This window comes from Camelus bactrianus, chromosome 33 (assembly GCF_048773025.1).
Source record: "Camelus bactrianus isolate YW-2024 breed Bactrian camel chromosome 33, ASM4877302v1, whole genome shotgun sequence".
Classification (NCBI taxonomy): Eukaryota; Metazoa; Chordata; class Mammalia; order Artiodactyla; family Camelidae; genus Camelus; species Camelus bactrianus.
In genome coordinates, this window is record NC_133571.1 from 8,034,309 (window position 1) to 8,105,326 (window position 71,018).

The following is a 71,018-nucleotide window of genomic DNA, read 5'->3' on the forward strand; positions in this document are numbered from 1 at the left end:
CTGACCTCTTGTGCCCTTTCTTGTCCAGAGAGCTCCTGGAGAACAATTCCTTAAGGACCCGATCATTGCATAGGTGGGGAGGGGACTTTAAGCTTCATTTCCTTTACTAGGAGAAAAATGACAGATCTCCTGGGCGGAGCACACTCAACCAGACTGTAATAGAAAAGAATAAATCTGACTCCATATTAGATCTGTTCCTTTGGCTTTAACACACGCTCTGTTCCCTGGGCTGGTTCTGCATCTTTTGTAAAAGAATGTTGCCTATACCCTGAAATATACAGGATCCCCCAAGGCTCTGACCTTTAAGGGTATTAACACTTTTGCATTCACATAAAGATAAGAAGTTGCAGAACAGAAAATAACATTTGTTTGGTTGGAGGTTTACAGGGACACCATGACCTGACCCTCGTAGACAGCAGCCAGAACAAAGGGTTCGGACACCAAGAAGTTTGCAACAAGCATGCCCCCTCCCCTTTTTAGTATAAAAGGAGCCTGAATTCTAACTGGGGGGAGAATGATTCTCCAGGAGATTAGTCTGCCATCTTCTTGGTCTGCCGGCTTTCCAAATAAAGAGGCTATTCCTTTCCCCAACACCTAATCTCCTGATTTATTGGCCTGTTGTGCGGTGAGCAGAATGAGTTTGGACTCGGTAACAAGCTGTTTATCTCACTGCCTTTCAACCCCAGTTGGCAAGAGAGGTAGAGGGGAAGAGGACAACGTTTTTCCAAATTCTTATACCAAATGCAAGCTTTGAGTTCTCACTGCCTCTCGGGAAGGAGAGACCTGTTAGCTTAGTCCTTTTCTGGCTTTAAGCTGGCTCAGTCTTCTAAGGGATCTACTCTCATTGTTCCTACAACAGCGGTCTCCAGCAATAAACTCCCAAATTCATGGAGAGTTTCCACTTTCAAACTGCAGCATCTCCAGCCAGGGGCAGAGCCTGGCTAAACTGGGAGTGAGGCTGGTGGGACTGGGATGCAGGGAAGCGGCTTCAGGACAGGAAGTCCTCTTGCCCCCAGAGATGCAGATGTGAGCCGTGTGGGAGTGGGGCTGGAAGGTATTTGCAAAATGTGTTTCTCTTAATCCTGTGTTGTGCTAAGGGTGTCCTACACAGACATTTTTCCTGATCTGCAGAAAGAATGGAAGGCTCTGCTCTGTGGAAAGAGCTGGGATGGGTCAGGGGAAGAGGGTACAGAGTCCCTCAGTTGCTGGAGAGGTCAGACAGAGGATTTACAGGAAGAGTCCAGCAGGAGACCTGGGCTCCATCTGACAAGCTGAATGACCTCAGAAAAGCCATGCTTCTGTGTGTATACACCACATCTTCTTTATCCATTTATCTCTTGATGGGCGCTTCAGTTGCATCTGTATCTTGGTTATTGCAAGTGATACTGCTATGAACATTGGGGTGCATGTATCTTTTTGAATTAGTGTTTTCTTTTCTTCAGATATACACCCAGCCATGCAGTTGCTGGGTTATATGGTAAGTCTATTTTTAGCTTTTTGAGGAATCTCCATACTGTTTTCCATTGTGGCTGCACCAATTTACATTCCTACCAACAGTGTACTAGGGTTCCCTTTTCTCCATATCCTCACCAACATCTGTTGTTTGTGGTCTCTTTGATGAAAGGCATTTTGACAGGTGTGAGGGGATAGCTCACCGTGGTTTTAATCACTTACTCTTAAAAAAACTTAAATTCTGCCATTTGCAACAATGTGGATGTACTAGAAAGTATTATACTTAGTGAAATAAGTCAGACAGAGAAAGACAAATTCTCCATGTTATCACTTATATGTGGAATCTAAAAAATAAAACAAATAAATGTATATAGCAAAACATAAACAGACTCACAGACATAGAGGACAAGCTACTGGTTACCAGTGGGGAGAGGGAAGAGGGAGAGGTAAGATAGGGGTGGGGTGGGGGATTAAAATACACAAACTACTGTGTATAAAATAGGTAGGCAACAAGGATATATTATACAACACAGGAAAATATAGCCATCGTTTTTTAGTAACTTTAAATGGAGTATAATGGATACAAATATTGAATCACTATGTTTTACGCCTGAAATTAATAGTGTAAATCAACTGTACTTCGATTTTAAAAGAAAAGAAAAGAAAAAGAAAAGCCATGCCTAATTGCAGGGCCTCAATTTACCCGTCTGTAAATTGAGGAAGCTGGAAGAAATGATTCTTACATCACCCAGGCCCAATGTTCAGTGATTCCACAATTGAATTGTTATTGAGCCACTGGCCCTAAAGAACAATGAGCAATTGCTAAAACTGCATTAAACTGAAGACAAATTACTTCATGTGTAGTACTGGAGTTAATTCACAGATAACAAGAACTTCAGAACCCTCCAGCGAAGACCCTCCCTCTCTCTCTCCCTGATAAAAGTTTGTGTAAAATGATAAAGGATTTTCTCAACAAGGTCCTGTACAAATTCGATTGATGAACTTGAACATCACTTAAAGGGGAAATAATACTCTGATCCCTAAAGCCTTTAATCCCAAAGATTAAAGGACTTATAGGACATATAAGTGAGGAAAACTCAAGGGGAAAGGAAGCCTTCCATGGGGGGGGGGGCTGAGTCCCCCTCCCCTTGAGCACAGACTGAGTGACTAGTTTCTAACATGCAGAGAATACAAAAGGGAAAAGAACTACAGTGGAGAAATCTGTACAGTGAGTGGAAGCATCACCTTAACCAAGTGACCAAGGTCAAGAGGACCTGTGATAAGTCATGTTGATGTCATGCCCCCCTGATGCGATGAGAAGGGCACGTCACCTCTGTGACATTCTTGTCCCCAAATTCATAACCACAGTCTAATCCTGAGGAAACAGCAGCCCACATTCAGGGATATTCCACAAAATGCCTGAACAGCACTTTTCAAAACTGTCCAAGTCATAAAAACAAGGCAGGACTGAGAAATTGTCACAGATCACAGGAAATTAAGGAGACATGATGACTAAGTGCCACGAGGCATCCTGGATTGGATCCTGAAACAGAAAAAAACGACATTAATGGGAAAACTGTTGAAATGCAAATGAAGTCTGTAATCTAGTTAATAGTGTTATACCCATGCTCATTTCTTAGTTTTGATAAAGGTATAGTTACCTAAGATCTAAACATTAGGGGAAGCTGGGTGAAGGGTATCTAGGAATTCTCTGTACTTTATTTTTGAACTCTTCTGTAAAGCTAAAGTTATCTCAAAATAAAAAACCAAGAAAAAAAAAAAAGGCTGTACATGAGACAAAGTTATGTATGTTGAAAACGTGTCGACTAGCAGCGAATATGGCATTACTCTTGAGCTGTAAGATTTATCTTTTCAGATGTAAGATTTTAAACGTGTACATCAGTAAACCTGAATGAAATGTCAAAAAGCTGCGGCATTGCGGGGAGGGTATAGCTCAGTGGTAGAGTGTGTGCCTAGCAGATGCGAGGTCCTAGGTTCAATCCCCAGAACCTCCAACAAGAATTAAAAAATTAAAGAAATAAATTAAGAGACAAACCTAATGACCTCCCTCACCACCCCTCCCCCCAAAAAACAATTATGACATCACTGTCTTTGTCCCCATGTTCACTGAATTACATTATAACCCATATGAGAGATTTTCTGTCCTGTTCATCATCGTAGCACCATCTCCTAAATCAGAGTGGGCATTCAGAAAGAATGTGTGGAGTGAATGAATGCTTGAATGACTGATTTTATTCTGGGCTTTGTACACAGATAATGAGATAAAGTCAACTGACGTAGTCTTGGAACATACAGCCTATGAAGATATATTAAAAAATTTTTACTTATAAATATATTTATATTTATGTGTTATTTATATGTAAATCTGAGAAATCTAAGATTTATATATAAAATCTAAGCATGTATACATATTTTATACATATACGTGTATACATATATACATACACACGTATATGTACACATACACACACGTATAATCAGAGAAAACACAATAACAATATTAAGCCAATCCTAGGAAAAGTGAATTTATATCAGGTGGGATATTTGCCTATTTCTGCTCACTGCTGTATTCTCAGCGCCTAGAAGAGCTTTGGCATTAGCTGACACTCAGTAAATATTTGTTCACTGATGAATGGATCAGACCCCATGTGCATGCCAGAGGGATGCCTTCCAGATCCTTTCAGTTGAGTGTGTAGGCAGAGCAGCGTTGCTGCAGAGAAGCGCTCGGTCTCCCAGCCTTGAGGCAAGTTGGCATGTGCTGTATTTGTGCTCAGCGTTCCCCTGAGATGCCTTAGAGGTCCTCCCACTCTGCCACCCATGGCCTTTCAGAATCCACATTGTGCACAAAGGTCTGACTGTGTTTTTATCCAAAGGCAAGAAAAGAAATACCACATCGGAAATGTCTCTGCACTCATTTCCACACTGCAATCCATGTCGACTTGGTGAAGAAATTCAGCGGAACTGAACAGCCCTTTGCAGAGTGGAACTTTGACAGCCCCCAAGGAAAAATTGCAGAATGAGTCCCTTTACCCTTCTGAATTACCAAATAAACATCTCTCCAGGGAAGGACTTCTCTGGTGGGGTCCTCCATTGATATTTATGTCCGTATTCCTGTGAGTTCTGAACTAGGGCCTGACTCCAGACCCAGCACAGGTAATTTCTCTACTTCAGGAACTCTCAAAGTATAGCCTCAGGTGATAAAGACGCAACACAATTGTGTACACAGAAATCTGTCCGGGAAGCCGAAGGTAATTAACTCCATGCTTTTTTGGTTTCAGAATCTCAACCGCAAACATTTCTGCTGTTCTCCTCCAGGCACTCCCACTATTAAGGACAAAAATTGAAATGAAGCGTCTTTTCTTCACCATGACACTGTAATTAAGGGAGAAAAGAGAAATACCTTTAGTGGGTTATGGTCTCCTTTACCTACATTATCTTTATTGTTACTCATGGGGAAGCGGAGAGAAGTTGGTGAAAGACTTTATCTCAGGGACAGACCTAACAGCTGCAGGGGAGGTGATTTGAAGAGCATCCAAAAGTCCATGCAACCAAAACCAGCTTCCTTTCCTTCCCGCCACAGGGACTAAAATCATCAGTGTTAATTTTCAGCGAGTTGCTCCATCATCTCTAGAAACTTGAGTAATGATATTATCTGAGTGGGGTGACAAATTAAGCCATTGTCATACAAGGAGAAGTTGATATTTATCAGATTAGCCAGCCAGGCATTTAAAAAGGTCTTAAGAGAAGGGAGATGAGATGCTCTGGTTAGATGATGACAGTGATGAGGAGGTGATGATGGTGATACTGCTGCTAATGGGATGATGCTGGTGGTGAGTGACGTGAGCACATCAGTAGGGGAGCTAATAACAGAAAAGTGCCATTCTCAAAAAATGTACTCTGTACCTCTCACCGTAATAAGTACTCTGTATTAATTTCACTTCATCCTCACACTCACTTTTACATACCCATTGTACAGATGAGAAAAACTAAAGCTGAAAGAGATTAAGCAACTTGCCCCAAGTCACCCAGCTAGGAGAGAAGGGGTTGAAGCCCACCAAAGATTTCAGATGGTCCCCAAGCTAAAGCACCCTAAGTTTCCAGGATTGGGAAGCTCTTCAAGCCCTGGGGAGGTAAGAGCACACCATGAAAGGAGGAAAGGGAAGGGCATCTTCTGACTTAACCCCTTGACCTCAAGTCCCCTCTGCTGATGACAGTTATTACAGGGGTAACAGACCTCACATTGACTTCTCTACCAATTCTGATGAAAAAATACACAGGAAAGGACAGAGTCGCTTCCTGGTGAACATGGCATGAGCTGCTGGGAGAAGTATATTCTTCCTCATGGATTTTCTTTTCATCCCTGGGAAGGAGGCCATGTCACCCATGCTGCATACAGTGTCCCTACAAAAACTTAGACCTTTGAGAAAAAGACCAGGAGATGAACGGGTCACAACATCACATTTCACCTCCCAAAGTCTCGTCATCAACACTGAACAATTTTACGTTATCACGTTGTTACTAAATGATACTTTTCACCTCGGTTATTAATCAGTCTATTGGTTCATCTGTTTGATCTTTCCAACTAGACTACTAACTCTTCGTGAAAGGAGACCATGTCCTGCTCTTTTTAATACAGCAAGTCCCCGTGTCCCTGTTCTGTCCTGGGTGTGGTGTAGGTGTTGAATGAATAGCTACGGTCCGATTTATTGAGGAACCTCCACCCAGCCAGGGGCCGCTACTCTGATGGACCCTGAGAGATCAGAACAACGAGAACCCAGAGAGTGTTTGGAGAGATTATCTGTCCTACCTATAAGAACAGAGATGACACCCTTGATATTTTTCTGCAGATATCAGGCAAGCTTTCCCAAGGTTTGGGATCTGCAGCAGACTCAAAACATTTCTCCAAGAGGCAGATTTAGCTCAGTGTGAAGAATTGCCCAAGCTCCCCTGTGCCAAGGAGTTGCCCTGTATGGGGAACAGGGAGGACTACCTGAGATGATAGCTGTAGATGTACCTTATAAATGCTTATATTCATCTTAACTACATGGCAGTAAAGGGCATAGACTTGGAGCCAGATTGCCTGCATTTCAATGTCAGCTGTGCTATTACCAGCTGTGTGATTTTGAACAATTTATTTAACCTCTCCATCCCTGTTTCTTTTCTGTAAAATGGATATAATAACGCCACTTACAATACTGTTGTCAGGACTAAATCTATATTAAGCACTTAGAAGAATTTCTGGCCCATAGCAAGTACTGTCTATAGGTTAGGTGTTATTATTGTTATTATTTATATTTATTATTATTATTTATATTTATTATTATTATTATTAAAACATTCTGCAGATAGAAGGTATCTTTACCACTCTTCACAATGAAGACGTTTCACTTTCTCCCAAATACTCAGGAGACACATTTTGTTATCATCCTCATCTTAGGGAAGAGGAAAATTAAGATCAGAAGACTTAAATGACCTGCTAACATTGCTGTACTCATCTGGCCACACCATTCTGACTTTCGATGATGGTGCAGAGAGTGGTCTTCAGACAACGGTCAGGTCTGCTGTGCCTGGAGTGGGGCGGGCACAGCTGGCTCGGCAGGGCCCTGCTGGCCCACATGGGCTTTTCTCTTGGATGGAATCCTGAGAATCATCTCTCTTTGTAGGCTGACCAGCACGTAATTAAGTCCATGTTTGTGCCCAATCTCTCACCTCTGCTCACTCCTCAAATACAGTCCCTAGCTGCAGAATGAACTTCTGTTTTGTCTTGTTCCAACTAGCTTGGTGGCCATTTTGGCCTGTTATTGAAAGCCTGGTTTACTCTAAGTGCTTTTCCCTGAAGGAAAATTCTGCCATCTGCTGCCAGGCTCAGATAGAGCCTGCTTAGTTGGGTGAGACACAAGCAGGAGGGCTCTGGGAACGGGGCCCCGGGATATGCCTCCTGGTCACCAGGAAGCCAGCATCCTCTCTCCTGGGGAAGTTAGCTACTAAAGACCTGCTATTTTTGCCCATGGCATCTCCTTCGTACAGGCATCCAAGACCAACACAAACCTGGAGCAAGGTGCTGGGGAGGTTACAAGGACGAATCAGATACAGGCAACCCACCCATGAGACAGACAGCCCAGGGCTGGGTGCAAAGCCCATGGGCAGCAGACTCTAATACTGGAGCCAGCCTGCCTCTTTGCAAATTCTGCATTTCTCTTACTAACTTCCTATCCGCAGGCAAGTTGATTGACTTGTTTATGCCTCAGTTTCCCATCTATAAAATCTGGGTAATGGTTATGCCTATCTTGGGAAGATTCAGTGAATTAATACATATAAAGCTCATAGATCAATGTCTGCACATAGTAAGCATTTAATAAAAATTGGTAGTTGTTATTACTATTATTGTTATATTATAGTGTTAAATATATTGTTAAGAATATAATATACATAGTACATACTACAAAGCACATGCTATATACTTATAGTATATACACTATACATAGTTATACCATATATATAACTGATACATGGGTATAATATGTGGCGTGGTATAGCATAGTATACATATATAACATACATATACTATACAATACACTATATATATGCTACACAGCTTGTAGCCTATAAGAAGCATATTATTATATACACTATTATTAAAATAATTGTGTATTATTATTACAATGTTCTATAGCAACACCAAGGAAGGAGTGATTATTTCTGACAAGGTATATCCAAGATAGATACAGTTATAAAACAACATAATATTCACTGTTTGTTAAGAGCTCAAAATATGCTAAGCCCTCTGTAAGCATTATCCAATTCGATCCTCACGAAACCCCCGTGGATTTGGACGAGAAAACTAATCCTGAGAGAGGGTAAGTCACTTGCCCGGCAGTCCATGGTGGGGCTGGGGTTCACACCTGGGTCAGGGTGCCTACAGACGACGGTCCTTAACCACCCCGCCTTACTCCGCAGGACACACGACTTCTGCTGCAGGTCAGAAGGCAGGAAAAGGGTAGTGTGGGGGAGAATTAGGGTGGAAAGGGACACTGAGGCCTCTACAGCCAGAGAACAGAGCTGGGCAGAGGGGATCTGTCAGGGAAAGTGAGAGAACACCAAAGGCCCCCATACACTGAGGCCAGGCTCATGGAACACTCAGCCACTCACCCCACCATCTGAAGCCTCCAAGCTCATGTCCTACACCAGGTGGGCGTTCCCGGGGACAAATGGAAATGACTGTGCCGAGTCACTGGAGCTTGGACCACACTTGGTTGATGGAGTGTAGGAGGCAAGAGGCCACTCCCAACCCCTTCTCATCTCTCTCTCCTGCGTCCCCCACGGCCTTTGGTCTCTTGGTCGCTGTGATACCAATCACCGATACCAAACCCTGATAGACACCAACCGCTGATACCAGTCACCACGACCTGCTCAGAGGCCCATGAGCCTGACTCACTGGCCCTGGGGAAAGACTCTCTGAGGGCAGAGGCTGCTGCACCATCTCAGGGAAGGCTCACAGCAGAAGAAAGAGGAGGAGCAGACTCACTGCTGGGAGAATCAGGAGCTTCTAATTATTGGCCAGGCCAGGCCTGCGTCCTCCAGAAGCCATCCTTGACCTCATCACCCCCACCATCCATGGGAGGATTTCAGTTACACAGGGACGGATGCACAGTGGGGCGCAGTCAAGGAGAGCAACTCTGCTTCCATCCATCCCTGCCCGGGGCTGGGAGGTGCACAGAGAGCCTGGACAGTGGGAGACTCTTCTTTACCAGGACATTCACACCCATGAGAGGTGATAAAACAGAAGCTGGTGGAGCCGTCTGCAGGGCAAACCAAGTAAGCATCACGCACACATTCATTTATCCGAAAAACATTGATTGAGAACGTATATTGCCAAGCACTAGGTGCATATAGAGACAGAAAGAGTCCCTGCATTCTTGTAAGGGAGGTTTTCAAGTAAAACAGATATGTAAGACGATGGGGTTTGTGCTTGATAGAGGAGACACGGGGTGCTCTGGGAGAACAGAAGAGGGGTATCCAGTCAGCCAAGGGACGGTGGATAAGGGCGGGTGCAGTGACCTCTGAGTGGGGCTGTGACGAGTAAGTGGGAATTGGAGTTAACCAAGGGAAGAGGCGGGCTAAGACCATTTCAGAAATGGGAGAAGGTAGAACTGAGGGTTTATGCAGACGTTTGTCAGCTGTGGTCATGGGAGATTGAAGGATTTCACATTTGAAAACCAATGTTTTCTCTGAGAGGGATGGAGGAGGTGGTGGAAAAGAGAAGGAAATCACGCCGCAGGGAGATGAAGGGAGCGGATAAAGGAGTTGACTAGACACGTCATTGCAGTGCATGCCGCATTCCACGCCACCGTCCTCTTCCCAGTGGGGACTCGGTTTGGATTATGATTATTTCCTCCTCTCTTCTGGATGGTTTTGGCATAAGAAATGCTGCATTTTATGGTTGGAAAAAAGCAGTTTCATAAAAACAGTTTTATGTGAATCATTTCATTTGATCAACCCCATTTTACAAATGAAGAAGCTGAGGTCTACAGGGGTCGGTGGGGGCGGTAGGTAAGTGGCTTGGCTAATGGAAATGATGAGAGACGAACACTCTTTCAACTCCAGGTCTTAAATCTTGTGCTGTGAGTCAGGAGACTTAGCTCTGGGCTCAGGCTTGCTGCTAACCTGCCGTGGGACCTTGAATTAGTCACTGAAATTCTCTACGCCTCAATTTCCTTATTTGCAAATGAATCTGTGAGCTTCTCTTTGAAACCCTTTCTTAATCTCAGTTTGCACAGACCCCTCTTTCAGTGTCTTAGAAAAGAACTTGCACCATCACTGTCCCTTACCGCTAAGTGTTTCTTGTTTAGGGCAGATGTGATTAGAGATTCAAGAATTGTCTCGTGGGAGCCAACCCATGAGCCTCTAATTCAAAGGTGAAGCTTTGACAGAAACTATTTCCTACAATTTCCACAGCCCCCGAGGGTTTGGGAATTCCCCTAAATAAACCAACTTGCCTTAATAATTCACTGACCTAGACACCATGTCAGAAAAGATGGTGTATCAAAAGTAGAAAAGACCAAAATGAAGCTCTACAACCAATTAATTGTGTGACCTTGGTCTAGGCCTGTTCACTTCACACAAACTCAAGTTTGTTCATTTGTGAAATGAGGTGGTTGAAATAGATGATCATCGGAGTCCAGTAAATGTCTCCCACAAACCTAAACCACAAAAGCAACTGCCTCCTCAATATGTCTGCTGGATTTTCTGGTGAGAATTTCCAGCTTAATGTACCGCTGACCCACGGATGACACTTTGAGCAGCAAGGGTCTACAGTGCATAGTATGCACGAATTTGCTTATGTTGTGTCTCCCCCCACAACCAAAACTCCAGGAAGGCCAGAACTTTGTCTGTTTACTTCTACATTCCCTAGTACTTATATCAGTGACTGGCGCAGAAGAGACATCAAATAATGTTCATTGAGTGAATGAATGAGGGTCTGGGGCAACCATGGCGAGAACACCAGAAAGCCATCTAATAAAGCCCTGGGAGCTGAAGTGGAATCTAACAAGCTGATTTCCAGAAGCAGACAGAAATGCCCTGAGCCAGAGAAGGCAACAGGACCAAAGCATTTCAGCTGAATCCAGTCATGAGATTGGAGAAATGGGTTGGGCGAGTTACGAGAGGTGAGGCCCAAGAGTTAGGAGCTGGAATGGACTAGAAACCTAGAGAAAGGGCAAAGGGGAAGTGAGCCGGTTCAAGAAACTTGCTGCAGTCATAGCTGCAATGCTCAAAGTCCAGTTTGTGGTGTGGAGGGTACTTCAGTGGACTGTGCTGGTTTAAAGGCACAGAGTTGGGATGGACAAATTCCATTCCATTTCAACCCATCTTGGAATGACCTGATTTTAGAATATAAGAAACATGTACTATCCACTGCATTTTATTTAATTTGTTCTAAATTTATTCCTTTCCAGCTGAAAAGTTGTCCTATAACTCAAATTCCCCCAGTATAACATGGTAATTTCATAGTACCTCATGTAGCACTTAAATGTCAACGTGATTTTTCTGAAGATGCTGATGATGAGGATAACAAGGTTGATGGTGATGACAAGTATACCCATCTTGCTTTTCAAAGGATTGGGGTCATTTTATAAAATAACAACAGTTGATAACATTTACATGGTCCTTATCCTGTGCCAAGCACTCTTTTAAGGACTTCACAGATATTAACACTTGTAATCCTCCCAACAATTTTCTGAGGTAGATACCATTATCACCCCCATTACAAAAGGGAGAAAACTGAATCCCCAGGAGGTTAAGTGACTTACCCAAGATCACTCTGCTAGCAAATGGCAACATATACAATAAAGCAAAAAGTAAATATTTAAGAACCAAGTCATAAAAGAAGAGAATCATGGTACTTGGGAAGAAGCTAACTTTATCAGAAAACTTGGGGAGAGAACTATGCTAAAATTCGCCATCAACTTAACTATAAGCTTCCTAGCAGCCCAGGGGAAAAAAGAAATGAGATGAATTTTAGCCAAAGGTGACCTCTGGCAAATGGTGAAAGAACCTTGGAGATGGAGCCAGAAACATTAAAAAAGGGTAGTCAGTGTGAGCAGTGCCACCCTAGACAGCAGAGTCGAACAGAGAGAAGTGTAGAGTGTAGAGGCCAAAAAAGTCAGTAACAGGGTGGGGCAAAATAGAAACCAGAAGGATGAGGCAGGAAGTTCCAAATACAGAGAAGGCAAGAGTCAGTGTAAGCCGCAGACACCCAAGGAAATACTGGAAATGCGGGGTTCTGAGCATGAAGTCTTCAAAGTGTGATCCTTGGAGCAACAGCCTCTGCATCAGTGGGGAACTTGCCAGAAATGTCAAATTTCAGGCTCCATCAAGTTCTACTGAATCAGAATCTGCATTTTTAACAAGATCTTCCGGGGATGAACGCATATGCAGGTTTGAGAAGCATAACTTTTGTGAATATAGTGACTTTGGTGAATTTCCGCACAGCAAGATACTCCGGGCATACGCCAGGCATTTCATGTTCATGATTCCTTTTGACCCTCAAAACAATAATTCAATAAAGACATCAATTTTGTACCCACTTTACAGATGAGGAAATTGAGGCCCACAGGCACAGCCACACATCTAATGAGTGGCAGAGCTGGGATTTGTTCCCAAACCAATTTCCTTCAAATTCAATGCATTTCTATCAATCATTTGGTGGAAATTCATCCTACGGGTCTGAGGAAAGAGTGGCCTGGATGAGACAGTAACAGAGAAGCTGCTGTAGCAGGTATTAAGGTGCAGGACAGTGGACTGTGGAGGAAGGCTCCTGCAGTAGGAACGGAAAGAATGAGGGCAGATGTGAGCAGGCGTGACTGATGTCGGAGGACACAACCAGGGCCTCTGAGACCGTGGCAAACCAGGCCCCGAGTGCACTTCAGAAGACAAAGCCTTCCGACAGCAGAACAGGGGACCCAAGGAGGCAGCACCGGGCGGGACCCCCTGTCCCACCCAGAGCGCCCCTCCCCTTTCCTCCCCCAGCTCAGCCCGCTGCCACAATGTCTCCTCCTTCTGTTCCATTCGTTCAGCGAAATGTCAGTGTGGGAGCAAACTGAGAGTCAACGTGTCTTTAATTTGCCAATTAGTCATGTACCGCTTGCAGCCGCTCTTGTGTGCAATGTCTCTGTGTGCATGTGTTGTACGTTATTTAACTTTTCCTTTATTTGTGGCCAGTCTCCCTGCTAGCTTTTTACTAAGTTCCCCGTGGGCCAGGACTGTCTTGTATGGAACCGGATTCCCCAGAGCACAGGGGTGATACCCAGTGTGCATTTCATAAGTGTTGGATGCTGGAGTGCATTTTCTGGAGCGCATTTTCTCCCAGATCCCTCGAGCCGTGGGATGGAGGCGATGGGTCCTGACTGCTAAGTAAATCCATTCCCCTGGGCCGGCCTGACGGTCCCCTCCTCGCCCGGCTCAGTCTCCTCATCTGGGGCTCAGGGAATCCCTGCCTGGCCTCACCGTTCTCTTTCATCTTCATGGGAACCGGCAACTTCACCGCACGTGGGTGTGTGGTGTGAAGACACGAGGTTGTGTTCTTGTCCGCCAGCTGTTTTGCTGTGTTATTTTCCTGCCCCTTCCTGAGGAGATAAGATCTGGACCAGCTTGTGGTTCATCCCCCATCGACCCTTTCAAAGGCAACGAGCAAGCCAAGTTCCCATTTCTCAGGCACCTCCTCAGAATCACGCCCCATGTCAGTATCTGTAAATACCTGTAATGGGATCCGGGGCTGCTTGAAAGCAGCAGTGAAGAAAAATGCAGCTTCCCACAGCACAGGGCAAGACCAGTATCTCTGAGCTTCCCTTTCTTCTCAGAAGATCTCCAGGCAAAACTGATTTGCATAGGCTGCCAACTGGTACCTCACAGAGGGAGCCTGGAGCCCGAGGCTGCTGGAGATGCCACCACCTTCCCAGCTCTACGGGGAGAAGGGAGATGAGTACTTAAAAGAGAACTAACTGTGGGGGTCTTTGGGGGAGCCTGGAAAGAGGCCTGCAGACTGCTCTGCAAAGCCAGAAGGAGAATACAAACTTCCATGTCCTTAGAGAGAGAGAAACATCTAATAAGAATAAACAGCTATGCACAGAAACCCTGCTTGCTACCTGGCTCCGAAATGGGATTTCAGTGGCAAGATGCCCCAACATAGAAACTAATTCATCTGGAGCCCAACTTGAAGCAGAGGTGGTAACTGCCTGCCTCACCGGTGCAGAGTGTGGAACCAGCCCTACTCACTGAAACCCAGCGACGGGTTTGCTGATGGCCAGCAGGCTCTGCCAGCCCCAGAGGAGGGGAGCCTCATTGTGATCACCTTTCGTCCTCCAAGGCTTCTCCTTCTCCATCATTCCTCTTTAGACCCCCTTGTTTGATAAGCTGGCAGCTGGTAAGACCAGTCCCTTTGGGGCTAATGTTTCCTGAGAAGTCAGAGGGAGAGTATAAAAGAGAGCACTGTGCAGAGGGCTTGAAAGGACGGAGGGTGAAAAAGAGTTAGGGATTTCCCCCTTCATTTAAAAAGAATCGTGCCCTCCTGGTCTTGGGTCCCAGAGGTCAAGCTGAGGAGAGAGGGAGAGTGGGCTCTCTTCTGCATCTCAGGATGTGAAGAGCCGGATGAGGAGGGGGGATGACTCATGGCCGCATATGACCTGCGGGTGTCCCCTCCCAATCAGCAGCCCAGCAGCCTCCCAGGACATGTTCACATTAAACAAGAAAGATCTTGTAGTAACCTATGATGAAGAAGGATATGAAAGTGAATACGCGTATGTATATGATTGACTGAAACATTAGGAAATTGACACAACATTGTAAACTGACTATACGTTAATAAATAATTTAAAAAAAAGAAGTTAAAATTGTCTATTGAGTGATCAAAATACAAGGGTAAGACAGCAAATAAATAATATTTCAGAAAAAGAAAAAAAAAGAAAGAGAATCTGGCTTCCCAAAAGGAAGTCATCCAGTGGCAGAGCTGGAAGGGGTGGATGTGACGGTCCTGGGACCTGGGAAGGGGAGGCGGGGACAGCAAAAGCCAAAAGCCCAGAGTGAGAAACACAGTGGAATATGGCAGCTCCTTTGTTGTTAAGTTTCAGGATTTTTTATATTTAGGCAACCTAGGACATCTAGCTATTAAGGGAGAAGGGCTCAGAAGGTGTGGAGAAGGGAAAACTGGGGTGGTATTGGCCCGGCTGGGGGGCCGGGCTGTAAAGACTGAGTTTACAGGGCCTTCATCTGGTCCTTTCTTGGCTCCTGGATGTAAACAACAGGGTCTCCCTTTCTCTTGGACCTCTTCTTGGTTATATTACTACATTTATTCCTAGGTCAGGTGTACCCCTCACTTGGGGTCCCCATACAGACCTACCCCAAACTCTGGGGATTCTGGCTTCCTGAGATCAGGTGAAAAGAACAGATCTGAGAAGTTGTCAGTCACACCAATGGGATGGACCAACTGGGGACGGCAGGGAGATCCGGAGCACACCTCGGTTTCAGTTTAGTATTCCCGCCTCCTCCCAGCACAAACCTGGGACCCCTAGAAGTTACCGAAGGCATCTGCCCACTAGGAGGGCACACTGACCCACGGGCTTTCTGGTTAGAGCCCCTGGATTTGCATTCTGGCTCCACCTTGTATTTTGTGACCTTGAGAAAGTCATGTGACTTCCCTGAACCACATTTTCTGAGATGTAGAAACAGTAATGACCTTGACAAGAGTAAATGAGATGCCGCGAGGGCCCAGCACAGCACCTGAGCAGATGGACAGCTCAATAAATAACAGTCATCCTTATTGTTTTAATTGCTGTTATCATTGTGCGCAGTGAACCTTCCTAAAGCAGATTTTCAAGGAAGCCGGTCCCCCAGCACCTCCCAGTTCCCAGTGAACTCAAGGATGTGGGTGTGCACACAGTTTGCCGTGTTAGTTTAACCCTGAGGGGCTCGGGCCCCAGCGCAGCCTGGGGGCGGACCTCTGTTTTGGACAATCTGGTGACTCTAATGCCTCTGTCTTATGCCCCGGGTCCAAACCAGCTTTTTTTTATTACAGACTGAGAGATTAACTACCAGGACATACCCTGGTCAAAGTTTTCTCGACACTTTGAGTGAGAGATTAAAAATGATGTTACCAGCACTTCTGACTAGGTTCTGCCAGTCACTGCTCCGCATGGCTGAATCTGTCCTCTTCCTCTTCCTCTTCCTGCCCTCTCTTTGCTGATCTGGACTCAGCTCGGTGTTCTTGTCACAAGGTCATCGCCCAGGTGAGCTCAGCTCAGCGTGAAACAAAACAGCTCGTCTGAAGGCACCACACCCCCGTTCAGAGAGGGAGACAGCCCTTCTCAGTCTCCTGTCCTCTGACCAGTGGGCTCTTTTGGTCCCCTCTTGCAAGAGCCAGGCAGAAAGGCTTTGCTTTGTTTCATTCTATTTTGGTTTTTTTCTTTTATTTCTTTATTTTTTTTAATAGACTTTATTCTTTTAGAGCAGTTTCAGGTTCACAGCAGAACTGAGCAGAGAATACAGAGAGTTTGCACACAGCCCTCCACACCCACGCATATATACTCCCCTACCCTCAACATCCCCCATCAGTGCAGCACATTTGGTACGATCGATGAACCAACATGAGCACATTATTATCAACCAAAGTCCATAGCTTACAGTAGGGCTCACTCTTGATGCTGTACATTCTATGGGCTTTGACAAATCATAATGACATGTAGCCACCACTACAGTATCCTACAGAGTAATTTCATTGCCCTAAAAATCCCTTGTGCTCCATCTATTCATTCCTCCCTCCCTCTCCCCAAACCCCTGGAAACCACGATCTTTTTTTGTCAGAAAGACTTTTTTTTTTCATTTTTTAAATTTTTATTTTTTTTTTTAATTTAAGAATAGTCAGTTTACAATGCTATGTTAATTTCTGGTGTACAGCATAGTGATTCAATTATACATATACACATATATATTCCTTTTCCTATTCTTTTTCATTATAGGCCAATACAAGATATTGAATATAGTTCCCTGTGCTATAGTACAGTAGGACCTTGGTTTTTAAGTTCATTTTATATAATAGTGTCTGCAAATCCTGAACTCCCAATTTGTTGTTGTTGTTGTTGTTTTGGTTGCCAAGGGGGCGAGGGGTGGGAAGGGACAGACTGGGATTTCAAAATGCAGAATAGATAAACAAGATTATACTGTATAGCACAGGGAAATATATACGAGATCCTATGGTAGCTCACAGAGAAAAAAATGTGACAATGAATATATATATGTTCATGTATAACTGAAAAATTGTGCTCTACACTGGAATTTGACACAACATTGTAACATGATTATAAATCAATAAAAAATGTTAAAAAAAATAGCTTGCAAAACCCTATAATAAAAAAGAATCTGAAAAAGAATGTATATATATGTATAACTGAATCACTATGCTGTACATCAGAAACTAAGACAACATCGTAATCAAGTATATTTCAATAAAAGAAAGACTTTTTAATCAAAGCTCTTGGGGAGCTGCGCCTAATTCTTTGGGTGCCGGGGGGCCTGCACCCACTCCCTCAGAGCACTGTCTGGGGGTGGACCACTCGGCTTTAAAAGACGTCTGGGCACCATTTGTTTTTAAAAGGCTGGGATGTTTGTTATTTTCTGGGCTTCAGTTTTAGATCCATTTGGGTGTTCTCCAGAGGAGAGCCACGCCGGTTTGGCATTCAACCATCCTCTGCCCCGCGCCCTCCTCCCTGCTCCCAAGCATCTTGAATCCCTGCTGCACCAGCTGTGAGTTTGTGCGTCTGAGGCGTTGTCGTGTTCCTGGGCCATGGGGCGTATTTGATAAACACACGGTCAGTTTACACAGCCTGGGAACTTAGGGGCTTTCCTCTCCGTGGGAAACAGCTGTGAGGGACTCGACCAACCTCTGCTTTGTGGAGAGTGAGACGTCGCCTCTGATCGTGCATGTGGGGCAGGTGCGCTGGCTGGGTTCCTGTTGACATGCCCGAGGATTCTCCCAGAAACACTGAGAGGGGAAGGACGCTCATTATGCTTGCCTCCCTGGCTTCCAGTTCCGTTGCTCAGCAGTGATTTTGCATACGAAACCTCATGCCGTCTGCCAGTGGCATTTTCCATCATCTCACTGCTGTGGGCCTCTGAGGTCACAGCATCACAGACTCACAAAGCTGGAAGGGACTTCAAGAAAGTCATTCACCCCACAAACTAGATGAGCACTTCCTGGGTACAAAGCACTGTACCAGATTCTGTGGGTAAAGGAAGGGGAACAAGACCAAGTTCCTGCCTTCCTAGGAGCAACAGACGTCTGCCTCTGCCGTCACCTCCACGAAGCCTTCCGGGACCTCCTCCGGTAGGCTCAGATTGCCTTCCTTTGTGGTCCCTCTGCTGACCACTGACATGTACCTGCCACGCTGCAGTGAAACACTTTCTGACTTTTCCTCCCCATAAAACGTGTCCTTCCAAAGGGCAGGACCAGCCATGCAGGGTGACACGGAGAGACCTGCAGCTCATGTCATACACAGGTTGTTATAAAAAGGAAATAAGTTAAGAGGAGAAAGGTTTTATTCATTAGCCACCAGTCATGCTGGCAATTTGGCCAACCACCAAAACAAGATGAGGTTGGTGGCTGCCTGGAGAAGAAACAGCGGAGAAGCCAGTGAGACCAGCCACCTGGAGAGCCCGAGAAGCAGCTGGCCAGGCTGGGGACATCTGATCCACTGCTGTCTTGGCCTTTCTGCAAACCTCTGCTAAGTCTGGAGGAAGTCATATTCGCTTGATAGGGCTCCCATAACAAAGTACCCCAGACGGAGTGGTTTAAACAACAGAAGTTTATTTTCTCACACTTCTGGAGTCTGGAAGTTGAAGATCAAGGTGTCTGTAGAGTCAGTTTCTCCTGAGGGCCTCTGTCCTCGGCTTGCAGATGGACTGCCTTCTCCTCGCCTCTTCTTATAAGAACACCAAAGTGAAGTAAGCTGAAAGAGAAAAGAAAATACCATATGATATTGCTTATATGTGGAATCTAAAAAAAAAAAAAAAGACGCAAATGAACTTACTTACAAAACAGAAACAGACTCACAGACATAGGAAACAAACTTGTGGTTCCCAGTGGGGAGAGGAAGTGGGAAGGGGTAAATAGGGAGTTCCAGATTTGCAGATAGCACTGTATATTAAATAGACAAACAAGTTTCTTCTGTGTAGCACACGGAATTGTTTTCAATATCTTGCAGCAACCCATAATGAAAAAGAATATGAAAATGAATCTATGTCTGTATATGTATGACTGAAAAATTATGCTGTACACCAGAAACTAACACAACATTGTAAACTGACTATACTTAAAAAAAAAAAAAAAAAGCCACCAGTCATACTGGATTAGGGTCCACCTATATGACCTCATTTTATCTTAATTACCATTTTTTAAGAGTCTCTTTCCAAATACAGTCATTTTCTGAGGCACTGGGGTTAGGAATTCAGCATACAAATTTGGGTGGGTAAGGGGGACCCAATTCGGCCCATAACAGAGGTCAACTCTGATGTTCACAGAAGTGTCAGAAAGTTCCTGATAAAAGTCACAGCCAGTCAATCCGAGAGCCAAGAAACAGGCCTGTGACCACCTCCTTTCTTGGCTTCTTTACAAACCTGGAGATTCAAAGTCTCAACCAGTACTGGTGACCAGACATAACCCGATTTTGCCACCCCCATCTCCTATACGCGCCCCCTCAGCCCTTCCCTCCCCACAGAACTGATCCTACCTGAGGTTTCTGGGTTTGAGCCAAGGGCAAGAGAGCGGGGTCAACGTGGAAAAAAGAAAGAAACATTGCTCCCTTAGGACTCAGATGAGAATTGACATCAATGGAGGCCATTTCTTAGGAGGCCCACTGGCTCGCTTCTGAAACTCATAAGCAGAAGGTAGGAAAAGGTCCAAACGCCCTGGCTGGATGGAGGAGCGCCAAGCCACCAACAGGCACCAGCACCGGATTGCTGACTGCCAGCCAGAGCCATGCGCTGCTAGACAGGAGCCAAGACGGAGCAAAGAGAGCCCTGGCAGCAGGGTGGCCGCCCCGCTCCCCCGACATGGCCCTTGCTGTTGGCTTGAGCAGGGTCATGAGTCTTAAGCAGCCTCAGTTCCCAGGGTTCTTCACTGTTGGGAGCCAGTTGGCTAAATGTCATATTGGAAAAGATTACAGGATGTGAGCTTCCCAATGAACTGACTCATTGTGACCAGACTTGGCTTAGCTTGGCTGCACAAGGCCAAGACAGCAGTGGGGGGGGGGGGGGGGGACTGCTGACTCAGTGCAGGGGAGCCCAAGGACAGGCAGGTGAGGGAGTGGCTGGGGGTGGCACGTGCTCCCTGTGGACAACTGCAGTGGCCTAGAGACACTCCGAGCTCAGCCAGGGGGCTGCAGTCCAGTCCTCTGGGGGAAAGGAGGCTCACAGGCTAGCTTCTCAGCTGCCCCTGAGCCAGGTCTCAAGGCTCAGAGTCCTGGAGGACTTGCAGACTTCTCCGGGAGACAGTCAAGCTTCTTTCGAAGTCATCGCAAGCAGTTCCGATGACCTGCATCTCAGTCTCATGCTGAAGTTGCATCTGTGGCAGGGTGGACCACACTCAGAAGCCCAGCTCTGGAGATATAACTCAGGAGATAACAGACGACAGCCTTTCCTGGACCAGGTAGCATTGTGCGCTTTGCCCGGAGAAAGCCACATTTTTCACACAAAGATTCTAAAGCAAAGATCAGGGAGAAAGGAGGCAGTGGGCATGGTAAGAAATGGACCCTTCCTTGGCAGACAGATCTCTCTGGGAGAGAGAAAACAGGAGAGAGACTCACAAGAGCTAAGCCTCAAAAATCACAGGCACTACATGTAAACTATTCCGCTTAGCCATGGTCCTCCCCTTCGATGGGTAAGAACACGCAAAAGCATCCACACGCTCTAGGACAGGAGTCTGTCTGCTGGAAGGTAAGAGGGATTCCCCTGGCAACCTGGTGACCCCCTTCAGTCACACATCCGGCACATCTTTTTTGAGGATTTAATTTGTGCCAGGCATTGTGCTAGGTGGCAGACAAGATCAACTCATAGGTCCTACCCTCATGAAGCTTAAATTCTAGCAGGGGAAAGAAAATAATCAACCACACAATTGAAAGTCTTTCTGATGGTGGCAAAGGCTCCCAAGGGCTTTAGGAATGTCAGACAGGACCTAGTCTGGGAGGGCTGGGAGGGCGTCCTTGGAAGTGGCACCTAGGCTTCGCTCCGCAGGATGAGTGGGCATTACCGAGAAGGGGATAGCGGAGAGCACGTCAGGAAATAGGAGCAACACACGCAAAAGCCTTGAGGTTGGACAGAGCATGATGGAATCAAGAGACCAAGAGCTCTTGAGTGGTTGGGGTCCAGAGAATGAGGCAAGATGGGCCTGAAGAACATCTTTCTCCAGAAGGTATATCCCATGGGGCCTTGTAGACTTTCTGGAAGGTTTTGATCTTTATCTACGAGCAGTGGAGAGCCATAGAAGGGCTCAGGGCAGAAAGAGGTGATACAGTTAGCTGTGCCGACCTGAGCGCTCAGCCCGCACCTCTTCCCTAACGCTGCCTAGATGCAGACGGGAACACCTGACCTTGTGTTTGGGTCCATCATGATCTGAAAACTCTAATCTGGAGAATTCAAGAGGGATACTCTGCTTCTAGTGAGCAGAGCTAGCCAACCGACTTGCAAACAAAGTTCAGATTTGCACTTGTGTGTGCAAAAGGGCAGAATGTCCCCGGGGGCTCCCACCTGGGCCACACATTAAATGCTACTTGGTCTAGACCATGCAGGGGGTCTAGACCACCCAGTTCGCAGGAAAGAGAAAGTGAAGCTGGCTTGGCCAGCAATGCCACACACTGAGGTCAATAAACAGTGGAGAGGTTGGTACGTTACAGTGATTTTCATGGTCCCATTGAGACCAGGCACCGAGGACTTGCAGGGCACAGAAGCTGTCAAAGTGGGGAGTCAGCCTCCTCTCTGAAACTCTATGGTTCACTGCAAATTCCATCAGAAACAGGAAGGTGGTTCCCGCTCCGTTCACCTGAAGAGAACCACTAATCCCTCGGTCTGGTAGGATTCTCTGACCCCAAGGAAGAAGGAGGCAGGGAAGGTCCTTCTGGACCCAGAGACCTTCAGTAAGGAGTCCAGCAAGTCCCTCCCCCACCTCTGAGCCAGCTGCCCTGCCTGGCACCTCCATCTCAATCTCAACATGAAGGCACAAAGAATTTGTCTCAGAAGTCACCAGTAAGGGTGGAGAGCTTCTGGACAAGACCACTCTTTCCACCTGCCCAGGAGAAATGGCTCTGGGCTCAGAGCCTCTCACACCTCCCAGGCCCCTCCTCCTCCAAAGCCTGTACTCACACCTCACAGTCTCGTCTCACATGTACGCAGGACTGATGCATGCAAACCTCATGTCCTGTCCTCAGCTTCCCAGAGCCTCACTCCGCATGAAACAGATGGAGAAGTGACTGGCAGTGCTCCTGAGAAAAGGAAAACACAAGTCCCATTTGAGCCTAAGACCTTCTGCAGGAGACGGATGTGCAGGCTGCTCACTCACCCCACCACCACGAGAGCCCTGGGACACACATGCGCACATGTGTCCATCCCCCTAAATGCTCACATGGCCACCACAAGGCCTGGAACGGAAGGGTGTCTCCCTCCACCTTCATCACTTCCCGGTCTGAGTGCACGAGAAGACAGTCCGCCTGAATCAAGAAGGACCGCTTGGAAACCTTCTCTCTTACAGCCTTTCTGCCTTTGGTTACAGCAGACCTGCCAGGGCGAGGGTAGGTTACCTCCCCGAGGGCTGCTCAGGGGACATGGACGCAAGGCCCCCCCGCAGACACACTCAGTAACTCCAGGTTCCACACTGGGACCCCCACCCCCACCCCCGCAGCCAGTCCCCGCGGGCAGCTCTGCACGAGGCGGGGAGGGCAATCCTAATAGGTGGGGGCCGTCGCAGCTTCTGTCTTAGTGAGGCCACCCCCTCTGTCCCTTCCCCCCAACTAAGACTCCCCAAGTCAAGACGTTTGTTCATTTTCTTTGTGCGCATCCTTCCATACCCTGGGTACCAGGCACAGTAGATTTCCGCTTCTTTTCCGGCTAAGACTCCTGTAGCCCTGACTCCTGACATCGCTACTCTTCAGCACCCAAAGAGAGCCCCCATTCGCCACTCCGGGAGCACCTTCTCAGGCCGCTAGACAGACCCTCAGCCCCGCGCAGCGAGCAGGCACCACGGTGACAGAGCTCCCCCTGCTGGCCGCTCGCCGTGGTGGCAGGCCCAGGAAGCTTGTGGGCTGAGTCCGTCCGCGCCCCCCCCCCGCCCCCGCCCCCCCCCCCCCCCGGTCAACATTCTGTGAAATTAAGTTCCGCCCCCTCAATCCACCGCTCACAAATCGGGGCAGCTTTATCCAGGAGATCTTGAGAAGCAAAGGCCTTTATATCAGCACCGGGACTCCCCAGACAGCACATCACTTCAAGCAGAACTTGAAATGACACCCAGGACAGGGCCTTAGCCCTGCACTGAGCCAGACTGACAGGATGTGTTCCAGGGTCCTCTCCGCACCAAGCTCAAAGAACCATGGATGCCAGGCGATTCAGTTAAGTGCCCACGCTGACTGCCACCCAGAGAGCTGGCCGACCCCTCCCCAAAGGAATTCTTAGACACTTTGCCCACCTCTCATGCCACAGGCAGCTAAACACAAGCCTACAAATTCCAAGGGACTTGCTGATGTCCTTGAAATGAGTAATAACCTGTTAGATTATCTGGCTTGGAGCCTCTTAGGAGATGCTCTGACCCCAAGGAAGAAGGATGCAGGGAAGTTTCTTCTGGACCCAGAGACCTTCAGTAAGGAGTCCGGCAAGTCCCTCCCCCACCTCTGAGCCAGCTGCCCTCCCTGGCACCCCAATCTCAATGTGACGGTACAAAGAATTTGTCTCAGAAGTCACCGGTAAGGGTAGAGAGGTTCTGGACAAGCACCATGACATTCATTATCTCATTTAATCCATTTAAACAACTCCACTGCAATGCCCCATAAAGCAGACGTCACCATCAGCTGGGGACGGGAGAGATGAGGTAATGTGCTTGGGTGAAAGCTCAGCTCATCCTACAAGCTGAGGACCCTAAGGAGGAGGGGTCCCGGGAACCAGGAAGCTTCTGAGGCCAGATCTTCTCTCAGGATCCCCCCAGAAGAAAAGAGAGCCAGACCTCTCCCTCCCCAGCCACTGAGTTCACCATAGGGACCCTCCCCAGGTCTTCAGTCTTGCAACCACCCACACTAGTAGGTCAAAGGTTTAATGGAAAAGCAAAATAAGCAAAGGGAATTAGCAAAGGCTCATAGACTTGAACACCTCTCCTGTCCTGACCATCACCATGAAATGCAGCTTCGGGAAGGTCTAGGCGAGCAGGCAGCTGGGGGAAGGTTGGAGGCCCTTGTGGATTAAACTTCAGAGCATCTCCCAACCACAGCCCAAGTTTATACAGTCCAGCACCTTCAAAACTTGGCATGGGATTCACCTTGACGTCACAAGGTGTAATTTGCTAGAAGACAACAACTGCTAATTTGTTCACATTTATTAGAGTTAATCAACTCAGCAGCAGCCACATAAATGAATGCTAATTGGCCTCAGAGTCATTCATCATCATTAAAGCCGTAAAACTGTGTGGTTACTAATCCACCAGGCTTGCAGATAAAAGACTTACCAGTCACTTAGGTATTCATTTATTGACTTAATAACATTTACCTAGTATCTTTCAGAGGAGTACACTGTATCAGGGACTTCAAAAGATGAATTTAAAAGATCCCTGCCCTCAAGTGACTCAAACCTGAGTAGAGCTAGATGTAAGAAGTCCTCGAATAAAGGTAAACTATGCCAAGTGCCATGGGAGGGTACAGACTGCCATGGCAGTTCAGAGATGGGTAGTCATATCTCTCTGGAGAATCACAGAGGGCTTCATGGAGGAGGCAAGATTTGGGCTGGACCTTGAAAAATGAGTAGGAGTAGAACAGACCCGGTGGGACATGAATTCCAGGGAGAATGTGTGCAACGGCAGAGGCGGGGGAAATGAAGGGTGGTTTGGGGAAGCAGGGAGACTCCAGGTAGGCAGCAGCAGCATTTGTGTGCAGGAAGTAGTTCACAAGCATTGCTCAGGCCCTGCGGCATGCCAGGCCCTATGTGCTAAATGCAAGCCCCACACTAATCACAGGGACACACCAGTAAACAAAACACTCAAAGTCCCTGACCTCACGGAGCTGACAGCCCTCCAACAATAAGGCCAGAAAGGAAGATTGAAGAACCCCCAACTCTGCCCTTCTAAGTAGTTTGGGGATCTGGGGGTTGGTACTGGAGAGTTGGTGACAGTTTTTAATGCCAAAAGAGTATGATTGGAGACTTTGAGAGATTGATCTGGCCCCAGAGGATAAGGCAAATTTATGAAGAAAGTGGAAAAAAATTGGAAGTCCACTTGGGCAGCTATTCCAGTAACCTAGATGAGAGATGAAGACCAAAACCAGGGCGATGAGTAGGGAGGAAGACAAAGGGTTGAGGAGAAGAGAGACTGCCCAAGTAGACAGCAGCAATTTGGGAATCAGATGGATGTAGAAGGCAGAGCAAGGAAGGCCTCAAACTCGTCTAGGGTCTCGAGCCTGGGTGACTTAGGGAATTATCCAAAACCAGGGAGTCGAGAGGAATACACTGGATGGGAAAGAAGGTGCTAAGTTAAAGCAGAGTTTTCCCAGTGTCTTACCCACCAAGGAGGCAAGAGGTGTTCCATCTGAAGAGAGAGCAGAAGAGCCAAGAAGCCATGAAGAGAGGTCCAGTGGGAAGGGAAAGTAAATTGCTAACTAGTGAAGGAGGGCTGGCTGGGGCGCATCTCCTCCAGACCCCAGCACCTTCTCTTCTCTCTTGATGTTTCCAAAGCTCTTTAGAAAGACACCTTCTCTTCCAAAAACCACAGCTTCTTCCCCCGGAGACCACGCAATAGAAAATCCAAAAGAAACATGTGTGGCAAATGAAGTGGGGACCTCAAAGGGGATTTGGATGCTCGTGGTGGTGGATGGACCAAGGGTCTCCACCTCCAAGGTCCCTTGTGGTTTTTCTTGGTTTCTCCCCTGACAGTGATTCTCCCTCCAGACTCCAGAGACCCTAAGTCCTGGTCCAGAGATCCTGACCCATCATCCCCAGAGCCCAGGCTGGCCCAGATTCCAGATGATGGTCACCACTGGCATCAGAAAGCCCAGATCAGAAGTGACCCTCCTGGCCAGCATCCGGGGCCTCTTACCGGCCCCCAGCATCACACCACATCAGAAGCAGGCAGGCCCAGACGGGTCTGGCATGGCAGCTCCCAGGCTGGGGTGGGAAAGTTGACATCTCAGAGTTTACTCAAAATGCATGTGCCCCGACAGAGAATGTGACAGGGAGTCACAAGGACTCGGGAGGGGGTGGGAGGGGCACAATCAGGACATTTCTCAGGCTTGCAGTGGCCAAATGCAAACACCTCCACCTTGCAACCGCACCACCAAAGTCTCAAAAACAGAATGAAAATCAATTTCCCGCAAAGTAGTTGGTTTCCAGCCGGTGGGTATAGCTCAGTGGTACATGAACAAGGTCCTGGCTTCAATCCCCAGTACACCCATTTTAAAAATTAAAAAAAAAAAAAAAGGAGTTGGTTTCCTTGGAGACCTGGAATTCCCTCAGTGGCAGAGTTTCTTCATAAATGGGTAAGAAAAGTCACAGCTGCCTCCATTTTTTAAATTGGAACATCTGTGTTCCCTCAGAATGCCATTAAACAAACCCCAGCAAAGTGGAGCTATTCAATTGAAAAATAATTATTAAATGATCAGTTACTCTATTCATCTCCAGCCCTGGAGATTAGAGGGGAAGTAAGATCCATTCACAAAAGGATTCTCCTCTTTCTGGAGACAGACAGCCACATCACAGATGTCTCTGGGCTGTGAAATTGAGCAGGACCTTCCCGGAGTGACTGAGAGAGGTGGTCCACGCCGGCAAGGAGAACCATCACCCCTCGCCAGCGTTGCCAATAACCCGGACACCAGCTCGCAGCTCTCAGAGAGCCACTCTTATCTCACCAGGCAATACACGGCGAACTCCACATAAAAGAGCAGAAGAATAAAAAAGGATTTTTTTCTAATAAATATTCTTTTGCTGCTAATCCTCCCTTTGTAACTGTCAGGCTTTGTGGGGCTGGCAGCGAGCCCATCAGATAACAATGCAGCTGTGACCTGGGAAACGTGAGAAATGGAACAGATTAATAAAGATGAAAAACATGTTTGGTAACTGTGTCTGAGGGGAGGTCCAAGGGGAGTCCTCACAAGGGTATCTTGGCAGCCCCAGAACCCCAAAACCAATGCCACCCAGAAGTTGAGGCTACCCCACAGACATAGAGGTCAGGTGTGTGGGTCTGAAAGCAGGCAGCTGATTTTTTTTTTTTTTAACTTTCTGTGCGGGTATTTGCTCCCTGAGTCAGCTTAATGGAAAATGCAAACAGCATAACTGAGGCGACCCACCACAAGGCACATGCGTTTGGTGCCCCCCACCCCGACACCAGCATCAGGCTGAGGACGCACGCAGCTCTTCACGGAGGCAGCCCAGGGCAGTAGCGTGCTCCCCTCCCGATCTCCGACAAGCCCCCATCTGAAGATGAAGCTGTAGGAAGGGGGAATTTGACCAATGGCTATGTTGTCCTAACCATGAGTTAGGACAAGTGTCCGGACAAGTGCATGGGTAAGATGGAGCCATCGGGACAGAACACTTCCGAGTTAGGACTGCCCTGAAAACTCTGGGTTTTGTATGAATGACAGAGTACAGACTAGAAATACTGGTCTTCTAAGCTAAGTGACATGCCAAGGACTGTTACGTAGATGGAAGGGGAAGACGATGAAGGGACAGAGTCCACGTTACACCTCTGCCCCTTTCTCCAGTTTCCCTTCCCCCCGACCAGCCCCCAGCATTTCTCCGAACCCCACTACATGGTTCCGCTGCTTTTCCGTGCATCCCCGTCCTGTGAGCCCCACTGACCACAGAGCTTTGCGGAGCCTCCAGCCAGACATCCCCCTTCTCTTTTCAGGAGAAACTGAGACTGCAGTTTCATAATCACCACGTGGGGACAGCAGACCAGTGGGGAGACCTGGGACGACAGTCAGGCACCATCAGCGCTGTTTATTATCCAGTTAAACTTTGGCCCAGAGGCCCAGAGGCTGGAGACACACATTCCAACACAAGACCCTTTCTTTTTGACTTTCCTCTGCTACCCAGCCATTCTCACCTCCTAGAGTGACTCCCAGCCCCGGCATCAGCTATCTGGAGCAATTCTGGAGAAATGGGAATGCAGGCACTCATTCTGCTCCCCAAGGAGCCAGAGCCAGAGACACACCCCAGGAGACACGGCAGCCAGGCTGTAATAACTGGGGAGACCATGTGAGGGTCTCAGGAGCTTAATGAAGAGCGAGTCCGGGGACAGCCCACTAAATAATTAATCGAAATGACAGTCAGTGTACCAGACTCTGTTCCCAACGCTGTTCTAAACTTTTCCCATTCACTAATTCGTCCCAGCTTCACAACTTGCTTTTTCTTACTGACATAAATGTCACATAACAAAAAGTTCACCATTTTAACCAAAGTGTACAATTATGTGACTTTCTCAGGACTTTGTGCTACCATCACACTATGGAATTCTGGGACATTTTTATCACCCCGGGAAAGAAACCCAGTACCTTTTAACGCATGACTCCCCAGAACTTACCTCTGAGGTTGCGCCCCCTACTGACAAAGCTTCACATCACGCTAACGGGAGGGAGAAACAGTCCAACCAGAGTTGCAGGGCCGGTACAGGAGGTGAACTTGTTGCTGAGAGACAATAAATGGATGACTGGCACATTACTCAAATTTTACACATGAGGAAATAGAGCAGGGAGGTTAAGTAACTTGCTCCGGGTCACGCTGTGTAAGTGGTGAAGCCAGGCTGTCTGACTCCAAAAGGAGGCCAAGACTTCTGTCTGGAAGATAAAGGCTGAGAAGGAAGATGCTTCCTTATCTTCTCCTAAATGGGACAGATAAGGTTCCCATGAATTTGCTGACCATATCAGAAACTATTCAGAAAAAGGGACATTTGTGGAACATTGAAACAGGCAATTGAATGGCAACGCTCAAGGAGGTCGCCACCCAGTGAAATTCATTAGCTGTGAGAGACACGGGCCCATCTAATTAGGCGAAGAATTTCAGTAGCATTTATTCAGTAGCATAAAAGCACTGGCGGCGGGAAGGACCACGCGAGGCACGATAGGGAAGACAAGGGAGCAGCTCCACGACTGGACTTCTCCCCCAGCTGGTCCCACTGCGTTTCTCAGACCTTCCCAGCCCGTGTCCTTTACTTCAGTCCTGATACATCCCACTGTCCTTAAACTTTCCTTAGTCTTTTCTGGCTCCATGCCGTTGTTGTTTGTTTTGTTTTGTTTGTTTTCCATTCACAAAGCCTTCTCCTCTCCTCTTAATTTATCTAAACCCCGTTCCTCCTGATTAGCACAGGTCTCAGTGAGCTTTTTTTCTGACTGCAGAAGGCACATGATAACAGTAGGAGTTAACACATAGAAGCGTGTGCTAGGCGGTGTGCACCAGGCTGAATGCTTTTCAGTGCATGAGCTCCTTTAATCCTCACCAGAGAGTCCGGATGAGGCAACAAAGACCTAGAGAGGTTGAGTGACTTCCTCAAAGTCCCACAGGCACTGAGTGGCAGAACCAAGACGACAGTCCTGGTCTCTGCGATTCCAGAACGAACGTCTTAACTGCCTCCCAGCTGCGTTTGGCCGTCACAGCGGAGCCCTCCGTCGTGTAGAGCTGATACTGGGTCCTGATTAGTCCCCGCATCCTGGCCTTTCCTCCCTACCAGACCACAGGCTCTCCGAGGGCAGCCACCGTGACATAAAGCTGCTCAGCACAGGGTCTCACACAGTCACATTCGTTTCCTCCTTCTCCTCTGTGCCCCGTAGAGTCCACATCAGTGACAAAGTCGTTCCATATCCAGAAGCAGAAATTACTGGACTTATCTGAAGGGAGAACAAACTGACCCTTGTACCCTGACCCAGAGATTAAAGGCAGACTATGGTTTCAGTATTGTATTGAGAGGTGAACCAGGGACAGGGAAGTGCGGAGCAAGGGCTGCATATTGCTTTGTGGCTGGCCTAGAACCCCAGGTTCAATATTAACGTCAGCCTCAAAATGTTAACAGCACCCATCTTTAGAGCCCCTGATATGTGTCAGGTCCTGTCATAAGTACTGAATTTACAGCATCTCATGAATCCGCGTGCCAAGCCTACGAGACAGCCACTGCTATCATCAGAGCCTTGTAGATGAGAAAAATCAAGACTTAGAAAGGTAGCTTTCCTAAAGTCGCCTAGCGGCAAAATGGTAGAGCTGGAATTCCATCCCAGGGCTTTCTGATGTCAAAACTGGAGGGAAGGGGTGGACCCCCCAACACCTACTGAGGGAACAGCACCTCTCCCCTAAGTGCAAATATTCAAACTTTTCATGTTTTCAAATATTTACCGTTTCTAAAGAGAGGTTAATTGATTCACATAAGATATGGCCGCTGTGGTCAAGAAGCTTACAGTTTAGACAAGAGGACAGATGAAGGGAGAGAAGAAAGATACAGGACAACCACTGGGGCTGGAGAACAAGGAAGCGGCTGCCCGGTGAGGGAACCCATGAGAGCAGAGAAAAGCAGGGGGAGTGAAGGTGAGGGATCTACTTAGATGACTTCTAAGTTTCCTTCCAGCACTAATACTCTGATTCTATCAATTGGCCAACAGGCAACAGGAGGTCTAAGAACTTAACACCAGCAAAGTTCAGAGCCGAGGACACACTTTAGAGCCATCAGCATGGGAGTGGTAGATGACATCACAAAGACTGGCTGGGGTTCCCCATGGGGGACACAAAAGGGATGGGAGCAGAAGCCAGAGACCTGAGCGTCAAGGAAGACTGAGAGCTAGAGCCAAGGAGACTGTGGGAGAAAGAAGATTTTTAACACCAAGTTAGTCCAAGGGTGACAGCAAGAAAGAGATTTGCTCAGTGCAAAACAGGAAGCACTTGCAAGTACCTATTCTTCATGCTTTTGACATTCTATTCATTCAGCAAACACCCTCTGAGTATTACCGTGTGCCAGGCACTGCTCCCGGAGCTAGTGAGTACGGTGAACACACAGGTAAAGCCTGGCTCTCAGGCACCAACACTCTCGGTCAATGCCTATGAGCAAGACATTTCACTGTGGGTGACATGAAAGAATGGAGACCCTGCGCCCAAATCGCTCACAGCTGGGGTATGGACACCAAACAGACACAAGGTGAGCTAAATTACAATTCAATATTTAACTAAGACATGAAGAGAGTAACAGGCAAGAAAGAAACTAGCAAGTCAAAGTTTTGTCCTGCCGCATGGAAGAGACATGGACACGTTTAGAGGAAGGGAAGTGTGTCAGCCCAATTTAATTATATACTGCTTTATACTGTTTAAAAAATTAAACTCTCACATTCCTCATAAACTGAATCTTATTACCACTACTTCTCAAGGAATATAGCTGTTTCTCCTAGGAGTACTTTGAGAAGTTCTTTCATCTCAGCAGGGGCCAAGCCAGGCAGACTTCCTGGAAGGGGAGGCAGGAAAGAGATTGTGCCATCACTTCTAAACTAGCCTTTATTGTTTTCCATGGGCCAGGGATATAAAATGGTCATGAAATGTACAGCAAAGACAGAAGGGACCTTAAGGTTCATCCAGCCTGGTTTCCTTATTTTACAAATGAAGAAACTGAGGCCTGGTGACATGAAATGATTTGTCCCTGGTGAATTAGTAGCATTGGTAGACTCAAATCCCAGTTTCCTAGAGACCCCTCTTCCTCCAAATAGAAAAAGCATCACGTATCCAGGAAGGGGCAGGGAGGCAGGGCATCTCCAAGGTCCTCCGCAGCCCAGTCCCAGGACGAGATCTTTATCCAGCCCCTCCCCTGTTACTCTCCCTGAACCACTCGCTCCATCAGCCGTTCCATCTCTGGGCTCTCACTTGGCCTCCAAAGCTCAGACCTCCTCTGGTCCTGGGACTCTCCAGCAAGACACAGCTCAGAGAGGCTGGTGCAGCCTTCCCCAGGGCTGCCTGGTTCTCACCAGAGCTGTGAAGTGTAACAGTGCAAGCCCTGGAGGAGCCAAACCCTGTCTGAGGTTCTCAAAGCAAACAGAGATGAGGGCACCAGGCCACAGACAACAGAAAAGGCATCTCTGGTGGCTCTCTTTGCTGGAAGGCACCAGCAGAGCCCAGGGCTGAGATGGAAACCCAGCAACTCAGCCCCAGTCTCCACTGGGCCAAGGGAAGCTCCAAGCCTGACTCTGCCCTCAAGGACTGAGACCTGGGATGAGGAAAACATTCAGGAGTAGGGTTGGAACATCCAGGGCCTCTCGGGGGTAGGTGGGGCCTGGAGAAGGCCCACCACCGCCCCAGGGAGATGGGGGAAAGGGCTCTTGTTTCCCTGGAGGCTGTGCCCCACCCTGGGAGAGCAGCTCCCCAGAAATGACACTTGAGGACCTGGCTTGGGGCCAGAGAGCATATAGCTCCGGGTTTTATTTCTCCTTTATAAATGGAGGTAGGCGAGGGGAGGAATTCTTTGGCTGCATGTAACACAATACTTCTGGGTCCGGCCCACAAGGCTTGGCCCTGGGAACAGCAAACAAGTCACCTGCCCTGTCCCAACAGGTTTGTGGACACCGGCCTCCAGCTGCCACTCACCGCGCTGGGGCGTGGACACGGGGGGAGGGGAGCAGAGCCCATCCCTGGGAGAGCCGGGCTGTTGGAGATCTGTAGTCCAGCCCTCAGCCCCCAAAGTAGGGCCAGGCCCAGTGTTTAATGCCAGCAAGCCCTCAGATGTAACTCTGAATCCCTCCCCGACCCCGTGCCATCCCAGTGCCCACTCTCCTCACTGACCCAGGGCCCCCAACCCCAGCTGGAAGCTCAGAGTTTCTTCTCCATAAGTCCCTGCCTGGGCCCTGGGCTTCCCCTACGGATGGATATGTGTTCTGCCTGTCCCAAGCCAGGAGCAAGCGTCTGTGATCCAAATAGTCAGCCACAGACGTCAAGTGTTAATAACAGCCAGCATTTGTGCAGAATTCAGCAGTTCACAAAGTACTTTTTGTAGATATTATTTCGATCTTCCTGACAACCCTCCAAGGTAGACATTACTATCGCCCCATTTTACAGATGTGAAAGCAACGGGGGAGAGCGGTAGTCACTGAAGTGGCAAAGTCAGGACTTGAACCCCAGCTACCTAACTCCCCATCTCACATTCAGCCCATCTCGACAAACCCAGCAGACTGATCAGCGGTGCTGGTGATCAGGAGGACGGGTTATAACTAACGCTAGCTTTGCAGCCCTGGCTTTTCAAACCTGGCAGCTGCATGAATGAGAGGCTCTCACCTGGCAGCTGAGGGCTCCAGACCTCACCTGACCCCTGCACGCCCAGGTCCCTGACCTGCCCCGGCAGGTGCCCCTTCACCTCTCCTGTCCCGCCCTCCCTGTTACACACTCCCGGCCGGCAGGCACCCTCCGCATGCTGTTTGTTTTGCTGAGAGTTTCCGTTGGCTCGCGTGTGGGTGTCTGTTTTATTTCTCCCGCAGATGGCAGACAGCGGGCCCTCCCCACCATCACCCCACCCCAAGGGCTGTGTGGAAAGCAGACACTGCAGAGCAGAACAAAAGCCCAGCAGGTGAATAGCCCGTCTGCCGGCATCTTTTATCCAATCCAAGTCCAGACAATATCCATACAAAATTCCTTTTAACTCCTCTATCATCTGGGACTCTTTCCGCCTGGCTCCCGTCGGACTGTAGCCCCCAACGCTTCCCCTACCCTCACAGAAACATCTGCTCCTCCATGGGGCAAGACACGTGAGCAATTTGGTTTGTTTGTGGGGGGGGAGGCTGTTTGTTTTTTTGGCTTCCATCCATTATGCCCCCTCAGAACCCAGAGATCCTATGCTCACAGAAACTTCTGGCAAAAGGAGACTCTCCAGCAAGGTGCAACTCAGAGAGGCTGGTGCAGGCTTCCCCAGGGTCGCCTGGTTCTCACCAGAGCTCTGAAGTGTCTGGATCTACAGAAGGTAGAAGGTAGTCCTCCTCCTCTGTGCTCAGACCTCGCATCAGCAGAAAGGCTCTCTCTTGTTACCACCCGAGAGGCCCCTTGACAAGGCCAGGAGCTCCTCTGGGGACTGGAGTGGAGGGGTGCTGGGAAAGGATGGAGTTTCTCTGGTTTTTTCTTTCATTGTTTTTTTTTTTTAATGGAGGAACTGGGGACTGAACCCAGGACCTCGTGCATGCTAAGCATGCGCTCTACCGCTGAGTCATACCCACCCCCAAATCTCAATGCTCCTGTCTGGCCCCAGAGCTGTGTTCAGCTTGACGACTGGCGCCTCGCCCTCTGGGAATACACTGAGCCAACACCTGCCTGTGAACTGGCTCCTGTGGGGTGTCAGGGTTGATAAGCTCCTGAGTGTCCTCACTGCTCATGCCTGAGGCTAGAGCTCCAATGGGGCGTGTCTGCCACCATCCCTGCACCCCACCACTGTCCAGTGGCTCGGGCTAGACTCTCTGGTTTCCATCCCACGGTCTCTTCCCTGCTTCTACCATGCTGCCCAGTTTTTCAGATGGTTGTCTCGGCTACCCAGCTCTCGGCTACCCAGCTCTCCTGGGTTTTCTTTTCGGCCCTGGTCGTGTCTTGAGTCATCTCCATCATCTACATCTCACTGTACCCTCATGCTTAGACCCGTGGGACCCCAGCCAGGCCAGGGAGGGGAGCTCATGGCTATCACCCCTGAGCCCTGCTGGACGACATTTTATGCCTACTTGAAAGCAGGGCCTTGAAGATGCCCGAGCTGACCCTGTCTTTTAGGCCTTAGAAGCAGCCAAGGGAAAAGGCACAGGAGCATGCCGGGGCACCCACAGAGCCATCAGCAGGTGGGACGCAGAAGTCTCCATGGCCACCCCCTGGCAGTTCTGCAGATGCTAACAGAGGGTCCTGGACACCCAGGATTCATTCATTCATGGGTTAGATGGCTAACTCCAATTTGTGCAAGCCAAATTCTAGAACGTAGAGTGAACGTGGGCCCCGGAATGCAGACGCTGTCCCTAGAGACACAGTGTAACCCAGTGCCCGTGACCAGCCTGCACCCGATGCTTTCCAGTGAGAACCTCGTGCCTCATGCAGGCACCAGCCCTCGCCCCCAGACCTTCAAGGCCTGGCTCTATAAAGCCTTCCCTGACCCCTCCTAACTGAAGCCAAGTACTCTCTCAGGACATTTCTTCCAGCCCTTACCAAATTCCACCAGGTGTTTTAGTTATCCGGGTGCACATCTTAATCTGGAAACTTCAGAACAACAGAGCTATCTTATTCACCTGTTCTCACTGAGCACCCACTGCCCCCCGCCCCCCAGCACCTGCACTGTACCTTGCACAGAGCAGACAGCAAATGTTTTCTGGATCAACAGATCCAAGGTAATGACCCCCAAGTCCTTCTGATTGGCCGCTAAGGGATCCTGGCAAATGGCTGAGGGAAAATGAAACGTGAAAGCAAAACATGTCCCTGTCTCCTTGGCAACCACATGTATTACTCTTAAGTTTCAAAATAGAAAGTTAGAAAATTCCGCCAATGATGCAGTCAGGGGGTCCCTGCATAGAAGACGACCCTCCCTCATCCTCACTGGACGTTGCCCTAAATTTCCAGTTATACTTTCCTGGTGGCACTTCCATCCCCACACTCCTACCCATCCAACAGAAGCACCTAGTTGACACATTAAACACTTTTTCAAAACCCCGATTTCCTGAACTCAAGGGAAAACAGCCTTCCTCTGCCTGGGGTGCCTGTGGCTGCCTCCCTCCTGCACATCCATCCCCGGTGGGCAGCTAAGCCTCTGTGGTCAGGACCCCAGTGAGGCCTCCCGGTGATTTGCATATAATCACACACAATGCCAGGCACAACAAAGCCACCCCCACAGGAGAGGCTTCTCAGCTGAGTGGAAGGTTTAATCTCTTTAATACAAAAGTATCTGCTTTGATTTGGACGGGCTCTGGGTCTCTTGCTAATGATGTTAAACAAATAATCGCCCTTTATCCTGCTCTGGAGGCTCTGCCCTGCGCATTGTGGCCGCACAGGCCCTGGTTGTTGTGGTTTACGGGCCAGGCCTGCACCTGCACTGTTTTCGTGAGGTCATCGGATGCCAGGCGGAGCTCTTTAAAGGGAGCCAGGCACAGAGGCAGAGGAGGGCGGGACCAGGGAGGAGGCACCAGGCAGACACCAGCGCCAGGCTTCCCCTACTCCCAGAGCCCCCTGTTCCTTCCCTTGGGAAACACTCAACCCCACGCCTCCTCCAAAATCCAGCCCCCTCTTTACTAGTCTCCCAGCTTCTCCTCTTCCTCTTTCAGTGTTCAGCCCCCTCGTGCTTCCCTCCCAGGCTTACTCAGCCCCTCCATTCATGCACTCTTTGCCCCACCATCTGCAAGTCAGTTCTGTTTACTCAGTACTGTGCCCCTTGGACTCAGAGCTTGACCCAACAGAGAGCCTCGAGAACACTATTTTCAAAGAGATGCTCAGTACCTTTAGTCTTGACTCCAGCCCTCTGCCAGGTCATTTTGAGAGTCATCCTGTCTCCTGTATTGATGCAGGATTTGGAAGTTGATAATCAGACATGTGACCTAGACGGGGGTGCCCAGGCAGTCTCAGTTATCTACTGCTGTGTAACAAACAACCCCAAAACCTAGAAGCATAAAACAACAATCATTTTCTTCTATCTCATGATGTCACAGTTCAGGGATTTGTTCAGGGATCAGCAGGGCAAGTCTTCTGTTCTATGAGGCATCAGCAGGGGTACCTCTGCGATACTCAGCTGGTTAATAGGCTGATCTGGGACATAAGATGATTTCACTTTCAGGTCTTATGCCCTCGTAGGTGTGGCTGGAAGGCTTGACTCAGCTGGGACTGGTGACTGAAGGGCCTACGTGTGGTCTCTTCTGCATGGCAGTCTCAGGATGATGAGTTTCCTTACATGGCACATCAAGGCTCCCAGAGAGAATGTTCCAAAAGAACTGGGCAGAAGCTGCAAGACTTCATTTGATCTAGGCTCAAAACTCCCAGAATCTCACTTCTGCCACATTCTGTTGGTCAAGCAGGTTCAAGAGGAGGGAATTTGCAGACATCTTTCATCCACCACACCAGCTCCAAAGGTCTTCTCAAGAGCCACCAGCCCCCTAACCAGCATGAGAGCAATGTCTTGGACCCAAAGGCTGACCAGCCTAGCCTTGCAAATGAAACATCACAGCTACCAGCCTGCACACACTAGGTGCTGGAATCACTCCCAGTCTTTCCCTTAAAGACTGAAGCCACCCTCCCAGCCCTGGCCTAGAGCAGCGTCCCCAGATGCTTGGCCTGCATCTCACCCGCCTTGGCTGTTGGCAGGACTTTGGTTTTTCTTGGCTGCTGCCAGACCTAGAGCTGCCCCTTTCAGGTTTTGGTTCACAGGTGGCTTTCGATGGGAGATAAGGAAGTTTGAGTCCATTTTTGCAGAGGCAACTGCTGCCACAAGATGGGGGGGTTAATGCGCAAGCCCCCGAGCCCCATCCCGGCCCTTGCAGGGTGGCCTCAGCCGCTGAGGGAAGGGATGTCCCTCTGTCACAGCTCTAAGGCTCTTTAGGGGTCAGAGGTGAGCCTTGAGGAGGAGGAGGGCAAGGTGAACAGGAGGTGGAGGGTGAAGGTAGGTTTCTGTCCGCCACCCACTGAGATGTTGAGTCACATTGACACCAAGCAACTCCCAGTCAGACAGGCTTCAGCAGACCCACCTGGTCCAAACCAGCTGCACTTTCCCCAGGTCCAGGCTGGGAGCGGCAGGCATCTGGCAGGGCCAGTGTTTGCTGCAGGAGCAAGGGTGACTGGTCATACAGGCTAGGGCCAAACACAGGTCTTTTTTATTTTCTTCACTAATATGTTTCAAATTTTATTATGAAATAGCCAAGCTGTACAAAAAGAAATGATAAATACAAAAACAAACACCATGCACCCATGGAAATAAAATGTACCAACCGTGTTGAAGATCCCTGGGCCACAGGTATTTTTCTGGGCTCTGGAGAGTGGGGATAGAAGGAGGGGCCTGCTCATTGCTGCACAGGAAGGGAAGAAGCATTGATGGAGGAAAGGGAAGCTAACTCAGCATCAGCAATGGCTGCTCCATCCAGAGAGGGGCCTCTTACTGTAACAAGACACTATAGTATCAAAGGGTTTATTGTAAGAGTCTGGGAGCAGACAATAGAACAGTCCCTCCCTCAACTCCCAGCTCAGGAACTTCCCACATCGCGCAGCCTGAATTAGTTACTAGTTCCTCAGGGAATCTTCGGAGATTGATGTTTATGTCTCTGTCCGTCTATATCCCACCCCGGGCTAAACTCCATGACTGTGCATCACCCATTTTCAATCTCTCACGAAGTTCCTGTGCAGAGTCAGGACTCTTTGTTATTGACTTGAATAAGTGTGATTAACTCTTGGGAAACCCCCATGGTCAATGGACAGAGAAGAGGAGACTTAACAAAAAGAGAAAAAAAAAATTACATTGAGAAATAAGAGCCCAAAGCACACTTAGCCCCCAGATCTTGGTGTCGAGTGCCATTCTCCCGGAAAAGGAACCAGGGCTCCTCGGAGAAATGGCTGATTCTACGGCAAAGAAAAGAAATACACAAGGTGAGCAGACAGCCTAAGGCAACCCGCAGTGCCACAAAGTAAAGAAATGCTTAACAAAAAAATCTAAAACCCTCAGTGAGGGACCCAGGAGCCAACTGAATTAGCTCCCACTGGTCACCACTGGATCATTTTGAGAAAAACAAAACCAAACAAAACTTTCAACCCAAAGTATGAAATCAATATCCATGAGTCCATACTGATACAAATAAATAATTGAATCAATAAATAGGAAAGAAAAGACAGGTCTCCCAGACAGAAGACCTCCACATGCTTTATGTAGCTAATAGCCCTCAGGGAGAGGGAACAAAACTCTCCCCTTCCTAAGTGTGGGCTGGACATCGTGCCTGCCTTCCAACAAGTGCAACACAGGAAGGAGAAAAATACAAGAGAGTAACTTTATAACAGAGAAACCCCGACCAGCACCACCTCCGCCTGGTGACCAAGGTCGGCATCCGTGGGGATGCGTCATGATGACAGCAGGCACCCCTGATAGGAATTGATGTAAACAGCACTTTATCTCTGTGGTCTCCCTCCCAGAAAACCATAACTCTAGTCCTGTTGTGAGGAAAACATCAGACAAATCCCAAGAGAGGGACATCCTACAATACATCTGATCGATGTTCCTCAAAACCGTCAGGTCATCGACAGCAGAGAAAGCCTGAGAAATTGTCAAACCAAGAGCAACCTAAAAAGAAACAAAAACAAAAGGGAAAAAAAAAAAAACAGAAACAGACTCGCAGACATAGTAAACAACTTTTTGGTTCCCCAGGGAAAGGGGGTGGGGAAGGGATAAATTTGGAAGTTTGAAATTTGCCAAGGTTAACCACGACATACAAAAATAGATAAAAGACAAGTTTCTTCTGTGGAGCACAGGGAACTATGTTCAGTATCTTGTGGTGACCTTTGATGAAAAGGAGTGTGAAAGAGAATGTCTATGTGTATGTGCAAGGCTGGGACATTGTGCTGTACACCAGAAATTGACACATTGTAACTAACTATACTTCAATAAAATTAAAAAAAAGAAAAAAATAGAAAAGCGGCTCAAGACAGGCAAGCTGACTAAGGGTCCTGTCCTGTCCTGGATGGGATCCTGGGACAGAAAAGGATATTAGGCAGAAACTAAGGAAATCTGAACAAACTATGGACTTTAGTTAATAATAATATGCTCATTTGTTAATCATAACAAATTATAACAAATTTGTTAATTATAACAAATGTACCACATTAGTGTTAAGATGTTTATAACAGGTAAACTGAGCATGAGGTATTTGAGAATGCTCTGTACTATCTTCGCAATTTTTCTACAAATCTAGAACAATTCTTTAAAAAAAAGAAAAATCCACATGTTCCAGGAAAAACTTCAACTGAACTGTAAAAACAGAGAAAACAAATAAGAGCCTGAGGGGACTTCAGAATCATTGCAGTTGAGAAGTCCCCAACCTGTCAGAACCGGTAAAGAGTCGGGTAAAATCAAACATGAAAGATGGAGACCAGCTGGGGGCACTGCCGTGGCCGCGGAGAGGGCAGTGTCAGGAAAGGGTGACTATGGAATCAGAGGACTGGGGGAGGCAGTACAAGGACCTAGGGGCAACACATGTGACCGACTATCAGAGCTTGTCCCTGAAGGAGAGACAAAAAGAAGGGAGAAAGCGCTTCTCCTCAGTCAGAAGCCCCAAACTAGATGTCCACAAGCATCCCAGGCGAGTCTTTAAAACAGTGCTCAGGGGGAAAGTGAAAAAACAGGATGAGATCACACAGCAAACTTCACAGACATGTTTAATGTGCGTGTGCAGAAACAATACTCGTGTTGCAAGAACGCTCACAAATACATCTTAAATTTATTAGGATGATTGTCCATGGGGATGTGGAAATGAGAATAAATGGGGAGGAATTAACAAATAAAATAGGAGTGTGTTCCTGCCCAAACCAGTAATGAAAACATGCCATAAACTGAGTATAATTAATTCAAACCTCTCCAGCTCAGGGACATGTGTGAGCGTGTGTGTGAGAGTGTGTGTGTGCGAGCGCATGTGCATGAGAGAGGGGGGAAATTATAAGAGTGAAGAAAGAGAAGGGAAGGGAAATAGAAGAGGGGATGGAATCAGGTTTTCTTCAAAACTGGAGAGAAGGCAGAAGAGAAGGCAGTCGAGAAGGCAGTCGTGGGAACGGGAGGGCAGGCTAACACAGCATTAATACCAAGGAGCAGGGGTTCTCTGCAGGAGGGGCGACACCAAAGTCAGCCGGCAGCCAAGGAAGTTTCTTTTTTGAAAGCCACAACCCTCCCTGTCAAGCAGGATGTTCAGATAAAGGACAGAAAAAAAAAAAAAAAAGAAGAAGAAATATTGCTGAGGAGAAGGGGTGGCAGAGAGGAGAGGCTGGGAGCTCAAAGGGAAACCGAGGGTTCCAGTCTTGGTCCTGTGAGAAGCACTGATGGGGGTTTGTACATTGACCAGTTAGGTGACCTGGTGAAAATCTCTTAACCTCTCTGAGCCTCGGTTTCCTCATCTTTAAAATGACACATTAGAACCCATGTCTAAGCTCCCTTCTCTGACTCACCAGCTAACGCCATCTGTGCGTTACTGCGGGAAGGGAGACGAGCTGCTGACCGTGGCTGGTTTCATCCCATGTCTTCGTCATTTCCGTCCTGGGCCCTTTGCTCACCACACCAGCCAAGTCCCGGGAACCTTCCCTCTCTGCGCCCCGTCAGCAGGTATAGTCTTTCACACCCTTGTGCCTTTGATTCCCCATCTTTTTTTGTGCCCTCATTTGTCATGTACGTGGCCTCTGAGGACAGAGTCCCTTCACATCTTGTGTGTCTCTGTACCCCCACAGGGCTGGACCTCGGGAAGGGGTTCATTAAATACTTTGCCACATTCTGCGCCCAGAATATCCCCAATGGCCAAAGACTCTGAGGCCAGGCATCCCAAAGATTGTTTATTCCAACTTTTATCTGAGGAAGAAACTGAACTTTTTTTCCTCTTTTCTAGTTCATTATTCCTAGAAATCCAAGCCAGTGCCCTGGCCTTGTGGGAATTTTCCATCTTGTCTTCAGTTGTCCCAAGACAAGCCACCTCCCTTTTCTGGGCCTCATTTTCAGTTTCCTCATTGGCAAAATAAGGGCATTGAAGGACATAACATCCAGGGTCCCTTCCGGTTCCAGTACTCTCCATCTGACAGAGTAATCCAATGCTAATCAGGTCCCCAGGACCCTTTTACCAGCCAAGTACAGAAAGTAACTGTCAAGATTGATTTCACAGCAATGGGGGAATGAGGAGAGCTACTGGCCGTGATGGTTACAGACACAGGATGAAGACAGCCCAGAAGATCTCAGAGCAGGAAGAAGCTCACCTATCTTGTCCCAGAGGAAGGAAGGTTGATGAAGTGAACCCACATTCTGCAACGTGAGAAATGTGTATAATTAACATGAAAAGAACCTGCTTGGGTTCTACCCCTGACCCCACATCTTATTAACGAGATGATCTCAGGCAAGTGACTTAACCTCTCTGAGCCTCCATTTCTTACATGGTAAGATGCATTAACTGCATTGTCTATCTCACAGGGCTGTTGGAGTATTAAAAAGGATGGTGCATGTCAAACTTCCTGACAGAACATTGCTACTTACCTCGCCTTATCTGAGAGCTTGTTTGAAATGCAGAATCTCGGGCCCCACCCTAGATCACCAATAGCACTGAATCAGAATCGCCCTTTTAGAAACTTAGATACTCAAAAGCAAGAAAACACATAATTCAATTTAAAAATGGGTGAAGGAACTGAATAGACATTTTTCCAAAGAAGACATACAAGTGGCCAACAGACATATGAAAAGATTTTCAACATCACTAATCATCAAGAAAATGCAAATGAAACCCACAATGAGGTGTCACCTCATACCTGATGGAATGGCTGTTATCAGAAAGACAAAAGATAACAAGTGCTGGCAAAGATATGGAGAAAAGGGAACCCTTGTGCACTGCTGGTGGGAATGTAAATTGGTACAGGCATTATGGAAAACAGTGTGAAGTTTCCTCAAATAGAACTATCATAAGATCCAGCAATCCTGTTTCTGGGTGTATATCCAAAGGAAATCAGTCTGTTGAAGAGACAGCTACACTCCCAATTCACTGCAGCATTACTCACAACAGCCAAGATATGGAAACAACCCAGATCCCCCTCAACAGATGATTGGATAAAGAAGACGTGATGCATATACATGATGGAATATTACTCGGCCCTAAAAAAGAATGAAATATTGCCATTTGCAGAAACATGGATGGACCTAGAGATTACCATAATAAGTCAGACAGAAAAATACAAGTATTATATTATATTACTTATATGTGAAATCTAAAAAAATAATACAAGTAAATCCAGATACAAAACAGGAACAGACTCACAGACATAGAAAACAATCTTATGGTTACCAAAGGGGAAAGGGAGGTTGGGAGGGATAAATTAGGAGTATGAGATTAGCAGATATAAACTACTATACATAAAAATAGACAAGTAAAGGGATTTACTGTATAGCACAAGGAACTATATTCAATATCTTCTAAAAATCTATGTGGAAGATAATCTGGAAAAATATGTATATATAACTGAATCACTTTGTTCTACACCTGAAACTAACACAGTATTGTAAATCAACTATATTTCAAAAAAAGATATATCTATGAGTATTGAAATATTGAAATAATGATGGAATATTATTGTCATGAGAAAAAGGACATCCTGCCATTTCTGACATGAATGGATGGATCTGGAGGACATTAAGCTAAGTGAAATAAGCAAGACAGAGAAAGACAAACGTTGCACAAATTAGATGTTGCAAACGTCTAATTTCCAACAAGATAATCAATGTCTTGATGCTAAATCTCACTTATATGTGGAATCTAAAAAACAAAAAAGTCAAACTCACAGGAGCAGAGCAGCATGATGGTTACCAGGGGCAGGGAGGTGGGGGAAATCAAGAGATGTTGATCAAAGGGTACAAAGTTTCAGTTATGTAGGAAGGATAAGTCTAGAGAGCTGGTGCCCAGCACTATGACTATAGTAAAGAACACTGTGTCCAATACTGAAGACAAGCTAAGAGACTAGATTTCATGTGCCCTTATCTCACACACACACACACACAAACACACGTGCACACACACATGGTAACTATGTCAGAAAATGAGATGTTCATTAAATGTAGTAATCATTTCACTACACATATATGTGTATGTCAGATCATGTTGTACACCTTCAATATATACAATGTTTATTTTTAAAATATCTAAATAAAACGGGAAAATAAGATTAAATAAAATTAAAATCATGAGTAAAGTAAAAGATCCCCAGGTGACTGTTAGGGATAGTAAAGTTTTAGCATTGTTGTGAAACATTATACAGATATTCATCTTAATTTACACCAAGATAAGTAAGGTATTGATGCTAATTTACACACACGCACACAGACTTCTCTTGCAACTACATTTCTTCCAAGTCACCACCATTCACCCACACACACACAATTTCCTGCGAGCTCACAGCACCACCTTCTGGAAAGACAAGGGGCAGGAGGACTGTGCCACTCAGCGGAGAACAAAGCAGATGACGGAGGGATGTGCAAGGCGAGGGGGCACTCAAAGGCCTAGGGGACCCTGGAGAGAAGGGTTTTCGCTGGACCATGTCACCCTGCGTTGTTCAATATGGTAACCACTAGCCACATGGAGCCACTGAGCATTTAAAATGTGACTAGTCCAAACAGGTGTGCTGTAAGTAAAACAAAAACTTAGCACAAAAAAAAAAAAAGAAATATATCATTCATTTTTATCTTGATTACATGTTGAAAAATATTTTAGATACATTGGGTTAAATAAAATATATTATTAAAACTAATTTTACCTGTTACTCTTTACTCTCATAATGTGCCTCTAGAAAACTTTAAATTACATATGTGACTCCTGTTATATTTCAATGGGACAGCACTGATGTAAGTTACGCAGTTTCAGAACATGTGTTCCTGGGGATCTTAATTTCTTCCTCCCTAAATGTGTCTGTAAAGGAGCCTTTGTTTCCGCACCCCAGTAGTTCTCCTTCCAGCCGCAGCTCCACAAGCAGCACCCAATAACCCTTTGCAGCACATTCCGTCAGGTGTCAGCAGCCCCAGAAGAGAGCCTGGTACGCAGTAAGTGCACAACTATCTTTGGAATGAATGATGGCTATAAATGAGGCCGTGAGTAAGGTGTCCTCCAGCACAGAGACACCTTGTCCTGGATGATCAATCTCTTTTTAGAAGCAACCAAGGCATGAGTCATTCCACGGAAAGGGTGATGAATTATATCAGATACATGATTTACTATTTTCCAATCCAAGTCACACATCAAGTTCTCCTAAGGCTCTCCCAATCCAATGCTATTCAAACTTGGAGTCAGAGTCCTTATTTATAAATAGTAAGTTATGTAGACAAGCTGGGTGGCCTCAAAGTCTCTGGGTTGCAGTCCCCCTTCCCTGGAAGCCACACCTCATTTTAGCATCGACTTCCATTAGCACTTCGTGGCTTTCCAAGCACTTCCTCACCTGTTCGCTTGATTGATTTTCACAGCTGCAATGAAGAAGGCCAAGCAGTATTATTTATTACCACCTTTTTACAAGTGATAAGTCAACTGATGATCTGATTTCCAGAGGAAATTAACAACAAAGCCAGGACAGGCCCTTCCTCTCCACTACGTGCCCTGTGCTTTATCCATCACATCTCTTGGTTACTCCAAGGGCTCACCTGCTGTTTTACAGTTTCCAGGTATTTCACGTACGCATATTCTTTAAGAGCATCTGACTGGTTGTGTGAATTTGTTCAAACTTTCCATCTTTCTGGCTTCAGTCTTCTCATCTGTAAATTGGGAGGCCAGAACTAAATGATCTCTAAAGTCGTCTCTTAGGTTTCATTTCCTTGTCAGCTGTCCTGCAGGATTTTGCACACAGGGAGCACTTTAATGAGGTTGACGGGCTTTGCCTTGCAAAAGGAGGGAGCTGGAATGTTCCTCCCCATCACAGAGCCCAGTTCTATACACACACACACACACACACACACACACACACCACTCGCTGCTCTAGGAAGGAAAAAGAGAGAGGGGAAAGGTGGTAATATTTACATTGTCTGGGCCCAAGCTTCCTGGAGGACCCATATCTCAGATTTCATTTCATGAAATATTCAGTGAGTGTTTCCTGGAGCTCCTGTGAGAGGCAGCAGCTGGCCTGGCGGGGGTACGTCTCTCTGCATGCAGATCCCGGGCCCAGATCGCCCAGATCGCCCAGATCACTGCGCCTCTCCCGTCCTGCTGTTGCTCCGTCACTGTGTCTTTGCCTTTTACTCCGCTCTCTCTCCATCTGTGTCCCCAGAGGTCTCTCTCGGTGTCTGTCCTCCCCCGACCTCCATGTCTGCCTCTCTCTCTGCCACTGTCACCCTTGCCCAGAAGGTGAGGAGTCACTCCCTTGGGAGCACCCCAGGGACATGGGCCTGTGTACCCCTCTTCTGCTTTGCCCTCCAGAGCGCCATGTGCCTGAGCAGGGGGACTCCTCAGGACTGTGGGGACCCGGTGCCGTGTGCAGAAGAGCCTGACCAACCAGGCTGCCCACAGGGTAGGGGCTGGGGCTCACTTTGCATCAAAGGAGTTAGGGGAAAAGTTGAGGAGAGGGAAAAACAGTTCTGAGGGAAGATGCTGGCTTCAGGAAACATCTGGGCTGGGCTAGGGTAGGGGGCTCAGAAGCCCCTTAGTGGGGGAAGAGAGAAGTCAGGGGTCCACCTAGGGCTCCAGGGGAATCCCCAGGAGACCCCAAGACTTAGTCTCAGCTCTAATTACTGTCTGCCTGTCACCCCACAGGTGGGCTCTGTCCTGCCTCACCGCCTGCCCCCTGTCCGCCTGGAACTTTCCTCTCCCGAGTGAGCCCCCACGATGCTCCCTTCTGCCACCTCTGCCCTCGGGAATTCTTCAACCCCTGGCCTGGTCAGAATGCCTGCTTCCCCTGTGGCTCGGGAGCCACCCAGCCGGAGGAGGGCAAGGACACGTGTGTATGCCCGAGGCCTGGCAGAGTGTTCCAGGTACGTCCGCTGGCGGTGGGACCCAAGGACGGGCTACATCGCCGGGACTGTTTTGTTCTTGAGTCAAGTTCAGCTCAAGTGTAACCTGACCAGGATTAGCTCATGTTGCCAAGTGACTTGGGGATAGGGTTGCCAGGTAAAATATAGGGTGCCCAGTTAAACTTGAATTTCACATAGATTATGGATATGATTTTATTATAAGTAGGTCTTAAATATGGAATGGGACACACACTGGAAAAGTATTCACTGCTTATCTGAAATTCAAATTTAAGGGGGTACTTTGTATTTTTATTTACTAAATCTGACCACCTTTCTTGGAGGAAAGGGCAACCTTTGTTGTCCTCCACCGTGACCACTCCCAATACAGCCCAGGGCCCAAGCCCTTCCAACTTGAACTTGCCCCATAAGCCAACAAATACGCATGTGAAGTCTTCCTTTCCTGAACTTCCCACATCCTTTGCACTGAAATGATGGCCCCCACTGGCCCCTAACCAGTATGTGCCAGTAACCCTCCCCTTTGTCTGACTCCTTTCTGCCCTCAGTGATCCCTTATTTCCCCTCCCCTCCCATATCCACTGGCCCATCTCAGGCAGGGTCACCACCAAAGAATCATGTGTCACGATCACAGCAACCATGTGCTAACAGCCACCCTGAAACTGCATTCCCTTCCTCCCCAACCCCCAGCCCAGTGACGGGCAGTGCCCCTGCCTCCCAGGCTACCAAGATGTTGGAGAGCCAGGGGGCTGTGTCCAGCGGGAATACAAGACCTGCAAAGATGGGGCCACCTGGAACCAGGAGGGGCTCTGTTTGACCAAGGATCAATGGAAGGACCACTGTGCCCATGAGGTAGGAGACGCCCACACAGCGCACCTCCTGTACCCTGGTCCTCTGCCCACCTGCCCACCTGCCCAACCTCCCAGCTGCTAGAGGCTCGTTCCAGTAGCCCCAGCCTCTGGAAACATGGAGACCTGGGCTGTACCCTCTGAAGCTGGGGAGAACTGGGGGCGAACCTCCGCAGGAAGACATCCCCAAGAAGTCTGAGTCTTTGTGCAGGTGTGTGCTACGCCAGAAGACGCCCGTGGCTATGACCCAGGCCTGGGGCTCTGTCTGTGCTGGGGGCAACACTCGAGTGAGATGTGTGGTCCCCTGTGCCCAAAGAGACAGACACATGTCCTGCATCTCAGCTGCCCCAAGGGCATCCCACAGATTTCCATCACTGAAGACACCGGTGGCCAGGTATGACGCCCCGAGGTCCACCTCCTGATGAGTCAGGCCACTGCAGGGAGCCACAGGCCCAGCACCTGCAGCCTCTGCCTCCTTCCTAAGTGGCTAAGTGGTGGCGGTGGGGGGTGGGGAGACTGACTTGATTTTTGCAGGGTCTGCAGCCCTGCACGCTAACCCACATCACTGGTCCAACCTCTAGTGCCAGAGAAAAATTACAGCCCATCGCTGATGTAATCTCGCCCTATAAAACTACTTGAAAAGTCATTGTGTTCATTAAAAAAGGGGGAAAGTGTGACTGAAATCTTCTGCCCTGAGCAAGGGCAGTATTGGAGGTTGTGATTCCAGGTTGCCCTTAGACCTGTTCCCACTGCTGCCTCCGCTCCAGCCCCATCAGGACACCCAGACGGGGCCCCAGGAAGAGCCGGCACCCTCCCCACCTCCCTGCCCCGTGAGTGTGTTACTCACTGTGTCTTAAAGGAAGAGCTGACACGTCACCTCCCTGTTTCCAGGAATTTTACCTTCTGGACAGGCCTTCCTCACCACGTGCTGTGGGCCATCCCTGCAATTTGGACCGAAGGCAGAATTCTGTCCCTCTGTATGTGGTCAGGGTGGATGGTAAGAGAGCTGGACAGAAGGAGGCCCCAGGGACACCTGCAGCTCAAAACCTCACATGGGCAAGCCTTGACCTTGCCACGGCTTAAGCATGGTCCCTGCAAGCGGAAGCTGGGGGGGTGATGGGCAACACCGCCCCCAGAGGGCTCTCTAAGAAGTGCATGTCAATTCTGATCCACACACCTCCCCCTAATTTTTTAGAAAGCTGAATCTTGCCTCATGCAAATCAGGGATGGGCAACTTCCTGCCTCCACACACTAGGAGCAACTCTGTCCCCAACCCCGTAGGTTCAGGGTCATCCCTGTTTTGTTCTAGGGACTGGCTTCTTGGGCCTGACCAGACCAGGCCATGAATTACTGCACTCCCTCGGCCTGCCTCTCAGGGACCCCAGGCTCCCAGGCCAGGAAGCAGGTGAGCATCGCTGTGAACACCCGTTTCCTCCCCTCTCTCTCCTCCACCTTCCCCAGGTCCCTGCACGAATCCCCTGAAAAGTGGCTGCCCTTCCTCATTTCCTGATCTTGCTCAGGAAAGTCGAGGGACGCACATCTGAGTTCCCCTTCATTGCTGAGCCTCAACTCCACCCACCTTGGGGATCTGTCATCCCTGGAGCCGGGCATCCGAAACCCCACAGTCTGCCTCCAAACCAATGACACACTGGCCTTTCTGGTGACCCGGGAGCATTACCCTGAGTATGACCTGTGAGTGTCCAGAGGACACAGCCCCACCCCCATCGAGGCCCTGGAGGAGATGCTCCTTGTGCCCGCAGCTGAGAGACAACACTCCATCCTTCCTTCCTCCATCCCAGGGGCCACTTCTATAACACCAAGGGGGAATTTGACTGGGGGCGCTTCCGGGCCCTGGCTGAGGAGTCCCAGCTCCATGATCAAAGCCCCCAGATCTTCCTGCAGCAGTTCCAGCCTGGGGTCTATGTCTTTCATCTGAACAGCAACCGGCATCGGAAGATGGTTTGTCTGTGGTGGTCTGCCTTATCGGTATCCCACCATCACCCCTCTCTTTAAAAACTACTGCCTCATGACCACCTCAGACAGATCTCCAGGGAGGAGGTGCCCCAGATGCCCCCATCAAAGGCTCAGGCTCCCACAATCCTGACAGATAATTCTGGGTATGCCACGGGTTCACTCCAGGGCAGCAACCTGCAGTGTGTAAGGAGGGGACAATTGTGAGGATGAAAATACAAGGTGTCTCTAAGGACATCAGACTGTGTGGCCATCTCTCACAGCCCCCTACGTCATTTCACCGCGCCTACCCCTCTTTCATCCTGAAGGCACAGATCCCAAGTTGATCTACACAGGCTTTTATCCACATGACCTGTGTGTGAGGTCACCACTGATCCAGGTGCACTGTCGCGATCACACAGGATTTAGTAGCTCAGCCTGTCAGTCCAACCTCTAAGAGGCTGTGCTGACCGGGCCCCAGAACCTGCTCCCAGGACACCTCTGCGATACAAACTCGTTTCCCAGGGAAAACCCAGATTCTGCTCCCCTCAGGTAGGCACAAAGGTCTGGACTATTTGGTTAGTGTCCACAGGCCTAGGTTCCCTCTCTGTCCCCTGGCCGGGCTCTGGCAGACAGTGGGACAAAGGCTGAACAGATTTCTTTCCACCCAGTACATCCGCACCCTCCCGCCGGGGGGCCAGTGCTTTGTGGAAGGGCCCTTTGTCTCCACGACTCCTGGGTATCTCATCCAAACTGGCATCGCCAGGATCCCCAGGCCCCCGAAGAGGTCTGACTGGCCAGGAGTCCTGGGGGAGATCGTCCTGCTCCTGGGGCTCTGCCTGCTTCTCTTGGTGAGTGAAGCTGGACGAGTGACGTCCTAACCACTGTACCAGACCAGCTCTCCAATGCCATGTACGCGGGTCTTCAGTCCCCACCCACAGTAGGCATTATCACAGTGGCTAAGATGCCAAAGTGCGTGAGGTGCAACCTCAGGCCGCCAGCGGTCAAAGCTTAGTAGGAAGAATGCAGACAAGGATTCAAATAAATGTCAGTGAGTGGGAGGAGCTCTGGTGAGTGTGCCCAGGGGGCCCTGGCTGCACAAAGGAGGGAGATGACTGTTCCCCCTGGGAGGTCAGGACAGACTTCTCAGGGAAGGAATCCCTGAAACGGGCCTGAAGTACGAGACACACAAGAATTCAGTCCTTGTATTGACAAGGGGTTGGTGAGTTGGGGTGGGAGGGTAATGCACATGGGAGGCGGGGTGAGGGTGAGAATGAGAGTGTTACAAGCCAAGACACCGAGGCACGAAGTGATGTCCACCTGCTCAGGGAACCCAGTGTGGTCCTTGTGACTGCAGCTTTGGGTGCCAGGACAGGGAAGAGGCTGGAAAATGGGACAGAGACCAAATGATGGATGGATGCATGGACCCTGCTAAGAAGCTTGGATTTTATCCTCTAGGCAGTGAGGATCAACTAAGAATTTTAAGCAAGGCAGAAAACCTGGTAAGACTTATATTTACTCTAGCAGCAAGGTGGAAGACAGAGATGGATTAGAAAGAAAGTTACAGAGAGAGAGAGAGGCTATTAGAATGGTCCACACAAGAGAAGAGGAGGTGCTCCCTAACCACCCCCGAGCGGGGATCTCCCCCTCTCAGCGTCTTCAGAAAGGATGCTTCTCCCCAGCTTCCCCTTTCCTTCTCTCCGCCCGTGATGTTCCCCGCAGGTTCAGTGTCACAGCCTGAGCTGGGCCCGGAAGGCAGCTCCCCAGCCCACCTTCAGGAAGCATCAGCAGGACTACAACCTGGAGGCCTACACTTCCCCGCAAGCTAAGGTAACAGCAGTGAGGAGAGGCCGACCACACCAGGACTCTGATGCCCCCGGGGCTGCAGGAGGTCACGGTGAGTGCCAGGCCAGGGCTGGACTCCCAGAGGTGCCCCCACATGCAGCTGGCCCGCTGCCGCTTCCTCTGTTCATCTTCCTAGATTTTGTTCCATCTGTCTACACTCATCCATTTGCTCAGTAAATGTTTATTGAGAGGATACTGCAGGCCGGACATGGCCAGGTTTTAGGAATACACAGTGTAGGAGAGGACAGAGACACCAAAATGCAAACTTTCCAAAAGAAAAGGGCCATGTAACCACGGAACAGTGGCCAAGTTAGGAATGCCCAGCACTCCTGGAGGAGGCCTTGTGCATCACGTTGAGATGTTTCACCTTCTACTCCAGCTCCTCAAAGTACGGGCCTCAGAGAGCAGCATGGGAACTTGTTTGTTCTTCTCAAACTTCAGGGGTGATTAGGAGTTACCTGGGGATCCTCTGCAGCAGTAACAGGTCTGGGGTGGGGCCTGGAACTCTGCATTTCTAACAAGTTCTTCAGCAAAACTAATGCAACTTGTCAAAAGACCGAACTTTCAGTAGCAAGAGGGTGAGGATCTGAGGACGAAGAAACACAGAGAATCTGTGGGGAAGCTCGTCTGTGCATTTCTGGAGAGATAATCTTGCTTTCCCTCGCCCCCCACAGGTGAGGGCTGGGAGGCGGAGGAGCAGGTGGACCTGGAGGGGTTTGACACGGAAACCTTCTATGGGATCCTGCTCAGACAGTCTCTGTCAGTGACGACCAAACTCAGTCAGACCAAGGAGGAGGTAAGCGGAGGAGGTGGAGAAGCAAATGGGGCCAGAAGCGAATCTGTCTCTGGGAGAGCTGGTGACGGGACACAGAGCCTAAAGAAATCCTCAGTGTATCCATAATGAACCGGGGGGAAAAATCATTCAGGCAGGGGAGATAGAAGATCTCAGATTAAATCTAGGACTGATTTTATGAGCCCTGGAGCCTCAGATCACTGGTAGGGAATGTACCAAAGCCACCTCTGGATGGCCCATCTGGGTGAGAAAATGCAGGCCAGTAGGTGACAGGTATTGGGACTAAGAGAGCAATGACAGCAACTAGAAACCCAAGTTTTCTAAGCTGGGCTGGGGGTGGGCAAGCTGTGTCTTATTTTTAGATGAGGAACTGGGGATTGAACCCAGGACCTTGTGTATGATAAGCACACGCTCTACCACTTGAGCTACACCCTCCCCACTAACCATGCCAGCTTGGACTGGTCTTCACCTGTTCCTTCCAGTGTAAGGGCATTTGGTCCTCGGGAGTCCCTCTGCAAACTGGCAGCAGGGGGCGCTGCGACCACAGGCGTGAAAGAGGCTGGGCCCCTCCTGGTGCCAACGCCATCCTCTCTCACAGCTCAAACTCCTGTGCCTCAAACTCCGGAGTGAAGCCCGGTCGCTCCTGCAGCTGTGGGGTGCTGAGCGTCGCATCCCAGCCTCCGCTGGCCAGCTTCCGGGGAGCCTCCACAGGGAGCGGCAACAGGTTGGCCGTGTTCATGCTTCCCATCTGGTCCCTGTGCCCAGCTGCAACTCTCCTCCCTCACTGAGGCCCCCTCAGCACCTGGTCCATCTCCCAGGGCCCGGGGTTCTAGCCCCACCCCGACGGCCACTGCCACCCTGCCGGCCCAGAGTGCTCTGCAGGGTGCCCAGTCCCCGAGGCTGCTGTCCCCAGCGGCTGTGGGCCCTGCAGGTAAGCAGGGAAGGTTGTCTCTGACCCCAGGCTGCAGAGGCAGCTGCCAGGACAGCAGAGGAGGAGGCCAGGCGGAGGGGGCACCTGGCAGGCGAGTACGCAGCAAGCCTTAGTCACCAACTGACGCTCCTTCGCCAAGACCTCCACGCACGGCAGGAGCAGTGGGGCTCTTTCTGCTCAGCGCTGATGGCAGCTCAGCGGCTGCTGGAGGCACATTCAGGCTCCAGGCCGGCGAAGTCCTCCCCAGCTGGGCAGAACCCGGAAGGGTGTGTGCCTGGTGAATCTGAGGCAGGCTGGGCGAGATCTGGACTGGGTGGGGAGCGAATGTGGCTTCGTGGGGTCCCAGGACTGGCCACACCGACGAGTCCTTCTCCCAACCCTAGTTACCCATCCCTCTGATGGGTTCTCCCCTGTGCCCCTGCAGGGAAGGCCCCCAGCTGGACGCTGCGCTGGGCCACCTGTCCCAGGTGGTGCTGCAGGAGGGCCACCGCCTGAAGGCCTGGGGCGTCCTGGGCACCGGCACTGGGGCAGAGCTGCTGCCGCCAGGTGAGCCCTGCTCAGCCTCGGCCAGGAAACCTGGCCTTGTATTCAGGGCGACAGTCCCACCCCTGAGACACCCTGCAGGGCCAAACCAAGTGGAAACCCCCGAGGCTGGGAGGGGCTTCCTGTGCAGCATCCTGGGCAAACGTCTAAGTTACAGAAGACGGAGCCTCGGACATGGAAAGAGCAGAGGAGGAAACAAACAAAACCACCACAAAGGGTAGCTTTACATATACGGTAGCTCCTCCTGAGAGCAAAAGCCTGGCTGATGAATGCAAAAGGCTGAACTTGCCTGGGAAGGGAGAGCGGGACAAGGACCCCCTGTGGGACCCCATGGGCATGCTGAGTTCTAGGATCCCCGAGCCCCGTCTGGTCACCACCATTTCCCAAGGCCCTTCCAGTGGCTGCCGGCCTGCGATATGATGCTGTCAGGGTCACAAACCGAATGTGGAGTCCTGACCTGGACTCAGCGAAGAACAAGATCCCCTTGCCTCAGGAAGCACCTGCTACACCCCGTGCCGGGGTGTGGTTGGGGTGGGGTTCTCGCCACCTCCTTCTAGTCACCAGCCAGGAGCCACTAACCTGCCAGATGGCCTCAGACCCAGGGCTGAGCAGGTGTCTGCTTTCCTGCAGCCTCAACAAGCCCTCAAGGGGGCGCTGATGACATCAGTGTGAATCCCATCACCAAGTTGATGGTCCCTGGCCCCAGCTGTGTGATGCTCCCAGCCAGCGGCCACCCGGGACCCATACCCCCTGGCTACTTCATCCACCCTGACACTGGGCGGGTGTTGCCCGAGGCTGGAAATCTGGGCTACGATCTGCAGGAAGCTGCCCTGGTGCCCACCACTGACTCCAGTTCTGGTGAGACTCTGGGTTACATGGCCCCAGCCCAGCACAGGGCTCACTGGGGCTCACTGGGGCCCTCTGGAATGAACTCCCAGGGGCACAGCATGGGAAGCGGGGCTCTCGCCTTGGACAGTGAGGCTTGGTGACCAGCAGAGCATTAAAGGCCTTCTCCTCCTTCCTCACTTCAATATTCCGGCTGCAGAGGCTCCGTGTGGGAGAGAACTGCTGGGAGAAAGAAAGCAGTGCTCTGCAGGGCTGGGGGCAGCGGTGGGTGTCAGCACCTCCCTGTCTCCCTCCCTGTCCAGGTGCCGTCCGAACGTCAGACGCTGCCGTCCTCCCCTACGTGCCCTACCCCACCTGTCCTGCCACAGGCTCCCCTGCAGCCACCCGCCTGCCTGTCCTGCAGCCAAGGAGGGCATCACAGCCGGGGGCTCTCATGACAGACCCCCTCACTGGCATCGAGGTGCCCGTGCTGGCTGTGACTCTGCACCCACAAACGAGGCAGTGGCTCACTCTTGGGGGCACATACTGCAATCCCCTCACCAAGACCTTGGCCCCTCTAGAGTTGGGGGGCCCCATGGAGGATCCGGTCACAGGAGGCATCTCTCCGATCCTGGGAGTCGGGATGGATGAAAGCACAGGTCTGGCAACCCTACGTGCTGTCCTTCCGCCCTCTCCTCCCTACCTGGCCTGATCCCCTGAGTCCCTTCCTCGCAGCCCCCCAGACCCTCCACATTCTGGCCCAGGCTGCAGGCTCCACCCCAAGCCAGTATGTCAACTCTTCATCTTACCCCCACCTTCCCTCTCCTTCCTGGCTCCCCTATCCCCAAGTTCAGCACAGTGCCCCCCACCCCCGCCCCGGAGGGGAGAGAGAACTGAGCTGCTCCTGCAGCTAAAGTACAGCGATGTTTTTCAGCCAAGAAGGGCATTCCTCCTCCTGCCACCACCATGTTCCACCCCCTCCCCATCTCCCCCTCGCCCCATACTCTGCCCCACCCCTCAACCTCCAGTCCCCACCCCTGTCGCTCACTCATGCCTCATCTGCCTACGTCCCTCCCCGCCTCACTCTCTTGGGCTCCTGCTTCCAGGTCAGGTGCTTGCACTGGGAGGGCTGCGAGACGCCTCGGGGAACCTCATGCTGCCTGGTGACAGCTTTGTGGAGCCACTGAGCAGGAAGACAGTCCGGCTTCAGGGGGCTTCACGACAGGAGGGCCAGACCGTGCCCCAAATGGGAGGGTCACAGGCCCTGCTGGATGCCAACGTGCTGGTGGCCCAGAGGCGAGTGATTACAGTGCTCCGGAGGACCCAGGAGAGGCCAGAGTCGAGGGTACAGGGGCTTCTGGAGGCTGCCATCGAGGACATGAGACAGGCGCTGGCCTTGAGCCTGCACCACATCCTGCAGCAGGCCTGGAGGCTGCAGAGGCAGCGGGAGGCAGCAGAGAGCATCGTGGTCAGCGGCGGCAGGATTGGTACGTGTTGACCTGGACTGGAGGCTCCCGGCCCTGAAGTCCCAGCCCCAGAATGGCCTGGTGCTTTGGTCCTCCTCAGCCCGTAGGCTCAGGGACAGGGCTGCAGCCCCACCAGGCACACACGTGACCAAGGGAAGAGAGAAGGAATCTGATGACTTCCCGCGCTGAGCTCATGATTGCTTGGCTTTTCATCTCTGTCTTTTAATCTCTTGCCAATTCCACCGGGTCTCACACTCGATGTGTGTGAAGTGTGGATTCTCCTGTAATTTCATAGGATCCCCAAGCACTGTAACATAACACCCATGTGAAACTGCAGAATCCAAAGCTGAGGGAATTAAGAGACTCGTCCACCAGGGTCTCGTAGCTAATTAGCTGCACACCCAGGCCTAAAACCTGAGTCACCCGAGTTCTCCGTCCCCTTGTCACTTTCATTCCTGCAACAGCCTTCAGCATCCCATTAACCATCTCAGGAAAGGAGCCCACCCCACTCCTCCACCGCACCCACCGCACTAACACAAGGAAGGGCAGGGAAAGGAAGTAGGAGGGGCACCTGCCTGGAGCCTCACTCATCCTTTCTAGAGGCTTCTGCCTGTGGTGTGTCAGAAAGGAACCACGGCTTGGGATCAGAACTGACTTGAGTTTGAAGACCTGCCCCACCATTTGTTAACCCTTTGACCTCAGGCAAGGTTCTAAAGCTCACTCTGCCTCTGTTACAGCATCTTTAAAGTGAGGATGAAAATAGTACGTACTTCAGAGATTGATTTACTTATAGGATCAGATAAAGTATAATCTGTGTGGAGTTCTGAGCTCAGACTCTGGTACACAGCAGGTGCTCGAGAATATTTGTCCCCTTCTCTTTCACCTTTTCAGTGTAGCCTGGAAATTGTTCTCCGTTTCCCAGAAGTTTTACTGCCCTGCACTTCTTCCCCACTGAATTCAAAGTGCTAAGCTGGGCCCCAGAGGAAACAATGCCATCCTGGCAGGGACGCCTCTCTGGTCAGGGGTGTAGCCCTATGGGCCTGGTGTGGCCCTTGGCCCGCATCTCCTCCTCTCTGTGCCCCTCTCCCCTGGTGCTAGGGATGATGTGCTATCCTGGGACGGCCCTGAGGGTCCCGGTCCTGTATGGGATGGAGATCCCAGACCCCGAGGGCTCAGGGCTCCTGGTTCCTGTCCTGGGCATGGAGAGTGACAGGAATTCTGGTGCCGCCGCTCCCCTGGCAGGTTCAATGGAAGATGCTGATGGCAAAGGTAGGAGGGACCTTGGGGCCTCTGAAAGCCTGAGGGGTGGGGGAGAGTCAGGAATGTGACTGAAGCCCCTGTAAAGCTCGGGAGGGGTGCCCCCAGTCCATTCACTGGTGAGCCAAGGAATGGGGTCATTCTGCTGCTACCACTGGGGCTGCTGAGGCCCAAAATAAAGAAGGGTGAGTGGGGTTCGAAGAGCTCCGTCAGCTCCCTCCCAGCAGTGCTTCCTTCTTCCCAGGACCACTCCTTCCTTCTTTCCCCATTTTTGGTTACTAACGCCGATGGTGGGCTTGGCATCCCGCAGGTCTGGTCCCAATTGCAATTGGGGCTCAAGCCATAGACCCATTGACGGGGGAAGCTGGGCCTGTCATTGGTGCTCAAACGGATCCCTCTGCCGGGGTGGTGGTGCCCGTTGTCCAGGTGCTGGAGGCCTTACCTCGGGAAGTGAGGGACCCTGGTCTGGTACGTAGGAGGGGTTTGCTCATTTCTTCATTCACTCAGCAACTGTGTATCAAGATCCTTCTATGTTCCAGACACTGCGTTAGGTGTTGGGATGCAAAGACAGCTAGACAGGGCTCCTCTCCTCAGGAAACTGGCCGGCCGTAGGTTTCAGCCATGATCGTGGCTTACAGGGGTTTGAAGGGAGCACGGAGGAAGGGCATCTAAATCACAGGGCGAGAGCTCAAGGGAGGCTTCCCCAAAGAGGATGAGCTTGGACTGAAACCTGAAGCAGGGCCAGCACGTGCAGAGGTAGCACGTGTGAGATCACGAATGTTCCAGGAGAATGAGGGAGGCACAGGGGCAAAGACAGCAGATGGGGCCAATGAGGAAGGGCGGAAACAAATCAGGAACAGTCTTGTGTGCTTGACTGATGCCAGGAAATGTGACTTATCATGAAAGCCGTGGGGAGCCATCGAAGGATTCTAAGTAGACACGTGATATGATCAGACAGGGATATTTGCAAGGCTTTCACGTTTGGAAAATTTGGAACAATACAAAAAGAAAATAAGTTACTCAAAATCCTACTTCTTTTTTTAAAGTATCCAATTAAAGTTGCTGGAGCCCCCTCCTCGCCTTCACTCCATCTGCCGTCAACATCCCCCAACCCCGTTTTGCTCCCCTATCTGGACACTCTCCTCTCCTCCAGTGTCTCCCACAGATGCAGCCACTATTGACGGGCTGGCACACCTCCTTCCAGACATTGTTAAGCTTGTGTGTGTATCTATAATCAGCATTCTAGAAAGTTCCCTCTGGCAGCTGTGCAGAGGATGGATGGGGCAGGGCCACACTAGAGCCGGAAGCCCTGTCAGGAGGATATTGCAGTAATTCAGCCTTTGGCAGGTTCTCCAGGAAAATGAAAATGATTTAGGGCCCTCCCATACATTCTCAGCCTAGTTACAGTTTCAGAAACCAGGATGGATACGTTATAAAAGATTCTCATTAGAAGCTACGAAATTTAAATTCTAGCCCCCATTCACGGTTTCACAGATGGGTATCTGAGGGTCTGGGAACACCTTCCCGCTGCCACACGCCCATCCCCCCTGGCTTCCCAGGAGAAAGGTGGGCGGGGACAGGTGACCCTGGAGAGTCCAGGTGTTCAAAAGAGGCAGGGAGGTGTGTGGTGTGTGGTGATTCTTTTTCCATTTACCGCCAAGTCACCTGCCTCACTAGGCTTAGTCATGGATGCCCAGGGGTGGGGAGACCTATGTCTTGAGAGGCTTTAGGGACCTTCAGCCAGACCCAGGCTGTGAGGAGAAAGTGTCAGAGGCCTAAACAATCTGGATGTTGTAGCTAGACACCCTGGAGAAGGAGCTGAGAGCCCGGGAGCAGCACTGGCGCCGCCAGGAACACGAGGAGGCGCGGCTGGCGGAGCACCTGGCGGCCCTGAGCCGGGCGCTGCTCTCCGCTCCAGGGAAAGACCCAGGGCAGCAGGTGAGGCCCCACCTCCCGGCCCCACCCGCCCGCCTGCCCAGTCCTCACAGGGTTCTCTTGGAAGTGGGGAGCCCTTGTCTGTTCCCAGCCACAGGCATGGAGTCCATCTCAGGGCAGATGCCAGGATGCCCCAGCTCCAGGCCCGGGCTTCAGTTGTCCCTCCATGGCTCTGCAGGATGGAGGGGGGAGGCGGCACTGGTCCAGCCCAGAGCTCCCGCCTCCCCTCCCTGGCCCACCGCTCTGGGCTTCCCATCCCCGCAGCTGAAGGCGGCTGAGGGGGCCTGCGCGGCACTGGAGGCCTCCTGCCTGCGGGAGACCCAGAGGCGAGCCAGAGCCCTGAGCAGACACAGCGGCCCGGAGTGGGGCCTGCTCTCTCAAGGTGGGAAAGCATGCCCGGGGCCCAGATCCCAGGGCAGAAACCTCTGGGAGTGGTGCCGCCGCCCCCAGGTGCCCAGCGGGGCTGCCTCCTGCCCTCTCCATAAGCCCATCTCCCAGGCCCCCAGCCGGGCCCTGGCTCCAACCTGGCAGTCCTCCCAGCCCCCTCCAATAAGCCACTGCGTCTTTCCTTCTCCTCCCTGCCCCCAGGGGTGGCGCTGCCACGTGGCCCTTTTCTCTGCCCCTTGCAGCAGACAGAGAAGAGTGGGAACGGGAGACGCAGGTGACGCTGGGCATGCAGAAAGTCCTGCAGAGTTTGGGACAGGCAGCCGAAAAGCTCAGGCAGGCAGCTGGCCGGCTGCGGGGCCAGGAGCAGGAGATGCGGCTCCAGCAGAGGAAAAATCAGAGTCCACAGATCTGGAACCGCCCCAGGCAGGTGAGGCTCAGAGGCTGACAAGAGGACCCATGTGAGATAGCACGTTTGCCCATGTCATCAGACGTAGCTCTTCAGGACAATGCAGCATTCAGGGGTGGGTGGGCTCAAGGAGCAGCAGGTGGGCAGGGAGGGGAACCAGACGAAAGAGACTCTCCAGCTCACTTGGGGCATTTCATTTCCCGTGTCCTAGGTGCTTCAGCATCTCTCCACTGAGTTCCAGGAGGCAGTGAGGGAGAGACAGAGCTTCCTGGACAGGGCCCTCGGGCAGCTGCAGTACCAACGGGAGCTGAGCCGCCTCCAGCTCTTGCACACCCAGGTACTGACCTCCGGACTCGGCCGAGGAGACCTGCATGTCCAGTTTTTGTTGGATGCTTCAGAAATAAATGGGCACACGTGGGAACCAAGCGCAGAACCAAGTCCTGACTATTGCATCCTAGATTGTTGCTTCAGGAACCCCCGTGTGTTTGGAGAATTACCCTGGAGACAGATTCTATGGAACGACCACCACTTCTCCCAGGCCCCAGGCTGCTGCCTGCCCACAGTTGATTCCCTTTCTGAAGAGCCTCACTACAGCGCTGGTGGGAGCGCAAGGCGGCAGGCTAGGACTGGAGGATGAGGGGCCAGGAACAGGTAAGGCTGGTCACGGGTCCTGCTTTCCCTCCTGCTGCCAATCCTGATCATGCTTTGATAAGTTCTAATATAATTAGAGCTCCAAGCACCATCAGAGTGTGGCCACAATAGGTTCTTCAGGAAGAACATAAAGAAACCCAAGGTAGTACGTGTACATTGCTGTGTAACAAACTACCCCAAAATTTCACTGCTTAATACAACAAACATTTATTATCTCATGGTTTCTGTGGGTCAAGAATCTGGGTGCAGCTTAGCTGGGGGCCTCTAGCTCAGGGTCTCATACAGGCCACATCAAGGCATCGGGCCAGGGATGTGGTCATCTCAAGGTTTGACTGCAGAATCCAAGTTCACTCTCATGGCTGTTGGCAGACCTCAAGTCCTCGCTGGCTGTTGTCCAGAGACAACGATTCCTTGCCACATGGACTTCACAGTGCCGCTCACAAAATGGTGACTAGCTTCCTTCAGAGCAAGTGAGAGAGGGCAAAGAATAATGGAAACCATAGTCTTTTTGTATCCTGCTCTCACCACTTCTGCCATATTCTGTGCATTAGAAGCAAATTACTAGATCCAACCCACACTCAAGGGGAAGAGATCACACAGAGCACAGATCCACAACGGGGGACCCTGGACACTGTCATAGAGGCTACCTGTCACACCTGATGCCACGTCTGCCTCTTTTGGGCTTTGGCCACAGTCCTTGCACCCTTACTCCAACAATTACTTTCTTCTCCTCTGTTCAGATGCAGATAAAGTTGACATCATGTGGACCTCACCACTCTTCTCCACCCTGAAGAAAGTAGACATCAGGTCCCAAGTCCACAAGGATAGAGCTGAACTTCAAGGACAAGTGCATCACAAGCCAGGTAACCTCCTTCCCCTGGTGGCCCCTGTTTAGAATTATCATGGCACACTGACGTGGGTTCAGTGGCGTAACACCCAGGACTAGAAGCATCAGAATTCCTCCTTGCCAATCATCCCTTTCTCCCCACCCCCATCGGCTCCCAGAGGACACTAATGAACTCATCTACAAAGCAGAAACAGACCCACAGACATAGCAAACAATCTTATGGTTACCAGGGGAAAGGGGGTGGGAAGGGGTAAACTGGGGAGTTTGAGATTGACAAATGTTAACCACTATATATAAAAATAGATTTAAAAAAACAAATTTCTTCTGTACAGCACAGGGAACTATAGTCAATATCTTGTAATAACCTTTAATGAAAATGAATATATGTGTGTATGTGTGTGTATATATATATATATATATATATATATATATATATATATATATATTTATATATATGCATGACTGGGACAGTATACAGTATAACAGAAATTGACACACTGTAACTAACTATACTTCAGTTTAAAAAAAAAAAAGATTCCAAGGGATTTTTCCATATAAGGAATAACAAACAGAAATCAAAGTCTCACTGTAATAATAACTTGGCCAATTCCCTAAAGGGAATTCCTAAAAGCCCTGTATCCCCCCACTGAACGCTGAATCTAAACCTTGGGGTTTTACCCCAGCCACATATTGCAAGGAATTAGTGGAAAAGGTTGAGACACAGGGAGACAGAGGAAACAGAGAGAAAGAGGATCTTGCCCCAGAAAGGAACTCCAGATCACTTTGCCAAAAACACCTCTCGAAGCTGGAAAGAGAATGTGGCTGGCCTGAGCCATTTCTAATGACTGGGGCTGAAATGCTTTTCCATGAAGATTGGCAGGAGAGCCTGAGGCACAACGTATATATAGCACAGGAGGATGGATGGATGGAGGGATGAGGGGATGGATGGGGGAGGGAGGGATAGAGGGAGGGAAGGATGGACAGATTGATACAAATACACCTTTTCCTAAGCTGAATTTTGTTATTTTTATTAGTATAGCATCACTATACAGAAAAGCCAGTGAAATCATCACTGTTTTCTCTTGATGTCTGTAGCCCCAAAAAGCTCTTTGCAGGATCTACCAAAACCTCAGATAATGCAGAAGGAAGAGCTGGTAACTGTGCAATCCACAGACCTTTCTGCCAGGGAGTTTGTGGTCTACCAGCATGGCCTCTCCATCCTGCACCTCCTCATCCCCCAGCTTCACGTGAGTCTGGCGTCTGCCCTCTCTGTGGAGCGGTCACCCGTGGAGCCAAGGAGGTCAGGGTGGCCAGGAAGGAGGAGGCTTTGAGGTGGTGGATAGCCCTTAGCATGAAGCATCCGGAACAGGGAATTTTCTAAGTCTCTCCTTTAGGGGGACTGATGGGAGTCACTTCACAACCTAAGGTCTGATCTCTCAGATGATAGGACAGTAAGTGTAATGAATCCAGCATTTTGTGCAGGACAGAAAATGCTCTTTTAATTTGCATTAATTAACTCATTTAATCTTCACAAAAACCCTATGGCAAAGATACTATCATGTTTTTTCCTCATTTTAAAATGGAGGGGAAATACACAAGGTGGTTGAGGAAACTTACCCAAGAACGTACAATAAAAGGGTGGAGCCGGGTTAGAACCCAGGCATCATGGCCGGGGAGCCTTCGCCCCTGACTGCCACTTTACCTCTGTTTAGAAAAGCAGTAAGTCAATGCTTATAGTTCTCCTGAATTTCAAACACCGAGTTAAATACTCTTTCCATTGTTCCTATGTAGTACAATCGACTTATCCTGCTCAATTTAAATTGATGTTCCAAAGCATTTACTTCCCATTACTTTGGTTGGTGCTATGTAACTGAGCTGCATGAGAATTTTTTTAGCAAAAGGATGGGTTTTGGTTTTGTTTTCATTTTTGTTTCTTTGCAGGCTCCAGAGATCACCCTGCAGATTGCTTCCCGTCTTCCTGCCATGGAAGCTTCAGACAATGCCTTCCAGGGTTCCTTCTTCTATCAGGTCCTTCAAATTCCCAGCCCCAGATGTGGGTTTATAGAATTCTAGGGTCTTATAAAGAGAGAAGCCAAAAGAACAAATGTCATAAACGTTTTTCTCTCTCAAGTCCTCACATATTTTATTTCCTCTAGGTAATAAGTCATTTAGCTAAGGCATAATAAATGTCACCATGTAAGAGCTTTCTCTAATTAGTGAAATGACTCTGTCCTGGGCTGGTGCCCAGAGACTCATAATGGCTCTGCGCCCATTAATGAATTTCTGTCATTACCAAAGCCAGTTGGTTCCAGGCTGGTGTTTCCTGTAAGAGTCATGGTTCCAGCTTCAGGAACTCCTGCACAGTCAGCACCTTTCTACAGAGAGGGATCTAACTTGTTCCTGCCCTGGAAGTTCCTCAGATATGTAGACTGGCAGTGCCTGGGTAGATATGGACCTTAAAGACTCAGACACTGCATTGGTAAACACTATTGTGAGAGGCAGAACTGCTAACCAATGTTAGAGGATGAGGAAATGGTTTATACTTGACTACTAGGTTGTTAGGCGATTTAATAAGACCAAAAATGACTCATATGTTGTATTCTTCAGGCATTACTTCACTTGATCCTCAAGGCAATCTATGAAATTGGCAAGAATTTAATCCCATTTTACTGATGGGAAAACAGACCAGATTCACTGAGTGCTGCGTGCCAGGCACTTGGCCGTGTGTCTCATGTATTATCTCACTTGTAACTTTCAGGAGCCCAACCCCAAGGGATGCGTGTCTTGTCATTTCCATTTTATGAATTAGGAAATTGAGGCCCAGGGGGGCCCAGTGACTTGCCCAAGATCACAGTGTAGCAAGAGTTGAAACTCAAGCCCAGGTACATTTGACACCAAACTCATTTTTTAACCACCAGTCTGTGCTGCCACCCACAGCTGGTTCCAGAAACTGATCTGGTTCCAGAGACTGTCTGATTCCAAACCATCCAAGGCTTTTCTGTACCAACCTATTGTCTCTTAAGAGGATGAACTAGGAGTTATTTCAAATCAACTAGACAAGACAGGAGATCTGAGAACTTGATTACAATAAAGTCACGAATGGCAAGGAAAGCCTGAAAGCCCTATAAGGCAATGCTTCTCAAACTGCGGTCCCTGGACCCCATGAACCAACCATCTGGGAATCTGGTGAAAATGGAAATGCCAAGCCCCACTTAAAGCCCAGGAAACCAGAAATTCTGGGGTGGGCCCCCGAAGTGGAATCGCCCTCATGTGATTGTTACTCACACTAAAGTTTGAGGACTGCTGTGTAAGGAAATAGTAATTGGATGACATTGATTTAAAAAAAAAAAACAAACCAGAAACATGACAGAGGGAGGGTATAGCTCAGTGGTAGGGCCTCCATTTAATAAATAAATAAATAAATAAATAAACCTAATTACTTCCTCCCCCTCAACATTTTTTTAAATAGATACATGAATGATTTTTCTCTGAATTTCCGATTGTTTATTTTCTGTAAGCTAAGGGTAGCAAAAAAAAAAAAAATTGGGAGACAGTGGAGAAAATGATTTATTCAGAGAGTTGAGCTAAAACGGTCCTTTTTCCCTTGACATCTGAATCTTGCCTTCAGTAAATTTCCATTAGGCCCAGGGAGTCTCTGATGTTATGATTCCAAAAGTTGTTTTACATCATATAAAACTAGAAAAAGAAAGAGGCAGTAAAAATGTTCCCTGAGGGTGACATCTCTGGGTTTGGGTATTTTCTCCACTCAGAGTGCTGAAAACACACTGTTTGTTGGGAGAGAATGTTTGGCATCGGTGGGAGGCTTTGTTCTGCTGTTGATCCACTGCCTGGCCCACATTGCTGCCCAGGACCTCCACCAGGACTCCAACCCCGCCTTCCTGAGGTCCTTTTACAAGGTATTTATAACACGCACGGGGCTTTTTGATTCTCCATCTCTGTGACTCACAGCCCAGTCCCCAGGAGAGTAAATGCCATAAGCTTGGTAACATTTCAAATCTACTTCAATCCCACTGGTGGCCTTTGGTTCCTCCTGCCTGGCCAAGAAGAGTTTCCCAATCAAATTTCCTGTGGCAGCGTATGACCAAGTGCATGCACCACTCTAAGAATGCTGGAGAGACATGATCTTCCTGTGAGAACAGCGTCACAGCTCTCTGTGGGAATTTCACTGTCAACATGTAAACTTCACCAGAATCACAAATGACAGTGGTAACCTGTGATGAGAGCAAGTAAAGACGACAAATCGCAAACCCCACTTTGCTTTCAACTATTATTGTAAAACTTAAATAGCAATTGCCTGGAAGCCGAAGTGATCTGCCCCCTGACCTTTTCCTTGACCAGGGGTTGAAGGCTTATTTCAGGGAAGCATTCTCCATCACACTGCAAATGTCAGCAGCTTCCCGGGACAGTCAGCTTGACCAAAGCCTAAGTGCTATTCTGCTGGACGAGCAGCCCACCTCCGAAACAGGAAGGGATCTTCTCTCTAAACTCATTGAAGGGAAGCACCAGTCTCTCCTGGAGCCAGAGTCATCAGAAGAGGTAACTGGCTTCAACTTGCGCAGCACGCGGTCTCGATTAAAATCAACCCCTCACGGAGTAAATGCCTCAGGGTGTGACCCAGTCAGATATTTCTGGCCTCCCTAGGTGGTGCACTGGCTTGACGCTCAGTCTGCTTCTCAAACCACAAGAGAAGAAGATGGTCTTCTTAAAAAGACCATCTCCCATTAAAGGTCAATTCATTCTTGAGTTATAAACAAGAACATATCTTTTTTCATTATGTATATAAAGCTTCATAAATTTCAAGGCATATTTTATATAGTAGATATATATATACACATATATATAGTCTCATTTGATCCACCCAGCAATCCTGCAAAATAGGAAGCATAAACGTTTTTAGTTACATTTTGTATTTAAGGAGAGATTAAGCAACTTGACCCAAACCGTATGGCTATTTGTAGTGGTAGATCTGAGGCTAGATTCTGGATGTCCTGACTCCTAAGTAAATGTTCTGTGTACATCTCTCTGAAATCAAATCTCCATCAGTTACTGAGTCAGAGATTTACTTTGTGGCTGTTGATGGTGATGGCGACATTGGTCACCCAGATCACAGAACCATTACACTCTAGCTCCTGCGAAACTCAGAGAAGGGTCAGTTCTCTGTCCTCACCTGACAGCAGCATTTGACACACGTGGTCCCTTCCTCCTCCTGATCCATCTTCTTTACTTGGTTCCCAGGACACTGGCTTCCTCTGGTTTTCCTCCAACCTCTCTGATTGTTCCCTCTCAGCCTCCTCTGCTGACCCTCCTCTTCTTTACATTAAAGGAACAGGATTCCGTCTGTCCTCTAGTCATTCCCCTTGGGGTTCTCATCCAGTCTTCTAGCTTTAAATCCCACCTATATGTCAGCAACTCTCAAATTTTTATCTCCAGCCCCAACACAACTCTCTAACTCAGCTCATATCCAACTTACTAGCCACCCTCACTGGTAAGTCTAATAACATGCCCCAAACCAGTTCTTTCCAAACCTGCTCCACTGGAACCTTCCCCATCTCAGTTGATGGCCACTGTATTCTTCTGATTTTTCAGGCCAGAGCCTTCCTTAAAACCTCTCTCTCTGTTACGTTCACCCCACAACCAATCCATCAAGAAATTCTTCAGAAACTCTTCCTTCACAAACTCTGCCTTCAAGTATATCCATCGCCTGCCCACTTCTCATCACCTATGCTGCGGCCTGCCTGGTGCAAGGCATCACTTGCCAGGACTGCTACCAGACTTACTGATCACCCTGAGTCAGAGCTTGCCTCTCTTCAGTCTAGTCTCACACAGTCTGAGTCATCCTTTTAAAATGAAAACTGGGGCTGCTCAAAACCCCCATGTGGTCCCCATTTCACGTGAGTAAAAGCCAAGGAAGCCGAGTCCCTCTTGCATCTCACTCCCTCACCTGCTACTTTCCCCCTCATTCACTCAACTCCAACCACACTTTCCTCCTTGCTGTTCTTCAGACTTACCAGGGACACTCCCGTCTTAAGGATTCCCTCTGCCTGCAACACTCCCTCCTCTAAGGCAGTAGCTCCCAACCAGGAGCAACCTTATCCCCGACAGGACATATGGTAATGTCCGGAAATATTTTTGATTGTCCGACTCAGAGGAGGGGAATGTTAGTGTTAACTGGCAGGCAGAGGCCAGGGATGCTGCTAAACATCCTACAAGGCAAAGGACAGCCCCACAACAAAGAGGTACCCATCCCAAAACGTCCGTAGTGCTGAGGCTGAGAAACCTGGATCTGTGCCTGACTCCCTTGCCTCCTTCATGTCTTCATTCAGTGTCATCTTCTCAGTGACTCCCCTGACTGGCCCATCTTCATCTGCAACCCTCTTTGCCCACTTTTCCTTACTCTTCTCTGCTTTTCTTTACCCTGTATCATGTCCTAACCTTCTACATCGTTTACTTACTTTGACATATTACTTTTCTTCCCCTGCTGGAATATAAGCCCCGCGAGGGCAGAGCTGTTTGCTGTGCTTTTCCTGTCGTAGCCCATGTGCCAGGCTCAGAGCAGGCTTTCAGTGTATTTACTGTGCTGATGGATGGATTTACATGGTCCTGGATGCTATGTACTGAAACATTTCGGTCTATGAGACCTAGCTAGAGGGCAGATAATCACAAACACTGAGTACCTGCCACTTGCCATGTGTCAGGTGTTCTGCTGAGAGGTTTTTTTTTTAACTTAGACATGTAAGAATTTTTTTTTTTAATGAAGTACAGTCAGTTACGATGTGTTCATTTCTGGTGTACAGCACAATGTCCCAGTCATGCATATACATACACATATTCATTTTCATATTTTTTATTAAAGATTATAAGATATTGAACATAGTTCCCTGTGCTACACAGAAGAAACATTTTTAGACATACAAGTTTTTTTTAAGTTTTTTTAATTGAGCTGTAGTCAGTTTACACTGTTGCATCAATTTCGGGTGTAAGCACAGTTCTTCATATGTGAACATACATATATTCATTCTCATATTTTTTCACTGTGAGCTACTACAAGATCTTGAATATATTTCCCTGCGCTATGCGGTATAAACTTGTTTGTCTATTTTATATATACCAGTCAGTATCTTCTGCTGAGAGTTTTACACGCATTATCTCATTTCATCTTCCTCATACCCTGATAAGGTAGATGCTGCCTTTAGTCCTAACTTACAGATGAGAAAACTGAGGCTTACAAGTGTTAAAAACAACTTCCCCGAGACAGAGAGAGTTGTGGAGCTGGGACGTTAGTACTTTGCCAACCACCATCTAGAAAGAGGTCTTATTTTATTTTAAAAGCAGAATTGTACATAGTGCTTTCAGGTACTGGCTAAGAAGATCCAAGAATATGTAAAAGAAATGACAGCAAAGGTATTAATTATATTATCATTTATCCTCCACATTGTCTACAGTATATTAAGAAAAATAAAGACCGCCTCCTCTTCACCAATATGGAGCATTTCCTGAAAAACATCCTCGATGCAGAAAAACCAAGAGATCAGCTTGGGGGTGAAGATAAGGTGAGATGCCCATATGAGCCACAGCACTGAGACCGTACTTTGTTGTATACAGTGGAACTCTTTGTTGTGTGTTTTTTGGCCATTCTTATAGTTGAACACATCAGCAGAACAAAGGATTGGAAATTGATGGTGGCATGAACAGGTTACATCATCAGTCACTTATTTAAAACCTTTACCAACAGATGGTAGATCTTAGATGTCAGAGTTAATCCCCCTGCCTTCAGGCACGTCAGGAATTAATCCTAGAGAACAGGACTGAGACTTAGACCTGCCCCGGTTCACCCAGCCGGAAGAAGCCAGGCAGTAACTAGAACTCGGGTCCACTGTCTTCTCATTCAGGGTTCCTCCCCCAGTACCATAATAATACCCACTGCTGTTTCATAAGGTTGTTTTTAATCTTAAGCATTTAAAATGTTGCTGTATCTTTAAAAACCAACAAATATTTTGGTTCCAAATGACCACCACTAATATGTTGTAATGTGTAACTAGACAAGAGGAAACCCCCAAACATCTTCATTTTTCTCATGCAGAGCACTGACCCAAACACACTGAGATCAAGATCAGAACCCAGCAATCTAGCGACGTAACTGAGCAGCGACTCCAGCCCCGGGTCCCAGTCCACCTTAAAGTTATCACCAGTGTCTGGGGTGAAAACTACTCTTAAAACTTTATTCAAATATAATACAATGTTTAAAACTACACATCACAAATGTGCACCCCATGAACTATCCAAAGTAAACACTCCCAAACAAGCATCCAGATAAAGAAACAGAACATGGTCAGCTTCCCAGAAGCACCCCAGGTCTCCTTTGTCTGGGCACCCATATACCCTGAGAGTGGTCACTATCCTGACTCCAAACATTGTAAATTGTTTTTGCTTATTCATGAATTTTATATAAATAGAGTCATAAGCTATGAATTAATTTATTGCTCATGTTTGTGAGATTCATCCATACTGTTGCAGGTGGCTGTGGTTTGTTGATTCTCCTTGTTGTAAAGGATTCCACTGTGCAGATCTATCCCAATGTATCCATTCTTTCTAAACTGATGCACATGTGGGTATTTTCCAGGTGGGGGTTATTACGAATAGTCCTGTGCACCTTTTGATGACTATACCTGGCCAGGTATTTACTTAGGACTAGAACTTCTGGCTCTAACGGTATGGACACGCTCAATATTAATATCTGTTATCAACCAGAGTTTCAAAGTGATCATATAGTGACATGCTGCCACCAGCAGTGGACCAGAGTTCTGATTGCTCTCCATCCTTCTCAGAACTAGCATTTCCCATCTTTCTTATTTTACCCATTCTTCTGGGTGTGTGGTTTTACTTTGCATTTCCCTGAGGGCCAGTGCAGCTGAGCGTCTTCCATATATTTATATCCAGTGTTTGAATATCCTCTCTCGAGAAGTGCCTATGCATTCCTTTTGCCAGTTTGTCATTGGAGTGCCTTTTTAAATTGGTGTGTAGGAATTCTTTATTCTGCAACTATTTTCCTCATTCGGTGGACTGTCTTTTTACAGAAATAACTATATGTTTCTTTTTCTGTTTTGTTTTTAGATCTAGCAAGAAAACGGGTGGCCTCATTTCAGTCCGCGTTTTTCAAAGTTGTTAAATATGTCAATATAACACCAACAAAGCTGTAAGAGAATTGATGGAAAAGACCTCTAACATTCATGTATAAATCATATAAATGTATATTATAACTTGGAGTGGATATGTAACACAATGGGCCAGTATTTGACACAGAAGAAAAAGATGCTGAAATTTTCACGGTGATTAAAAGAGATTAGACCACGTATTTAAAGATATTGACTGAACTTCTTTCTAGAAATGTAAAATTTGTATATATCCTCATGTATCAGGCTGACTAAGTTATCTAAAATTGTTCACCAAGTCCCACAAAAGGAGATGAG

General features: G+C 48.8%; 1 protein-coding gene and 1 long non-coding RNA gene across 5 annotated transcripts in view; one reads left to right on the forward strand and one right to left on the reverse strand.

The window, feature by feature from the left end:
- Positions 1-18,803: 18,803 nt before the first annotated feature.
- LOC123612533 (uncharacterized) lies at positions 18,804-30,468 on the reverse strand. 3 transcript variants are annotated; one of them, XR_012503810.1, is made up of 3 exons: positions 28,772-30,468; positions 22,372-22,490; positions 18,804-18,965 (listed from the first exon to the last, which is right to left on the reverse strand). It is a non-coding gene; the product is annotated as an uncharacterized LOC123612533 (long non-coding RNA). The 3 variants fall into 3 exon arrangements; XR_006719786.2 differs by lacking the exon at positions 28,772-30,468 and adding an exon at positions 23,073-23,255; XR_012503811.1 differs by lacking the exon at positions 28,772-30,468 and adding an exon at positions 22,631-23,064.
- A 28,170-nt stretch (positions 30,469-58,638) lies between these two features.
- LOC141575841 (uncharacterized) overlaps positions 58,639-71,018 on the forward strand; it is a 12,590-nt gene continuing 210 nt past the window's right edge. Inside the window, exons 1-11 of one of the 2 annotated variants that reach the window (XM_074356892.1) lie at positions 58,639-59,621; positions 59,869-60,053; positions 60,244-60,369; positions 60,491-60,683; positions 61,424-61,546; positions 62,626-62,777; positions 63,472-63,558; positions 65,301-65,447; positions 65,890-66,087; positions 68,994-69,101; positions 70,663-71,018. The exon at positions 70,663-71,018 is cut by the window's right edge and continues 210 nt beyond it. In XM_074356892.1, coding sequence (XP_074212993.1) covers positions 59,339-59,621; positions 59,869-60,053; positions 60,244-60,369; positions 60,491-60,683; positions 61,424-61,546; positions 62,626-62,777; positions 63,472-63,558; positions 65,301-65,447; positions 65,890-66,087; positions 68,994-69,101; positions 70,663-70,668 — 1,608 coding nt within the window. In that variant the 5' untranslated portion in view covers positions 58,639-59,338 and the 3' untranslated portion in view covers positions 70,669-71,018. The other variant, XM_074356891.1, reaches the window with a different exon arrangement.